Below are 60,948 nucleotides of genomic sequence, written 5' to 3'. Positions count from 1 at the left end.
TCTAAGGGGGCTATATCGAAATTTCAGCCATTTTGGTGGAATATTGAAGCCACAACCTTCAAAGTACCGAAAATCGAGAGGTACCGTTCTATGGGGGCTATATGAAGGCGTGGACCGATACCAACAAAATTCTGGGGGAATGTTTTATACCCCTAAAGAAGACTATGTATCAAATTTCAGCCATTTTGGATAATAATAGTCAGGCTTAATCCCTTAGTCGTTGTTTTAATATTTTATTAAAACAATTTTAATTTATTAGTGGGAAAAATTGAAGATTTTAGTCACATTTTTCTACCGAATTGGTCTTTAATTCATTCATCATTAGATGTACCTACCTCTACTCCTGATGCTACATATACATATATATTTCCATATCAACGCGGAATTATAACTTATATTTTTAATATACATATATCATTTTTAAAAGGTTTTATTTATTTCGCATCCCCCAAAAAACTGCAACATTTGCAGCATTGATTTATTAATTCTTCCATCAGAGCTTAGACACGATCACGTTGTGAATATTGCATGCAAACTGTGTGGTATGCATTTGCTTACTGACGACTATTGTTTCTTTTGGGTGCTACAGTTGCTGCTGAGTGTTGTTCGTTTGGCTGAGACCATGACGATAATGAATATCATCATCATCATTATTATGTTTGTCAGTTCGGTGACGGCGGCTAAAGACAGACAGACACACACAGAAGTAGTGGCTGTTGTTTGGCACCCATCATCATCATCATCGGCATTGTTGCGCATGTGCCACAAGCTGAGAAACGGCTCATAGCACAGCACCAATCTGCCAATCGACCGACCAAACACAAAAAAAAAAACAGTTTCAATTTCATTTTTAAACAAATGCTAACCGCAAACACATCTTTAATGCATAATCAACTTTCGAAGAGTGCGGTCCGGTCCGGTTGGCCAATAATAATAATAATAAAAAAAACGTTCAAGTGACAACAAACAATCGTTTAATAACCAAAGAATTGAAAACAAACAAATTTTTAAAACAATCAATTTACAATTTAAGGAAATTTAAAAATATCATAATTAATTAAAAGAGATACGCAAAAAATGTTATTCGCGCCGAAAATTTTTATCCTAGTGCTAATCATAGTATCCTCATGTATTCTAGTCGAAAATCGCAGCTATAACAATGGTCTAATATTTTATGACCTCACAACGAAACACATCATTTTACCACCCACCGTATCCGTGTCGCGCGGTCGTAGCCTGTCTAATGTAAAATTCTCCAACAAGGGTTCAATATGGTCAACATTTGGAAAACCCTGCGATTGTGCCGGACCATTATGTGGCTGTTGTGTTGGCATCAAAGTGAAACAATATAATTTCGATCAGAAAAGTACGTGTCCAAAATATTGAAAAAATGATTTTTGTTATACAATAAGATTGGCGAAGTAGTCAAAGATGATAAAAAATGAAAAAATAAATTTAATTGTTTATTTCGAACATGTCTTCTTCATATTCACCAAAAAAAAAGAGTTTACCTTATGAATGAATTATTTATAGACAACAATTGAAAAGTACAATACCTATGTATGTAGTTACATATGTATGCATTTACAATGTGTAAACAATTTCAATAGTGATTTTGATTGAAGTGGCCAAAAGAAATTAAATTACTGTTAAGTGAAATTATTACATTGGCATCTTCCGCTGCTTCTTCATCGTAATACAATTAATTGCCGTCACAGTGTTAATTGAATACAAATATCCAATTCAATCCAATTGCAAATATTATGCGAAACCGTGTAAATTGTTTTGTGCTCGATATTAAGTCAAAATGAAATCGAAAGTTTGCATTGCTTACAAATGGACTTTTTATATATTTGATCTTTGTTTCAGGCAATCTGAGAAAACCCTTTTTTGCAATATTATGTTTTAATAGTGTTTTTAATTGGGATTCGAGCTAAACGAACCTACTACAAATAACCGGCCTTTCTGCTGACATAGGTGGTCGATTACGAAAAGTTTGTTCCACAAGCGGAATGAGAATACATTAGCAATAGCGCCAATAATTTTCATTGTCTCTTCAATTTAAAGACAAAAACTTTGAAAGTACTGAAAATCGAGAGGTATCGTTCTGTGGTTGCTATATTAAAACGTGGTCCTATACCAACAATTCATTGCAGAAATGCTGTACATCCCCAACAAAGACTATATACCGAATTTAAACCATTTCTGTAGGATAATGTGGTCAAAACCTTGAAAATACCGAAAATCTATCCATGGGGCTATATCAAAACGTGGATCTATAACGATAATCTTTTGGACTAAAAGAAGACTAACTGCCCAATATCAGCCATTTCCGTAATATAATATCGCTAAAACCATGAATATACCGAAAATCGGTCGGTACCGTTCTATGGGGGCTATAGCAATACGTGGAACTATACTGAAAAAAATTGTAGGAGAAAGTTTTGTAGTATCAAAGAGGACCATATATGAAATTTCAGACATTTTGGTAAAATAATGTGGCTGAAACCTTCAAGTATGATAATATCGCTAACATTTTCAAAATACCGAAAATCGAGAAGTACTATTCTATGGGGGCTATATCAAAACTTGGACCTATCTCAGCAAAAATATCTCTTACGAAACCCCCTACAAACTCATTATTTTAACAAGGGCATGTCGCTCGAAATAAGTGGTTATTTTTGACTATTGAAATATGTAGTTACATAAATAGTTACGACTTTTAACAACTACTTATTTAACTACTTATTTTAGTGGTTAAAAGTAAGCACTTATTTCGAGTAGGGGGTTTTGTAAGGGGTTTTTTTGCTGGACCTATGTAGCGTATTTTTGGGAGGAAGTTTTGTGGCCCCATAAAAAAATAAATATAAAATTTCAGGCATTTGGGTAAGAGAATGTGCGCAAAACCAAAATACCGAAAAAATGGAGGTATCGTTCCATGGGGGCTATATCACAACGTGGACCTATATAGCCCAGATTCAATACCAAACAATCCTAGGCATAATAGAAACTTCTTTCTGTACTTCTTTGGAATATTGCGAGCTATATCTTGATTTAAACAGAGAGACGGACATGGTTATATGGAATTAGAGTTTTATACATTTAGGGTCTCCGACGAATTGTAGGGTCTCTGACGAATGTTACAAACGGAGTGACACATTAATTTTGCCCTCCATATTATGGTGGAGGGTATAAAAACAATTAAAAAGGTATCAGTCGGCTTTGCCGACAGAGATATATCCTCAGCCTGTTTGTATCGATCTACGGGCAGATCGAATGTATTTTGAGTCTTTTCAGAATTTTGTGGTCCTTTTTGGACATTTGAACTTGCCGACAAAAATGTGCATTAGCATTAAAGTTCAAAAGTGTTGAAGCAATCGACCGACATAGTCTATTATGGAAGTGAATCTTATTTTGGAAGTTATATCTATTCGATAGATATCGTGCCCACTAGTCATTTCAGTGGGATATCGTATAACTTTTGGACCAGTATGCCAAGAAGCATGGACTGGTCCACGGAAAACATAATATCGCCGTAAACAGGACCAAAACGTACAGCACGTGGAGAAAAAAAAAACGCCTCTCTAACATATGTCCCAACATTTTTTGCAGTCAGTCCCAAACATACCATATGTCCTGCAAAGAAATATATGTTTTGGTGCAAACTTATTATATGTTTGGGTGCAAACAAATTATATTTTTGGTTGCAAACAAATTATATGTTTGGTTGCAAACAAATAAAAAACCAAAGGAAACAAAAAACACATGCACAAGTTAGCGCTTTCTGAGAGCAAGGGAGCGTAAATTTCAATATGAAACACATTGCAATGTATGCTCACTTGTTCTCAGTTAGTGTTGGGCAATCTCGTTCAATTGAACGATCCGGATCACTATCTCGTTCAATGGACACCGGTAATTTCTTTGACAAAACTGCGTATACTTAATTACACACGTTAGTTTTTATGATGTTACTCATTCGTCTTTGAACGAGAACAGTGATCCGGATCGTTCAATTGAACGAGATTGCCCAACTCTATTCTCAGTAAGCGCTCACTGGCTATCTCAAACATATACACATATTTATAAATGGTGGTGGTTTATTGAAAGGCATAGAAAAAAGCAAAACAACAACATAGAAAAAAAGCAAATTTGTTATGCACCTAAACAAATTCCAAAGAAATACATAACAGACTTTAAAAAAGAAAACCTCAATGAAATAATTTACAAAAAGTCGCACTTTTAAAAAGAAAAAATATATAGATACATTGTTGAACGCTTCTCCTTAGTTGTGAAATAAAACACATTTTCTTCAAAGTTGAAATCATCAGTGGGAAATCGGCATCTGGCATCAAATAATTATATAATGTAATAAATAGGTAGATCCATATTTGAAATATACAGTCTGTCGCAAAAGTTAGTATACACCGTTGAAACCAAAATGTATTAGCGATAAATATCACTATAACTTATTGAAATCAACGAACAATTAGTTTTATTTGATAGACAAGAAGGTTGTCTTCCGTAATAACAATTAGAAGTCCGCAATATTTGCATACATTAGCAAATGTACGGTTCGAATCCCAAAAAGACCAAAATGTATGTCGCAAAAGTTAGTATACAACGGAGAATCCTCGTGGAACTGTGTAAAAAATGCTTGATATTTTTGAACAAAATGAAACTAAATCTGTACTTAAGCTCATAAAGAGTATATTAATTGATTTTAATGGCTGTTATAGTACTTATAGTGACAACGTACACTGGATCGTAAAATCCACAAAAATTGGTCATCTACAAATACAACAACTGTAGCGAAAAAATTCTGGGTGTTATGCCCTGTTTATGAATTCTAAAGCCATGAAATGCTCAGAAAAGCTCTAAAGTTTCAATATGGGGTGATTTTGATCGAGTTTCGACTTGTCTTGTTTGAAAAAAACGGGAATTTCTTGAAGGAAACCCATACTTTTGAGGCCATTGTCCTTCTAAAACATGTGATAATCCTTAATCCTTACACATAAGAACTTTCCTTTTGAGTTAATTTTCTCACAAATGTTGCCCCTTTTCGTATTCCCGCCAAAAGTAAATGGTAGGAGAACCTCAAGATCCGTTGTAAGCCCTACAGGTATACTGTCCTACCGGCCTTTTAGCAGTATAGGACATGCTTCTCATGTCCATAGTGTCTATTGTCTAATGAACTACTTCTAACTGATCCATTTAGTTTTATTTTCGACCTAAGTGAAGCGAACACAGTTTTTCAGAACGTTTTGCACAATCCATGCGTTATAACACCAGAGAAAACTCTGTATTAAAATTTTAAATTAGCTATCATATCCTTCTGTGGTGGTGGAGTATCACTGTAGGGCTTACACCTGAACTTGAGGTTCTCCTACCATTTACTTTTGGTGGGAATACGAAAAGGGGCAACATTTGTGAGAAAATTAACTCAAAAGGAAAGTCCTTATGTGTAAGGATTAAGGATTCTCACATGTTTCAAAATTACAATGGCCTCAAAAGTATGGGTTTCCTTTAAGAAATTCCCGTTTTTTTTAAACAGGATAAGTCGAAACTCGATCAAAATCACCCCATATTGGAACTTTGGAGCTTTTCTGAGCATTTCATGGCTTTAGAATTCATAAACAGGACATAACACCCGGAATTTTGTCGCTACAGTTGTTGTATTTGTAGAAGACCAATTTTTGTGGATTTTACGATCCAGTGTACGTTGGACTTGTCACTATAAGTACTATAACTGCCATTAAAACCAATTAATATACTCTTTATGAGCTTAAGTACAGATTTAGTTTCATTTTGTTCAAAAATATCAAGAATTGTTTACACAGTTCCAGGAGGATTCTCCGTTGTATACTAACTTTTGCGATATAAATTTTGGTCTTTTTTGGATTCGAACCGTAAATTTGCTAATGTATGCAAATATTGCGCACTTTTAATTGTTATTACCGAAGACGACCTTCGTGTCTCTCAAATAAAACTAATTGTTTGTTGTTTTCAATAAGTTATTGTGCTTTTTATCCCTAATACATTTTGGTTTCAACGGTGTATACTAACTTTTGCGACAGACTGTACATATGTATGTATTAGAGTGGTTTTGAAAATCGTTGTCGGATTTTTTTCATGCGGCACCCTCCTAAAATGCTTAGTTTTGTTAAAAATTAAGATTGCCAAAGTTTGAGCTCAATCGGAAAATGTTAACACGTGCCAATGGAACCTCAAAGTTTCCATGGGCCCTTTATATAGCTAATATTAAAATTAGACCCGATTTTCAAACATTTTTTTAGGATTACATGTTTTGCCGCTTTAAAGAGCTGGTAAACTGTTTAAATCGATTGGACATTTGAGGAGGGTGAAGCATAAGAAAATCCGACATCGATTTTTCCTTTGAGTTAAAACCAGCCTAGTATGTATGTATATGAAAAATGTATTGATGTAATTACCAATATTAAATGTGATTTCTTCTTTGTCAAATAAAATATTTCCATTCACCTTTTTGATTCAATTATAAAATTCCCAATTATAAAATGTATTGGATATTTAAATTACTAAAAAGCACCATTTCTTTAATAAAAGACTAAACACTGATTTATTCACACACTTTACCGTCTTTACTCAACGATTGTATTTAGAAAACTGAAGAAAAAAGAACAACATAATTAATACATTTTTTTATTTTCCTACGTTGATTAACAACAACAAAGCACGAAACACACGTGTTTTATCGCATACACACCACCAAAGCTTCTTCGCCTCCTATTACACCATATACATACATACATAGCTCTTTATTATAAATCAGCATTCAGCAGCTGCGAGAGCCCTGTTGTTACTCTCTTTGACAAAAATCCTCTCTCCACCCATAAAAATATGTTCTAACATTAAAAATATGTTGGTACCCAAAAAAATTGAGATATGTTACAAAATGTTGCAAACATATTTTTGTTTGGATACAAACAAATTATGTTTGGATGCAAACATATATTTATTTGCAATCAGTCCCAAACAAATATTTCTATGGATCCAAACATATTTCTAACAAATATTTTTCTGCGTGAATGGATATACATTTCCAATGTATCTTCGAACAGACCCTAAACTGCACTTAGACACAAATGTTGAACTTTTGTGGGGGAGGTATCCTAAGGAGAGGACCGATGAGGGCCATTTTAGAAGTTAAATTAAATTTTGACAAAATATTAGGAGATAACCGTTCATGAGATATCGTGCATACCATTTTAGTGACATTTTTTAAATATTGGGAGGAAGTACCAGAGGTTGTGGACCGTTATTGCCCATCTTAGAACTTAAACTAAGTTTGGGCAAAATATGACGAAGACCAAATTTTAGACCAAATCGGTTCGAGAGTTATCGTGCTCTCCAGCCACTACATATGGTGCTATTCGAGTTTTATACACCTTTAGGGCAGTTCTCTCAAGAAGTATGGACTTGCCCCTGAAAAAACTTTTACAGTTGTGATTGAGGCAGCGAATGCAAATTGCTTCAACAAAAATCAAAGCGATTTTCGGGCAGGTCTTAAAGTAAACTTATCCGAAATATTGTGTGGGAGGTACCCGACGGAGTCGACAAATATAGACCATATTCGAACCTGATCGGTATCTGTAGATATATTAGGATGAGTAATCGTGCGCACAATTTTTCCGAACTTTTGTGGGGAGTTACCGGAAGAAGTAGACCGATATAACCCATCTTCGAACTTAAACTAAGTTTGGACAAAATATTACAAATGTCCAGTTTCCGACCTAATCAGCAGATCCGTTCGAGATTTATCTTGCGCTCCAACCGCTACACACGGTGTCATAGGGGTTTTTTGCACTTATCAGACTATTTTCTAAGGAAGTACGGACTTGCCCCTGATGATGGGGCAGTGAATCAAAATCAAAGCGATTCGAGAGCAGTTCCTAAACTGAACTTTTCCGAAATTTTGTGTAGGAGTTACCCGAAGGAGTGGACAGATTGAAACCTCATCTAAGTCTGTAAAAATTTCACGATGTGCAAAGTATGGATCAAATCGGTTACTCCCTTCAAGAGTTATCTTGCACAACAATTTTCCGAAAATTTTCGAATTTATGGGGGAGGTACCGGAAGGAGTGGACCGATATAACCCATCTTCGAACTTAAACTAAGTTTGGACAAAATACTACGAAAGCCAAACAGCCAGACGAACGGACAACTCCAAATTGTCTTTCGTCCAAACATACTTGGGGTCTAAAACCATTATTTCGATAAGGCACGTTTTGCCCGTATGAAATTGTATATACCCTCGTTAGCACAAATGTAGAGGTGTACTCGCAGCCATTATGAATTGAAACCTTCACGTAAATGTTCAGATCGAATACTCGCTGCTACGCAGAGGACGGCACAGAAGGCAACCTATTGCAAAACAAGTAAAAAAGTATCAGTCGGCTTTGCCGACAGAGATATATCCTCAGCCTGTGTATATTGAAACAATGTTTTCCCAAAAACGTATGTATTTAGGGGGTTTTAAAAACTTTGGGCGTTTGAACCGACAAAAATGTTGATTAGCATTAAAGATAAAAAGTTTTGCGGAGGAGATACTAAAAGGAATGGATCGACATTGACCATTATGGAAGTAGATCTCCAGCCACTACATATGGTGCCATAGGGGGTTTTTACACCCTTCGAGCTGTTTGCTCAAGAAGTATGGACTTGCCCCTGAAAAAAAAACGTTTACCATCGTAATTGAGGCAGCGAATGCAAGTTGCTTCTACAAAAATCAAAGTGATTCGATAGCAGTTCTTAAAGTGAACTTAACCGAAATTTTGTGTGGGAGGTACCGGATGGATTGGACAAATATAGTCCATATTTGAACCTTATCTATATCTAGTAGATATATTAGGATGTGTAAAGTATGGACCAATTCGGCCACTCCCTTTAAGAGTTACCATATAAACAAATTTTCCGAACCTCACACGGTGTCATAGGGGTTTTTTACAACTTTCAGGCTATTTTCTCAGGAAGTATGGACTTGCTCCTAATGAAACTTGTACCGTCGTATGGAGGGCAGTGAATACAAGTTGCTAAAACAAAAATCACAGTGATTCGGGAGATGGCCCTAAACTGAACTTTTCCGAAATTTTGTTTGAGAGGTACTCGAAGGATTGGGCCGATTATTGGAACCTCATATTCCTCTTGTAGAATGTTTACGATATACAAAGTATGGACCAAATCGGTTACTCCCTTCAAGAGTTATCGTGCGGACAATTTTTCCGAAAATTTTTGAATTTTTGTGGAGGAGGTACCTGAAGGAGTGGACCGATATGACCCATCTTCGAACTTAAATCAAATCTGGACAAAATATTTCGATACCCAAAATTTGAACCGAATCGATTGATCCGTTCGAGAGTTATCGTGCGCACCAGCCAGCCAGACAGACAGACGGACAGAAAGACAGACTGACAGACAGACAGACGGACGGGCATTGCTAGATCGACTCAAAATTGTCTGAAACGGATAGCGTACAAACTTACTTGGGGTCTAAAACCATTATTTCGATGAGGCACATTTTTTGCTGTATCAAAGTGTAAATACCCTCTTTAGCCTAAAGGCTGAGGGTATAAAAAGAACAAGTAACAAGTAAAAAAGTATCCGTCAGCTTTGCTGACAGAGATATACCCTCAGCCTGTGTATATTGAAAAAATTTTTTCCAAAAAAACGTATGAGGGTTTTAAAAATTTTGGATGTATGAACCGACAAAAATGTTGATTAGGATTAAATATCAAAAGTTTTGCGAAGGAGATACTTAAATGAATGGATCGACATTGACCATTATGGAAGTGGATCTCCAGCCACTACATATGGCTGTTCGCTCAAAAAGTATGGACTTGCCACTGAAAAAAATTTTACCATCGTAATTGAGGCAGCGAATGCAACCTGCTTCAACAAAAATCAAAGTGATTTCATTGTAGGTCTTAAAGTGAACTTATCCGAAATTTTGTGTGGGAGGTACCGGATGGAGTGGACAAATATACTCCATATTTGAACCTGATCTATATCTGGTAGATATATTAGGATGTGTAAAGTATAGACCAATTCGGCCACTCCCTTCAAGAGTTTCCGTACGAACAATTTTCCGAACATTTTTGAACTTTTGTGGGGGAGGTACCTGAAGGAGTGGACCGATATGGCTTATCTTCAAACTTAAACTATGTTTGGACAAAATATTACTAAGGCCAAATTTTGGACCGAATCGGCAGATCCGTTCCAGAGTTATCTTGCGCTCCACACGGTGTCATAGGGGTTTTTGCAACTTTCAGGCTATTTTCTGAGGAAGTGTGGACTTGCCCCTGATGAAACTTGTACCGTCGTATGGAGGGCAGTGAATATAAGTTGGTAAAACAAAAATCAAAGCGATTCGAGAGATGGCCCTAAACTGAACTTTTCCGAAATTTTGTGTGGGAGATACCCGAAGGAGTGGACCTATTGAGACCATATTGGAACCTCATATTACTCTGGTAGAAAGTTTACGCTATACAAAGTATGGACCAAATTTGTCACTCCCTTCAAGAGTTATCGTGCGCAAAAACTTTCCGAACATTTTCGAACTTTTGTGGGGGAGGTACCGGAAGGAGTGGACCGATGTAGCTCATCTTCGAACTTAAACTAAGTTTGGGCAAAATATTACGAAAGCCAAAATTTGAATCGAATCGGTTCATCCGTTCGAGAGTTATCGTGCGCTCCAGCCAGCAGGACAGACAGACAGACAGACGGACGGACATGGCTAGATCGACTCCAAATTGTCTGAAACACATTTCGTCCAAACATACCTGGGGTCTAAAACCATTATTTCGATGAGGCACATTTTCATCGTATCAAAGTGTATATACCCTCCTTAGCCTAAAGGCTGAGGGTATAAAAATAGCGTTATGTTCGGCCAGGCCGAACTTTTTATACCCTCCACCATGAAATATTCTGATCCAATATAAAATAATAAAATGTGCAATTGTTAGAAAAGTACCAATGCCCACAATTTTAAGTTGAGACGTTTTGGAACAACTGTGAACTCCAAACACCTAATTATACCTTTCACAATAATTTGGAGGGTTTAATTAAATTTGTCATGCCGTTTGGAAAACATCGAAATATTCGTTGGAGACCCTATGAAGTATATATTAGGGTTATGACTTTTTTATATTTTGATGAGTTTTAACCTAAGATTACATAAAATCTTAATTATAAAATGATTCAGTAAAAAAGCTTCCGCACAAAAAGCTTTTAAAGTTTTTTGTTTTTCAGAAGTTTGGAAAATTTTTTGAAGTCATTGTAAGGAGATATTTAACTGAAAAAAGGTATAGGGGCATCCGATATAAACAAAATTACATAAACGTTTGTTTCTCACTAATTTTATCATCGTATTATTGCATATATGTATATCATTTTATATTTATTTCGTAATTAAAATTAAAAGTGGTTTGTTCGGAACCCTTTTCAATATTTAAATGGAATAAAAGTTATTTTAGTCATTAATAGGCAAATGATAATTTATTCGTGCAACAGGAAATATTTGTTTGAGAATTTTTTTATTTCATAGTATTTTTTCAAAAAAAAAAAAAAAAAAACAAAAAAAAAAAAAAAACAAACTAAAAAAAATGTTCAAAAAGGTTAGGCAATAATAGGCAAAAGATCATTCATTGTCACTACAGGAAAACATTTTTGAGAAAAAAATTTCAAAAAGTCATAACCCTAGTATATACCCAGCAAAATGTTCGATGCCAAAGATGCTATTCAATCATGGGTGCAAGTGATCTGGCATGTCATCTTTTTAGCATTTTCACTCATGAATTTTATATGAGCGTGACCCCCCAAAGATGACATTCATTTTCGGATCTTAAGATGACATTCATTTTCGGATCCTAAGCATGTCATTTTGACCAATGCTTTGGCATGTCATTGCAACCAATGCTTTGACATGTCATTTTCACCAACCCGTTGCAATGACATTATCATTACGACGAGAGTTTTAACGACGTTGGTTGTGATTTCGAGTCTCCGAATTGTAAATAATTAATCTTATATATTTAGAAAAATGTGTATAAATAAAAACACAAAATTCATCTCTATTGGATCGATGGAATGTGTTCAAATGCTGATGAAAAGATCGGATCTTTCATGACTTCCCTTTCATGGGTTTAAATGCTGATGAAAAGATCCGATCTTTCACGACATCGTTTGAATCAATGCAAAAGATGTCATGAAATCACGTCATCGCATGGAACACCTTCCTTCAAATTTTGCTGGGTATATTCTTGATCAGCATAAAAATCCGTCTGTTGAAATCAAGATACAGCTCGCAATGTTTAAGATAGAGCTTTATAATTTGGTATAGAAGTTTATATTACTCCTTGGATGTTTAGAAAACATTTCCAATCCACGTTTTGATATAGCCCCCATAGAACGGTACCTCCCGATTTAAGATATTTTGAAGGTTGTGGACATAATATCCCACCAAAATGGCTAAAATTTGATATTTTGTCTTCGCTGGGGGTATAAAACTTTCCACCTGAAATTTGTCAGTATAGGTCAACGCCTTCATATAGCCCCCATAAGTAGAGTTGGGCAATCTCGTTCAATTGAACGATCCGGGTCACGATCTCGTTCAATGGACACCGGTAATTTCTTTGACAAAACTGCGTATACTTATTTTCACACGTTGGTTTTTATGATGTTACTCATTCGTCTTTGAACGAGGACAGTGATCCGGATCGTTCAATTGAACGAGATTGCCAATAAAAAACTTCATGGAACTTGGTGAACGTTTGAGAGAAAAATGACGACGTGTAACAGGATCACAAGGAGTACATACATACAGTGCCGGACAATTAATACGAAACACTAAATTCATTTTAATATTTTACTCGGCTTCCTCTCAAATATTTAAAGATTTTTTATGAAATAAATTGTGTATAAGGTATTGAGAATTTTCTGGCCTAACAATGAAAACGCGAATATTTACTATCAAAAATAGTTTTCTTGTTTTCTTAACTAGTCTCCAGCAAGATTCATAAACTTTTTCAAGCGCTCAAACTAATTTCCACTCCGATTGAGACACCTCCGAAACATGGTCTTTGATCACTGTTACAGCATCTTCTGCCGATTGCTACTATTTTTCAGGCTCATACGCATGGTTACATGATTCGTCATCTGGATCCATCTTATAAACGTCTTTTGAAGCACCGCGATCGTATTTTTTCGAAATTTCTTGCACCGATCAACACGGGATCCAACGAGAAAATCCTAATTTTTGCCTCCAAGTGGTCATGCAATATCAAAAGTGGTGGAATCAATGCCCAGGTTGCCTCTATCTTACGGTATTTAACATGCGATCTTGCATTATCCGTTCACGCACGGCTTAATTTTTATTCTGGCACAACGGCCGTTTTCGTGCGACCCTCACGATCTTCGTTTTTTAGCGAGGGTCGGCAACGATTGAATTATTTAAACCAGATAGCATAGTGCTATAGGATGGTCCCATGTTCACAAGTAAATTCCATTTTTTGCAAAGTGATTTTTTCAAGTCAAAGTAAACAACCCAACACATGGTCGTATGTCAAACTGTCCTGAGTACGTTTAGGCTAAAAATGGTCAAACTTTCCAAAAAAAGCCAAATGACGTCTGGAAACACGGCGTGTTTCCTAGGCCAGAATCGAGTGATGTCAAAACATACCCAGAAAAATTTGAAGGAAGGGGTTCCATGCGATGATGTGATTTCATGGCATCTTTTGCATTGGTTCAAACGAAGTCGTGAAAGATCCGATCTTTTCATTAGCATTGAACCAATGCAAAGGAAGTCGTGAAAGATCAGATCTTTTCATCACCATTTAAACCCATGCAAAGGAAGTCGGGAAAGATCCGATCCTTTCATCAGCATTTGAACCCATTCCATCGATCCAATAGAGATGAATTTTCTGTTTTTATTTATACACATTTTTCAAAATATATAAGATTAATGATTTACAATATGTTTGATGTTGTTGGAGACTCGTAATCATAATCAACGTTGTTAAAACTCTCGTCGTAATGATAGTGTCATTGCAAAGGGTTGGTGAAAATGACATGCCAAAGCATTGGTGAAAATCACATGTCAAAGCATTGGTGTAAATGACATGCTTTGGATCCAAAAATGAAAAGCATCTTTTGAGGTCCACGCTCATATAAAATTCATCGATGAAGATGCTAAAAAGATGACATGCCAGATCACTTGCAACCACGATTGAATGGCATCTTTGGCATCGAACATTTTGCTAGGTAGTTAACCGACCATATTAGCCTGGTCAGCTAATTAGGGACACTAGTAGTAATATTAACTTTAACGTTAACTGAAACACACTTTCGTACCAGAATTGTATTTAGCTGATTTCATAATTTACCCCGCCAGACCGGACAATGAAAATCTCCGTTTGTTTTGAAATCACTGAATACCTTATATGTACATAAAATTTATTTCATAAAAATCTTCAAATATTAGAGATGGAATCGAGTAAAATATTAAAATGAATTTAGTGTTCTTAATTATTTGGTCGTCACTATATATTCCGATGCGCATATCAATGAGTGGACCCTGAACCATATGATATCAATGATAGCCGAGTCCGAACTGCGTGTCTTTTGGTAGCACTTGTGAAGAAGTTGTACATGATTGTAAACTTCAACATCATTACGCTGAGAGGAATTTTTGCCGCTGTGTGCAATACAGATGTACTTAACATTGCACTACAGTGACACTTACAAGAGCTAGGAGAGTAGCTTTGGTAAAAATTCCAAAACAATTCTCGAACTGCTTGGAACTTGATGTAATTTTGGAAGACATTTTACGATGCCCAAAGTTTGGACCTATTCGTAAATAATCGTGCTCATTAGTCATTTTAGTTGATAACGGCAGGGTTTTTTAGAACTTTTGGTCATTATCTAAGGAAGTATGAACTTGCCCCCGAAAAAATTCGAACCTTGTTAAAAGGGGCTAAGAGGAAAAAAATCCAAACTATTGGATACATATTCCTAAACTGCACTTTTGCTAACAATTTTGAATTTCTGTGGGGAAGGTACCCGAAGGAGTGGACCGATATATTCGAATCTGATCAGTTGGCTGATCCGTTCGTACTATTTTAGCAAAAAATGTTAAATTTTGTGGGAGAGGTACCGGAAGGAATAGATCGATGCGGTCGGTCTATCATCGAACTTGATATGAGTTTCGACAAACATTTCTAGAGTTATCGTGCAGTTCAGCCAGTTTATGTACCATCAGCCTTTAGGTTCTCGTAATATTTCGTCCCACTCCCTCGGGCAACTCCCCCAAAAGTTCAAAATTGTTGGCACCATAACTCACGAAGGAAGTAACCTATTTGGTACAATCTTTGCATATCATAATATTTCTACTAAACATAGATCAAGTTCGAATATGGACTCCTTCAGTCCCAAACGAAATTTCGAAAAAGGGCAGGTTAAGATCTGCTCTCGAATCGCTTTGATTTTTGTTGTTATCCATTTACGACGGTTCAAGTTTTTTAGGGTCAAATCCATACTTCCTGAGAAAATAAACAGAATGCTGTAAAAAAACCTCTGGCACCATATGTATCAGCCTATTCGGTCGAAAATTTGGCTTTCGTAATATTTTGTCCAAAGCTAGTTTAAGTTCGAATATGGACATTATCGGTTCACACTTTCCTGTACCTCCCACAAAAACTTATAAAAATGTCACTAAAATGGTACGCGCTATATCTGTCCAAAGGATCACCCTGTTCAAGTGCAGTATGGTATCTGTTCGAAGGTTCTTTGGAAAATTGTACCGATATTACTCCTTGTGGTTCAGTTCACAGCGATATTATGTTTTTCGTCGGGAAGTCCATGCTTTCTAAAATAGTGGCCCAAAACCTTTAAGTTATACGGTGACGAACTGAAATGACTGAAGAGGGCGAACACAAAAACAAAATGACCGCCAAAATAATATCTACTTGCAAAATGGATATGTTTATCCAGCAAGATCAAACGTCCAAAAAGAAAATCTGAAAACTCCCTAATTCCTTATTATTGGGGAAAAGGATTTTGGTCGCGAAGTCGATATTGTCCATAGATGGAAGTATCAGTGTACATAGGCTGAGGGTATATCTCTGTCGGCAAAGCCGACTGATACTTTTTTACTTGTTTATCCATAGTCGCCGATCAAACAACGGATGTCAATGTTATAATGAATCTAATAACGCTTTTGAACAGCAGTGTATCATCTTTGGATTGCAACCCTATTTGGAGCATATAACCCTTCTACAGGTTGATGAACATCATCTGTAAGCTTTGTTAGCTGTATCATGGACATGGTCCTTCCATTTAAGTTTCCTACCCAGGTTTACTACTAGATTTTTAAACTAACTGGAAAAACTTATTTTATTCTTCGGAGGAATACTCCTTTTTCGTAACATTTCATTTGTAATTCGAGAATTCCATTTGTAATTCGAATCATTCCACTTGTAATTCGAATTATTGTATTTTTTAATTCGAATTATTCTATTTGTAATTCCAATTATTTCATTTGTAATTCGAATTATTCTATTTGTAATTCGAATTACTTTATTTGAAATTTGAATTATTCCATTTGTAATTCTAATCATTTCATTTGTAATTCGAAAAGCCCACATGTAAAATCAATACAAAAAAGATCTTGTTTTTTTTGTTTCGAATTACAAATAAAATGATTCGAATCACAAATGGAATAATTCGAATTACAAGTGGAATAATTCGAATTGTAAAAGGAATCCCCAATTACAAATGAAATTTTACGAATTACAACTAAAATGTTTCGAATTACGTCTGAAAAAGGCGGAGTTCTTCAAGGTTTTCGTAGTACAAAATTAGCATAAAATATTTCCGTTTTTTCGAGTTTATGTTTAGACCTCTTGGTGTAGACCGTTCGTACCCAAATTTTAGAGTCCATTCGGCCCTTTTGAATTTGTATTCTTTTCCCTCAGAAGTATTATAACGTAATCTGCATAGCAGACTGGTCAGCTGCCCCTCCATAGCTATTCCTGGCTACGCCCATGAGGCTAGTTATGGTAGTAACCCACAGAGAGGTGATTCCACCCTGTGGTTTTCCCCGACCAACTTAATCCAATATAGTTACATAATGTGACTATAAAACGAATCCGACAAACATTTGTGAAAATCGAATCAGATTTTTAAATATAGATTTTGTGGAAGTACTTGTTGTGTATTTATTTCAGCTAAAGTCCATTTTTTTGTTCCTTCAAAATTTGAAGAAACAAAATGTTTTACAGTGGGTAATGAAATTGATTACTACGAGCGGAGGCAGAGAATACTATAGTTTCGGAAGCAGCCAAACTTCCTCATCAGTTCTCTTAACCGCTGACTCTGTATCGATAAACAGGTCAATAAGAGTGACCAGAAAATTAAACAGAACGAGAAATTTTCTGTATCCTCCTAAATCTGTTGACCGCACAATTGAGTCAGAATAATCAAAATCATATACCCACTACTGTTTTTTAATGCTGTCTTTGCATCGCAAAGAAGACAAGCATTTGACTACGCATAAAGCAAAAACAACATTTTGTTGTGATCTCTGCTTACTGCAAACAACACTACTTATGCTTGTCTTCTTTGCGATGCAAAGACAGCATTAAAAAAACAGTAGTGGGTATATGATTTTGATTATTCTGACTCAATTGTGCGGTCAACAGATTTAGGAGGATACAGAAAATTTCTCGTTCTGTTTAATTTTCTGGTCACTCTTATTGACCTGTTTATCGATACAGAGTCAGCGGTTAAGAGAACTGATGAGGAAGTTTGGCTGCTTCCGAAACTATAGTATTCTCTGCCTCCGCTCGTAGTAATCAATTTCATTACCCACTGTAAAACATTTTGTTTCTTCAAATTTTGAAGGAACAAAAAAATGGACTTTAGCTGAAATAAATACACAACAAGTATTATTTTGCAGTCCAACAATACAAAGCCAACAACGATTTTGTGGAAGTTCAACGTTGGTCCCATACAAATTAGGATGGAAATTAGAATGGAAATAAAGTTCAGTTCGTGGACACATATTAACTTTAACCGCCATAAAATTTATTATTTAAGGTTTCTGGATAAATAGGAAAAATTTGGAGTATGAGCATTTTAATAAAAAAATGTTTATGCAACATATATTACATACATATGTTTGTAATTTATTTTTCTCATATAATTTTTTTTGTCCAACCACCCTTAACAGATTATAATTACTGGTTGTTAACATGTAAATATGTATGTTCAACGAAAAGAAACGAAAAGAAAAAACAACAAACACATTATCATATCATTAATTTCAATTGTTTTTAAATTATCATTTTAAAACCCTACAATGTTACAATTTATTGGCGCTACTCTTTGTTGGCGTTTTGGTGAAGATGTCAGTTGGCGGCAGTTGCAAGACAATTTCAACTTCGTCGATTCATTCGCGAAAAAAAAACTAATCTTTCTCGTTGCAAATTACATTTACATGGTGTAGTTTAGTTCAGTTAAGTTTTCCCCCCGCAATTCAATGCAGTGAGTACGAGTAGTAGTCGGTATGAATGACAAGACTCTCGCACAGAATTGAGGGGCATGGATGTGGCGGCATGCAAATCAAATCAAATGACTAGTAAATTAACTATAAAAAGTGTTCACTTTCAACAACAATGTCTGTCAGATTGTTTTACTTTGAATTTCTGACATTTCACATATTTATGTATGTATGTAATAGAAAAAAGACAACTTAAAATTAAGATTACATACCTTTACAAGGGGCATAATAAATTTCACTTTAGACAATGTAATTTTGTTTGTTTTGTGATCTATTTTAAAAAACTCAGAATTTGCCCGTTACAAGTTTATAAGTTACCATTTGTTAGTGGATTTTTCAAACAGATTTCAAGTACTCAGAATTTATTATCCTTAAATGTGATAATTCATTAATATTAACTTCAATTTCTAGAACCTCTAAATGTGTTTATTTTTCCCAAAATCTATCCAATATAATCTTTGTATCGTGATATGCTGATAACACTTCAATTTCGGTGTATAACTAGTACAGCTCGTGATTCACTATATTCATTATCAGCGCAAATTGAAAACTTTCTTTCCAAAGTACGGACCTATATTTACAATGTTCGGTTCGAAAATTTGACAAAAAAGCCTCGAAATACATAAAATTGGCCAAGACCAGTTCATTAGGTCTAGACAAAATCGTGGATATACATGTATATTTTTTTCGAGTAAGTTTCTATCTTATGGGAACTCCAAATTTCAGTTAACAACCAATTCGGTAGAAAAATGTGACTAAAATATTACATGGAGAATTAACCAAAACGTGGACCTATACTATCCAATTTTATACAAAGGATGTTTTGTACATGTTATAATATATTGTACCCCTAGCGAAGAATAAATACGAAATTGCAGTTATTCAGGTTGAAAAATTTCGCTAACATTTTCAAAATACAGAAAATCGGGAGTACCGTTCTATGGGGGCTGCATCAAAATGTCGACTTGTATCAACAAATTAGCGTTCAGAGCCAAACTCATAACTTTCAAAGGCAGCGCTAAGCGTTTGTCATGAAAGCACAACTAAAAAAGGGAAAATCCTCATTGTTGTCGTAAAAAAAAACAAAAATGCATTTAAAAGAAGAAAAGTTCGAGGACAGCGAAGCCGTTCCACATCCGATATGTCTGAAGAGCCTTTACCGAAGACGAAACATGCATGTCACATAGTGATGGGTGTGTGGGTTCGAATCGTCGGCTTTCCTTTTTCACTTGCATTATAGATCATAAAGCTCGATTAAAAAAAAATTAAAAAATAAAAATTCAACAAGTAAGAAAGGCGTTAAGTTCGGCTGGGCCGAACTTGTTATACCCTCCACCACAGTATTGAAGTAAAATGGAATAATTAGTTTCCTTTCGTGTATGAAGAAGATTTAATACTAAATTTCAGCAATTTGGGTAAAACAATGTGAGGCTCCGTTCTATGGGGGCTATTTCAAACGTCGATCTATACCGACAAATTTCTGACCGAATGTTTTTAGACTCAAAGAAGACTAAATACCTAATTTCCTATATTTCGGTAAGAGAATGTGGCTAAAACTTAAAAAATACCGAAAATCAAGAAGTACGCTTCTATGGGGATATAGGAAGACGTGGACCTATACTGATAATACTCTTCTGGAATATTTTATAACTCTTGGAAGACTAAATAACGAATTTCAGCCATTTCGGTGGGATATTGACGTCACAATCTTCAGTATTACGAAAATCGGGAGGTACCGTTCTAAGGGGGCTATATAGAAACGTGGACATATACCGACGAATTTTAGTCGGAAATGGGGCAATATGAAAGCGTGGACCTGTACAGACAAATTTCTGGCGAAAATTTTATATCACATGGAAGACTAAATACCAAATTTAAGCCACTTTGGTGGAATATTGAAGCCACAACATTCAAAATACGGATAATCGGGAGGTACCTTTCCATGGGGGGCTATATGAAGGCGTGGTCCTATACCGACAAATTTAAAGGAGAAGTTTGAGTACCCCCTACGAAGTCTAAATACCAAATTTCAGCCATTTCGGTGGAATATTGAGGCCACAACGTTCAAAATACCGAAAATCGGGAGGTACCGTTCTATGGGGGCTATATGAAGGCATGGACCGATACCGACAAAGTTCTTGGGGAAAGTTTTATACCACCAACGTAGACTAAGTACCAAATTTCAGCCATTTCGGTGTGATAATGAAGCAAAAACCTTCAAAATACCGAAAATCGGGAGGTACCGTTCTATGGGGGCTATATGAAGGCGTGGATCGATACCGAAACAATTCGAGGGGAAAGTTTTATACCCCTAAAGAAGACTACGTACCAAATTTCAGCCATTTTTTGTAGGATAATGAAGCTAAAACTTAAAAAATACCGAAAATCGGGAGGTACCATTCTATGGGGGCTATATCAAAATGTGGACCGATATATCCCATTTTCAATACCAACCATCCTGCAAGTATCTTGATTTCAACAGACAGACAAACGGACGGACGGACGGACAGACGGACATGGTTAAATCGACATAGAATTTTATGCTGATCAATATTATACATACTTTATAGGGTCTCCGACGAATATTTCGATGTGTTACAAACGGAATAACAAATTTAATTATACCCTTCATATGGTGGAGGTACCGTTGTGTATATGAAAACATGGACCTATACCGATGAATTTCAATTCGAGAGTTCGAAAGACTAAAAGCCTCAACAACCTTCAAAATACCGAAAATCGGGAGGTTCCCTTCTATGGGGCTATACAAATTTCTGGTGGAAAGTTTTATACCCTCAACGAAGATTAAAAGCCAAATTTCAGCCATTTAGTTTGGATATTGAGACCACAAAATTTCGAAAAAACCTGACTATATAAGACCTCAAGAATTCTTTCGTAGTCCATGGTAGACCTCAATAGATCTTCTGTTGTGTAAAAACAGAAAAGGTCTTCTGTTGCCTGTAGAAGCCCATAATAGGTCTTCTGTTTCCTATAGAAGACCTCCAGTGATCGCCTGTTTCCTACAGAAGACCTCCAGTGATCTACTGATGCCTGTAGAAGGCCTCAAGTGGTTTTCTGTTGTCAGTAGAAGATCAATAAAAATTGTCTGATGTCTGTAGAAAACCTTAATAGGTCTTCTGTTGTATTTGGACCTTAAGTTATTTTCTGTTGCCCATAGAAGACCTTAAATTGTTTTTATTAATAGGTCTTCTGGTGTCTTTGGAACTCAGATGATCTTCTGTTGTCTATAGAAGTCATGAAGTGGTTTCCTGTTACCTATAGAAGACCTCAAGTGGTCTCCTGTTGTCTGCAGAAGACCTTAAGTAGTCTGTTGTATGTAGAAGACTTCAGGTGGTCATCTGTTTCCTCAATTTGTCTTCTATTGCTATAATTTTTTTTTTGTTCCACAAACAGAAGTCTCCTCTCATATCAATGAATTCACCCCGAGTCATATTAGCCCAATCGTATTAGACCTACTATTTATGGCCGAGTCCGAACGGCGTGTCTTAAGACACCACTTGAACCGATTTCGATATAATTTGCACACTTATTTCTAGACCGAATACAGTCAAACGTTCCAAATTGCATCAAAATCGGACGTATATAGCGTGTCGGCCGAAAATATATATGGGAGCAATATCCAAATCTGAACCGACTTCGCTGTAATTGGGCACATGTAGTTTTAGACGGAATTCAGTCACACATTCCAAATTTCATTAATAGCGTGTTTGGTGCAACAAATACGCCAAATCGGCCGAGAATATATATGGGAGCAATATCCAAATCTGAACCGATTTTTACCAAAAGCAATAGCGTTCCTTTAGCTAAAATAATTATGTTTCCCAATTTTCAGCTGAATCGGACTAAAAATGTGACCTGTACATTGCGAACAAAAATACATGGACAGACGTACGGACGGGCGGACTCAGAAAGACGGGCGGACGCAGAAAGTGATTATATGTATATCCCCAAAAGGAACTATGGGTCTATTTCGTTTCCTTTTGTATGTTACATACAAATGCACACAGACATAATACCCCTTACCACAGTGTGGTGTAGGGTATATATGTATGTATACATATTTGATGATTAATTTGAAGAGATTGGAAAATGTGACGGAATTTAGTCAAGAAATATGTTAAGCAAATTATACTGATATCGGCCCAGGTTTGGATATAGTTTCAACAAATATTTCCGGTCGACTTATTGGGTTCATTTCTCTTTGCATTTATCGACATTGAAGGGTTTCATATAACAACAAGAAAATGCCATGCAAGAAAAGAAAAACATGATGAATGAATAATGAAACAAATGCTACTTATTGTAATAGGTATACCATTCATATATACTCAACCAAGGAACAAGCCTTGACGTTGCGGTGACATTTTTATCCACAAAAAAATTGTGGACATAGTAGGTCCACTTTTTGTAATAGCCCCTTATAAGAGTACCGTCCGTTTCAGTTATCGCTGGATGTCCATTCTGATGCGAAAGCTATACAAAAAACACTACAATCACCAACTAAAACTGACGGTATGCACGGTAACTCTCGAACGTGTTAACCTCCCGCTCCTCCCCTCCTCTGATCCAAAAGTTTAAAATTTGTTGCTTTAATAGTTTTTAATTACATTTCTTGCGTTGTGTTCGGTTTTTTTCCGTTTGGCCAGTCGATATAACCATGTCCGTCATCTGTTGAAATCAAGATATAGCTCGCAATTTTAAAGATAGAGCTTTATAATTTGTAATTTGAAGTTTATATAACTTCTAGGATGTTTGGTATTGAAAATGTGCTATATATTTGTTCACGTTTTGACATAGCCACCATACAGCGGTACCTCCAGATTTTCGGTATTTTAAAGGTCTTACCCTCATTATCAAAGCAAAGTGGCTGCAAGTTGTCGTTTAGTTTTCGTTGGGTGTATACAACTTTCACCTGAAATTTGTCTGTATAGCTCCACCACGTCTTCATATAGCCCCATACAACAGTACCTCCCGATTTTCAGTATTTTGAAGATTGTAGCCTCAATATCCCACCGAACTGTCTGAATTTTAGTATTTAGTCTTCGATGGTTGTATAACACTTTCTTCTTGTAGACTATACCTTCCGATTTTCGGTATTTAGACAATTGTGGTCGTCCGCCTGTCTGTAGAAATAAAGAAAAAAATATGTTTGATCTAAAAATAGTCCAAGAGCAAACTATATATTGTTAACATATTATTGTATTCGTTATGTAGTATGGTCAATCCAACCATCGTTATTGTCACACTGGACTATATTATGTTTTCTAAATATAAAAATGTATTGTCACTTTGACACTATAAAGTTTTGGACCAAACATGTAATTACGATAGTTTTGGTCAGAAGTAACAATATTTGTTTTTGCAATTCACAATAGTTTTGGTCAAAATGAACAATAAATATTGTTAGAATTTACAATATTTTGGTCAAAAGTGGCAGTATCTATTTATTTTTGCAATTCACAATAGTTTTGGTAAAAATTACCCATAAATATTGTTAGAACTTACAATAGTTTTGGTCAGAAGTAACAATATTTATTTACCATGCATATTGTTGTAATTCAGTATAGTTGAGGTAAAATTAAATATATTTACAATAGTTTTGGTCACAACTACAAACGCGTGTTGTAAAAATTATTCAGTATAATAAGGACCCAAAATGGATCGACGTTATCAAGAAAAATTAATTTATTGTGTCAAAGATGTATGAATTATCGGAATTCATTTTTAATATCTCATTGCAAGATAGTCACAAAATATGTAGTTTTGAACTAATAAGAAAAAGTTTCAATCCAAAATTTTGTATCTACTGAAAAAAAAAAAACAATAACAATACATATTGAAAACAACAACAAAAGCTATTTTTTTAAATGACAATATTTTTTGTAAAAATTCTAGTTCCTACCATCGGTATTGTTAATGATTTTTACAATATTGTAGATTTTCGAATGTTGTTTTTGTTTTTTATGTTTGGAGCAAAATATGGTATTTTTGGATTTGCAATTAAAATGTTGAACAAAACTAATAAATTGTTGGAACAAAAATTTATAGTTTTGTTCCTACAAAAGCGAAAAATATTTTTTATCTGCGTGCTCGTATTGGAAAGAACAACGATGACGCCTTAAAGGCCTGCGTACATAAGCTGCTCTGCCTGATTGCCTTGCTTTCCTTCTTCATTTTTGACATAATAAAAATTAAAAAAAAATAAAGAAGGCCGAGTAAATTTCGAACTGGGTTGCCCTTTTCTTTTTTATTCCTTTATCAGAAGTAAGCAGGCAAGGCAGCTTATGTACGCAGGCCTTTACTTGTTTTAAATAAACGTTATCCAAGTGCCAATTTACATTAGGCGAGTTTACTTGCGGCAATTGTCAGTTTGATGGAGAGAGAGGTGAGGTATATGGTAACCCTTTGCCTCTCAACACCCTCTCTCACCCACAAACTGACAATTGCCGCAAGTAAACTCGCCTAATGTAAATTGGGACTAACTTCGACTAATTATGTTTTTTTGTTTCCTTTCAGTGTGTGCCAATGTGACCTATGTGGGCCCGAAGAACGAACTTAATTTGGAAATGTTCGTCGATGAAAAACAATCGGCTAAATATGCAGTGTCAGCCCGCAATCCTTCACCTTTCTGTATACCCGTTATGTTGGGCATACCGATGTCAATGTGTGTCCAAATGTCCGATGTTGGTCTGCAGGGTGATAATATGCATGCCTGTATGGATTTTATGGTTCAGCTGGCATCGACACAAATTTTCGAAATGCATTTCCAATGCATGCAATTGGGAGCACAGGGGGCTCAATGGGTTCTACCGGGTGGAGGTCCTGTTATACCACCATCCCAAAGTAAAATAACCGATCGCATTGACCACAACACGGATGAGTATTACGATGAAGAGGAAGAGGAGGAAGAGGGAAGAAAAGAAGAAGAAGGAGAATTAGTAACAGGGGGAGAAGAAGAAAAAGGAGGGGAAGAAGAAGAAGAAACAAGTGGAGAAGAAGCAGGAGATGAAAAAGTAGGGGAAGAAGAAAAAGAAGCAGATGAAAAAGGGGTTGAGGAAGATGAAGGAGGAGAAGAGGAAAATACCATTGAAGGGGGATATGAGGCAAATAAGCTGGTGGAACAAGAAAAACAGAAAAAGGACGAAGACGATAACGATGACGAGGAGGATGATGAAAATAAAGCCGAAGAAGAATTGGATTATAAAGATTTAATGGACAATGAGTCATCAAAGGAAAATGAAGTTGTGACACCTGAAGAGAAAAGGCAAGAAACTATAAAAGCTCCGAATGTGCCAACAGATGTGATGAGGCCAAAACCAAAAAGTGAAGAAGATGAATCAGCGGAACCCCTAACCTTTAGTAATACTCAAAGCCAAGTGTCCACCAACGAAACAGATGAAAATGAAAATGTAAGCAACGAATCCAGTGTTGAATCCCAAGAAACGCCAAAGGAAGCTGTGGAGTTGGCCAATGCCGTTCAAACGATTATGGCAAATGCAATAACGGAAAACAATACCAATGACAGTATCAATGACTCCATAATGAATATTACATCTTCAAGCACACAAACTACAAAATTGATGATAACAACAACGACAACAACAACATCACCATTAACCGGACCATTAACTTCAACATTACCCACAAAAGTGGAGGAAAATAATGGTGCCCATAATGAGAGTGATTACGATGATGATGAACAAGAAGAAAGTGGTGAGGAAGGCGAAGTAAAAGATGATGAAGAGGGGGAAAATGATGGAGAAGCTGAAGAGGAGGAGGATGATGATGATGAAGAAGATGATAAATCGTCATCGACTGAAGTGAAAGAACCCGAAAATACTGTCACTCAACAAAACCTAGCAACCACAGATAATGACAATAACAAAAATACAACTGTTGTTACCACCACATTCAAACCAAATGAGGAAAAAACTAACGAAGACGATGAGGCTGATGATGATGAATATGAAGATGAATATGAGGAGTATGATGACAATGCAACGGATGCCACCACAACAGCCAATGTAGACAATTTAAGCAATGGCCTTGACGTCGTAACGCCAACAACAACAACACCACCAATTATGGTTACAAACCAAACATTATCGCCAATGTCAAATATCAGCGTTGAGAAATCTGAACATGACAATACTTCAATATCTTCAAATGATATGCTTAACAACAAAGTTAACAATGAAACCGATGACAATAAAAACAACAGTGATCCCAGTTTAACAGGTGCGGACCACATGATCTCCAGTATAAAAGTTGCAGTTTCACAGTTTCATGAGAATCATAACCCACAATTACCACAACTCTCGACACTATCGACTGTCAACAATAATGACAGTGCAAAAGAACTTGCTCGCAGACTACATATTTTATATAGAGAAAAATATATGCCAGCTCGATTCCGAAGGGATCAACAAAAACCACAGAATCATCACCATCATAATGTGTAACATTTTGTGGAATCACAAAAAAAAAACTCTATTCTCCACATGGGCGATGTTGACCGCTGGAGGAATGAGTTATTTCTTTATTTTTTAACATAATTGTAATTGTATATACATTTTTTACAGATTAAAAAAGATATAAACATAAAATTTACATAGTCATTAACAGATACACATATTCATGCGATGAAAAATTTACATAAATGCTGGCTACTGAAATATTCAAATTCGTTTAGAGCTTGTAGCTGAAATCTGTTTACCAAAATTCAAACAGTGTTGTTAGTCTGTTTGCTCTTTTATTATATTTCCGCCTTGGTTTTAAATTTCAAGTAGTGATTATTAACATACACCTCAAATTCTATCTTTCTCATCACCTTATACATATCTGAGACTTTCTTCTACTTTCTTTTTCAATAGCCTCAATGTGTTTTTTTAAACGATATTGATTTTATTTTCTTGTAAACATTAATGTTGTGTATAAAGAGTAAAGTACGACAAGCATACTAATTGTTTTTTGTTTATTGTTTTATGAGCCGTTAATGTTTGTTGTTATTAAAATTAATTTGTTATTTATTTTTTATAGCCATAGGTTATTTTCTTATTATTATAATTTATTATTGTTAACTATAATTAAATGTATCATTTAAATAAAAATTAATATATAATTAAAAGTTTTTGTTTTGATTTTAAATGTGTATGGTAAAATTTATCAAAACAAGTAAAAAAGTATCATTCGGCTTTACCGTAAGAGATATACATACCCTCAGCCTGTGTGAATTGAAATACTTTTTTCCAAAAAAAAACTTATGTATTTAGGGGGGTTTTCAAAATTTTGGCCGTATGCACCGACAAAAGTATGGATAGGATTAAAGCTCAAAAATTTGCGAGGATATCGATAGATATGCCTTTTTTATCACACTAGCCTGCGAAAAACATAATATAGCTATATTCGGCAATATATACGGTTCGAGCCCTCCAGCCACTACATATGGTGCCATAGGGGTTTTTTACAACTTTCGGGCTGTTTTCTCAAGAAGTATGTACTTGCCCTTAAAAACACGTTTTACTGCCGTAATTCAGGCAGCGACTGCAAGTTGCTTCAACAAAAATCAAGGTGATTCGAGAGCAGGTCTTAAAGTGAATTTATCCCAAATTTTGCGTGGAAGGTACCCGTAGGAGTGGACAAATATAGCCCATATTCGAACCAGATCTATATCTGGTAGATATTTTAGGATGTGTACAGTATGGACCAAATCGGTCACTCCCATCAACAGTTATCGTGTGCACAATTTGTCCGAACATTTTTGAACTTTTGTGGGGGAGGTACCTGAAGGAGTTAACCGATATGGCTTATCTTCGAACTTAAACTAAGTTTGCACAAAATATTACAAAGACCAAAGTGTGGACGGAATCGGCAGATCCGTTCGAGAGTTATCTTGCGCTCCAACCACTACACACGGTGTCATAGGGCTTTTTTTGTACCTTTCAGGCTATTTTCTCAGGAAGTATGGACTTGCCCCTTATATGGGGGGCAGTGAATGCATGTTGCTACAACAAAAATCAAAGCGATTTGTGAACAGGTCCTAAACTGAACTTTTCCGAAATTTTGTTTGGGAGGTTCCCGAAGAAGTGGACCGATTGAGTCCATATTTCAACCTTATCTAAGTCTGGCAGAAATATCACGATGTGCAAAGTATGGGCCAAATCGGTTACTTCCTTCAAGAATTATCGTGCGCACAAATTATCCGAACATTTTTGAACTTTTGTGGGGGAGGTACCGGAAGGAGTGGTCCGATATAACCCATCTTGGACAAAATATTACGAACTCCAAATTTTGGACCGAATCGGTTGATCCGTTCAAAAGTTATCGTGCGCTCCATCCAGCCAGACAGAGAGACGGACGGACATGGCTAAATCAACTCCAAATTGTCTGAAACGGTATAAACAGAAAAAAGTTAATTGTTTTGAAAACTTCCATCTCTGTTATGAATACATGTTAAATTTTGTTTCGATCTGGCAACTCCTTCATATAGAAACAGGTGTTCAAAAAGACGCATCCGCAATTTTTTTACAATGGAAAAATTAGAAATGCGTGCTGTCATTAAATATTTACATAAAAAAGGTTTATCGGGACAAGAAATTCATAATGATAGGGTGAATGTGTTAGGTGAAAGTGCTCCTTCATATGCAACAGTAAAAAATTGGGTTGCTGAATTTAAACGTGGTCGTACAAGCATTGAAGATGAACCACGTAGTGGACGTCCAAAAACAGCAACAACAAAAGAAATTGTAGCCAAAGTGCATGATATGGTATTAAATGATCGACGAATAAAAGTGCGTGAAATTGCTAATATCATGGGCATCTCAAATGATCGAGTCCATTTAATTTTGCATGAAGAACTACAGATGAAAAAGCTTTCTGCAAGATGGGTGCCGCATTTGTTAGCAGTCGATCAAAAACGCATAAGAATCAACATTTCTCAAGCTTGCTTGGATCGTCTTAAGCGAAATAAAATGGATTTTAAGCGTCGTTTCATAACTGTTGATGTAACATGGATCCACCACTATACTCCAGAGACAAAAGAACAATCCAAACAATAGACTGAAGCTGGAGGAATTGCCCCAAAGAACGCAAAAACAATTCAATCGGCTGGTAAGGTTATGGCAACGGGTTCTTGGGACTTCAAAAGTATTTTATTGATTGACTATCTGCAAAAGGGTAAAACAATAAATTCAGAGTACTATTGCAACTTTTCGGATCAATTAAATGTACAAATTGGAGAAAAACGTCCTGGCTTACAACACAAAAAATAATTTTTCATCAAGACAACGCACCAGCGCATAAAATCAACGAATTAAAGTACGAGTTGCTTGACCACCCACCTTATTCTCCTGATTTAGCTCCCAGTGACTTTTACTTGTTCCCAAATCTAAAAAAATCCTTGCTGGCAAGCGTTTTACCTCAAATGAAGATGCAATTACAGTTGTAAACCACTATTTTGAAGACCTTGAGGAAAACTATTTTAATCAAGGTATAGAATTCCTAGAAAAGCGTTGGACTAAGTGTATTGAAGTTTCAGGAGATTATATTGAAAAATAAAAATATTTTTGAAAAACTAACTATTCTCTTTCATTGATAGGCTAAGAAGTTTCCGAACCGCCCTCGTATATGAGGAAAAGTCAAAATTTTTTAATATTGCATTTGAAAAAAATAAAATTTGTTTTAGAAGCTACATGAAAGATTTTTGGTACATGGATTGAGAAAAAATCCTATTTCGATCAAATCCATCAAGAACCGTGGATGTAGCATCACACACTATTTGTGGGATAAATCGGATACAGCTACCATGCCCCTAAATTTTTTAAACCGCTGTTTTCAAGGAAACGACAAAGAAATGAGCCACAGAAAACGCGATTAAATTCGCGATATTTTAAAAAACATTTTTCGCACATTTTTCGGTTTTTGCAGTTGCTGTTTTCGCCGTTCTAGTGGATGGACTTTATCGATCTATGATTTATATCATCCGGACCGTCAAAAAACTAAAATATCTTGGGGTCCCAGCACAATCAAAAGGATATTGAAAATACTGTACCCAAAAAATAGGGTTTTTTCAAAAAAATATCGCACTAAATTTTGGCTTTTGGCAGTGGATTACTGTGATGCTGTGTCGGCTACATAGTCAATATACATATCAAAATATGCGTAATCGCGAGTACTTTAATCCTATTAATGGTTCCTAGAAAAAGCCGAATGCGCGTCACTGTTAAATTAAAAATACAAAAAACACCTAAAATCTGGCTTCAAAATGTCAGCATCCATAAAAGGTGGATGTAGTGGAAATTTTGAAAAGTGATACATTAGAAGTGTAATCTTCATTTTGTATTCTTCTACTTTTACCTTGGGCAGATATCCGTACTTTTAATGGTTTGACCGGCAATCGAACAAAAACTCGTTTGCTTCAACGTGTTTTTACCTATTTTTATTCATTTACGCGGTCGTAGGTTCCGCGCAAATTAACTTTTGTAGCCAAATTTTTGAACTTCGATCAAAAACACTTAATTTGGTCTAACTATGGTCATATTTTGTGATGCGCTTGAATAGTGCGCGTATTATAATAGTGCAAACCTTGGCTTCATCAATGTTAAATTTGTTTCACTTTCCCTCATATGTATATTCTCGTTAGCATAAATGCTAAGAGCATAAAAATCAAATGTCGTTCGTTGTAATGGCATCAGTTGAGAACGGCTGGACCGATTTGGGTAATTCTTTTTTTGAAATGTTCGTCATAGCCAAACTTAGGTTTTAATGCAAAGTAAATTTGACCACGCCCACTTTTTTTAATTTTCAATTTTAATATTTTCTACAAAAACTACTGAACTGATTTTCCTGAAATTGTCAGGGAATGTACAGCTATGGCCCACGGTGAAAATAGGTGCCATAATTTGTTGATTTTCGGAAGGGCGGGGTACTTCCCCTACACCCTATTTCTTTAAAAATGCTGTATTTACAATTAATACGAATGTATCAGTTTTTTTATATCCTCCACCATAGGACGGGGGTATATTAAGTTTGTCATTCCGTTTGTAACTACTCGAAATAATCATTGTAGACCCCACAAACTATATATATTCTAGGACATGGCTATATCGATATAGAATTGTCTGTCTGTCCGTCTGTGGAAATCACTCTAGCATTCGAACGGATTGAAGTAGTTGGATCAAGGCAAATTTATATAAGGTAAATGCATGAATTACAACAACTAACAAATTTACAAAAACAACATTGTTCTTATAGAAAACTTAATGTCAAAGAAAATTTAATGCCAATTCTAAAATAATTCTCAGGGAAAACATAAATACTACATTTTGAAAACCCTCTAAAATAGAACAAATTTGAATCAAAACGTAAATAAAAAGCATTCAGAACTGTCGTAAGGTCATTGTTACTACACGTTTACGATGAAAAGAAGTATTTTATGGTAGCAAATCTCGAATTTTCAAATTTCATGAGTAGACCCTATTACACCATGATACAACAAGAAAGGTAGTTTCATGCTAACAACTGATTTCAATTTTTTTTAAATTTTGAATTTGAAGTACATTCATTGTCAAACTGAATTTGACACAGAATGTACATGTGTGTGCGTGTACAAATAAAATATTCATTTGACTTTTGAAATTGAAGCAAAAACAAAACAAAAAATTCTTGTTTAAAAATTAGATTTTGCTGTTAATAAAAAGTTCAAACCATAAACAAATTAAAAATGGTTAATGTGAACTCTACTGTTCCCGCGGTATGTGCAGTTATCTTGAAGAAATCCCCTATTGCTGATGGTCAGGCATTTACCCAGCATTTATGGAAAGATTCGGAGAAACATAACTGTTTTGGGTGGTCTGGCTGAAATATTGACGAACCTAACTACAAGATGCTCGTTACAGCCATCTGCAACAAGAAAGCCTTTAAATCCAAGTTGGTTCATAAAATCAAATCTGGTGAACGTTTCGTTTGTGCTGTTGTCATAGAGAATTTCGACGAAGAATTCCAAGTTTGGATGACGTTAAGAAAGCGGATAATAGTACGTTTATATATAACAGGATTTAACAAACCCACTGGGTTTCAAATGTCAGTTCCATTACTTATATTTCAAATAAATCCTGATAAAGAAGGTTAACCCTGCAAAAGTCTATAATATAAACATGGTCTAAGATGTGTTTTAATAGTGTGTTCTTTAATGAGGTTGAGTTGATGATGTTATTGTCAAAAATATACTAAACCGTATATATAACAGATTATGTTCTAAGTAGTTATTAATAAATCGCAACAAATTAACAATATCTTTTTATCTATAACAAAGCTAATGATGTTGGGAATTGTCTGTTTTGGGAATACTTTTCAATTGGTGTATCACAAAACAAAACAAAACTTGACGTGACGTATTATTTTCATCAAATCTATACATTTGTGACTTCGGTTAGAGCAAATCTATAAACTTCGCCAGGAACTACGTGGCTTCGTTGAGATACAAGATCCAGCAGCTTGGGATACATTTGACTTGCCCATTGTGAAAGGGGCCTTGAATGTTTGTGTAGGTATTTGCTTTAAAACTATGACTGTTGTTGATCACAGGCGGCTGCTGCTGTTCAAAAGTTAATTCTGCTTCCACCATCAATGACTTCAGCAAAGGGACGCATTTGTTGTGAATACATTCGAAGCTCTTGTCTGTAGGTCCTATTGTTGTTGTGGTAGATGTTCGAAATATCGTTGTTCATCATCATCTATAAGTGTGGGATTGTTGAGACTAGATGTTGTCTGGAAGTGGTTTTTATAAGGAAGTCTTACCAGTCAGAGTATTAGTTGAAATATTCTATATTTCTTTTTTCACAACACACAAAACCTAATCATAAAGAAATGTGCAAATATTGTTTTGTTATGAAATGTCATGCCGTATTATTGTTGTTCTGTATTTGACACGTTGAAGTACAGGCATACAGAGTTGCTTTTGCATACATTTGACAGATGCGACTACCTTTAATAATTCTACCATGTATTACACTTTGAAAAAAAGTAAAAATACAGCTGTTTGTCACTTCTACCTTATATAAATTTGAGTTGGATGAAATTTTGGTAAAATCTGTTATATGTACTTAGGACTTTTGGTATTGAAAACGGGCTATGTAGGTCCACGTTTTCGTATAGCCCCCATACAAAGTGACGCGTCGTCGTTTGAAGGAATTTTTAATATATTTGTCCCATTTTACCACCGAATTGGTTGTACTTTGGCCAAAAAACATTTCTACCAAAGTTTGTTTATATAGGTCCACGTTTTGGCATAGCCCCCATATAACGCCCCATATATAGTACTCGTTATTTTAAGATATTTTGAATGTTTTAGTCCCATTTTGTTGCGGGCGCCCCAAACCCGCAAATACGGCCCTGACGCAAAAAAAATTTTGCGTGGAGCTTCGCTAGGGTGTAGCTTTTTTCCATGGTGGAAGCTACGAAAACCACCTTCAAAAATCATTAATTGTTCAAAAATAAATCTTAGGGGACCGGGTGTTTTGCTTTGGAGGATTTAATCTTCTCCCACCGGGGGTCCCCAGGTCCCTCGTTGCGATGCCGCCAGCACGTAAATTTTGCCAAAGATAATAAGCTGGAAGGGCACCGTCAGTTTATGGTTTCCATCGCTGGAAACCATTCCCCAGGCAGGATACCTGAAAAAGAAAAGAAAAATAGATTAGTATTGTGATATTTGTAGCAGAAATATATAAAAATATTAAAAAACACTAAATAATGCAGCCGGCTGCATGTGGTTGCCGATAAAATTGTCAACATGTTTCGAAACAGCTGATCAGTATAGGGATTCTTAGTGGGAAAATGACTTGGTGATTCGACCTACAGAAATGCAGGGCGTATAGCGTAAAGGCTTACGTTGGCTAAGGCGTTAAGAAAAATTATTACAATTTGAATTTTCAACGGGTATTTCAAGGGTTGTTGTCCGGAAAAACTATGAAGAGAAAGTACTTTTACTAATATTTTCCAACCAAGAGAATAAATAAAGACAAATACTTATTAATACAAGCAGTAGAACTATGAGAAAGACGACCATCTTTACATGAGTGAAAGGAATAGTGATTTTTGATGCTGACTAAGCATTTGGCGCTTGGCTTTGAGCATTTCTAAAGTTGTCATTGGAACATAAAGACATATTGTGTAAAAAAGCAGAACACCTTTGCTCATAAAGCACCTGGTTTAAATATTTAAACAGTGGTTTTAGTTAATATTATTTTGAACTTGCGTGAACGCAGAGAATAATAACAGAGGTAAGATGGGAGTATTAATAAAGATTGATTTGGTGTCTCAAGTGATAGAACAAGTGATTTAACCATTCATCCGTATGTCCATACAGGTTACCTTGGGGATAGAAAATCATAACCTTCAAAGTATGTTTCATAAGAACGTCACATACATATGTACACCGTACCGAAGGATATTGTGGTATCCAGGTAACCTCTGTCATCTTTTGTCCAGAGCAAAGACGACCAGAGGATTTTTTTATTACTTATATCCTATATTAGGACGTCAATTGGACACAAAAGAAAGAGACGTTTTTTATTACACGAATCAACAAATCTATTGCCGACTGAATACATTTGATAATATTTACCAATTTTTTTTTGATCAAAATATATTTTAAGAAATAACCCATTATATACGCTTTTGTGACGAGAAAATTTAATATTAGTTTAGTTAAGTTTACGTTAGATTCTAATTGTGTTTGATTTGTTTGTGAACTGAAATCATATTAGAATAAGATATAAAATCTAATGCGCAGTAGCTGTTGGTGTCGAACCTCCTTAGGATAGGGAAGTTGCTAGCGTTTGAGACAATATTTTAGTGAGACTTCAGGGATCTCCTTTAGGTCAAGACCAGGTCAAGGTTTCCGCCGGCAAAATATTATCTTAAGGGAATAACCTAACAGTGTTTTAATGGTGCAGATGTAAAAGGAAATTTGATAAAAAAGATATAGTATGATTTCGGGGATAGTTTGGTAGTGTTTTATTGTGTTTTACTTTGTTTAGTTTTACCAAAAGAAAATACATTTTTATTATTAGTTTGGCACTAAATTAATATTCCAAAAATATTTGTAATTTGGTTTGAGCATTTGAAGTGCAGTCACTATATACCGGAACACCGGGTTCGAATTGAATATATAAAATAGTATTAGTTTAGAGACAAATTTATAAAGCAAGGTTTAAGTTTTACTAATAAAAATATGAAATTTAAATGAAAAATACAGTGTTAAGAATAATGTTCTGGTAAAAGAAACAAGGGGGCATGAAGGCAATATGAAAGGGTAAGTGTAATATTGTGGGCGGTCTAATGGGAGTCACTTTAACAATAATCCAAAGGACTCAAGTGACCTTGGTTGGGATGGGCGACTGGTGGTCCACCTCCACCCCACTTCTGTGTGTCTCATTGAAAGTGTTGTGCATTTTGTGTTAGGATAATTGTGACTGCCGTGGGTTGCCAGATGGTATGGACGGTATCTCCTGATTTTCGGTATTTTGAAGGTTGTGACCTCAATATCCCACCAAAATGACAGAAAATTGGTAGGTGGTATACATATAGCCCCCATAGAACGGTATCTCCTGATTTTCGGTATTTTGAAGGTTGTGACCTCAATATCCCACCAAAATGACAGAAAATTGGTAGGTGGTATACAACTTTCCACCTGAAATTTGTCGGTATAGGTTCACGCCCTCATATAGCCCCCATCGGACGATATCTCCCAATTTTCGGTATTTTTGAAGGTTTTAGCTATATTATCCTACCAAAATGGCTGCAATTTGATATTTCGGTCTTCGTTGGGATGCAAAACTTTCTCCCAGAAATTTATGGGTATTGGTCCACGTTTTGATGTACACCCCATGGGACGGTACATCCCAATTTTCGTTATTTTGAAGGGTTTAGCCTCACCGAAATGATTAAAATTTGGTACATAGTCTTCGTTGTGGGTATAAAACTTTCCACCTGAAATTGGTCAGTATAGGTCCAAATTTGGTATTTAGTCTTTCTATGGGCTACAAAAATTTCCCTCAGAAATTTGTCGGTATACGTCTGTTAGAGTATTTGTACTTTGAACATTTCCACCCTTTAAACAAAAACGAAAATGAAACATAGCCACATTTGAAATTAAAACTTTTATGTCAGAAAATATGTCCTATATAAACACAATTTTCCGTAAAATAAATATCAGTTACTTTTAACAATAAAAGCGACAACATCAGTTTTCATTTTCAAACGAATAAGGGTTGGAAATTATTGCCAGAAATATTGAACTTTGATATTGCCGATTCGTGAGCATTCAATTCACGGTTCAACAGAAGTTCTTTGTGCCGAAATATGTCGTATAATTTAAGAAGTGGTCCAGCCGGACATATTCCCCCTTCCTGTGATAATCATGATACTGCTAATTCTCAAGAGGCCGACGAGTTAAATACCACGATGTTAAATGCAGGAGAAACCATGCCAGCATCTGCGGAAAATGATCAGCTATGTGCAATCTTGGCTGGAATTAATGACCTAACCAGAGCTGTCGCTGAAAGTCGCCGTGATATCGATAATTTGAAAAGTCATTTCCAGCACCAGCAGCAATCCGCAAATCACGCATTACCCCAATCGAATGGAATAAACGTCCAGTGCCATGAACGAGTCCCATTGGAGGAAAACAGAACAGCAAACCGTCAACAAACGAGTCCACTATTGGTGCCTGTAAGTTCTGAACATCCAAGCGCCACATCTCTAGGAAATATGACGTCCTACAATGTCCAAAAAATTTACGATTTACCTACTTTTTCGGGAAAACCTGAAGATTGGCCATTGTTCAGTGCGAATTTTAAGGAAACTACAGAAGCATTTAACTACAGCAATCGTCATAATTTAATGCGTCTGCAAAAATGTCTTGTCGGTGATGCAAAAGAAACAGTTTCTTCGATGCTCATCCACCCAAATAACGTCCCAAATATAATGCAGGAATTGGAATTTCGATTTGGCCGTCCGGAATTGTTAATACGGTCACAGTTAAACATGATTCGACAAATTCCGGTGATCACCATGAAGCGTATGGACCAAATAGTGAACTTTTCTACTAAAGTAAGAAATGTAGAAGCATTTTTGAGCTCTGCCAATTGCTCACATCATCTTACAAATGCAACCCTTTTGGAGGAATTGGTGTCTAAGCTTCCAATAGATAAGCAGTATGAATGGGCTAGATCGAGTATGTCAATAAAGCCATATCCCACAATATCCGATTTCTCAAAATGGCTGGGAGAACTAGCCAGCGTTGTTAGTATCATGTCTCTGAATGCATCCGTAAGTACACAAGGGCGTCCTGTCATGCTTATTGAGGGCAAAGATAAGAAAGAAGCACCGAAATGCTATGTATGCCAAGGACAACATCCTATATACAAATGCAAAAAATTTCTGGATGAACTCACAGTCAATGCGCGATGGGAGAAGGTAAAGGAGTTAAAGCTGCCAACGTGCCGATCCAAAAAGCCGTGTGGAATAAATAAATGCAGGCGTCCACACCACAAATTACTACACGAGAACAATTTGGTTCCAGCTTCGTCAATAGAACCGTCACAGCCTCTTCTAAATTGCAGAAGTGAGGCAAAGGCAAGTAATCTATTTAAAATTATTCCAATTAAGATATCTGGTCCTTCTGGTTCTTTGAAGATTTATGCCTTGTTTGACGAAGGGTCGTCAATATCCTTGTTGGATGAAGAAATCGCCAAGCAGCTGGGTCTAAAAGGTCGCCAATCCACACTTACTCTTCAATGGTATGGGGACAATGTAGTCTCAGAGAAGTCTTACATAGTGAACTGTGAAATCGAAGGCCTGTGTGAACCCAAAAGCCGACATGACTTGAAGAATCTTTACACTGTAAAGAATTTGAATTTGCCCACACAGTCCTTTAGGAAAGAAGCCTTTCCGTATTTGAATGAATTGCCTATGGACAGTTACAAAGATGTCACACCACAGATCTTACTTGGTTTGGACAATGTTCACCTCTCTATTCCTACCGCCATTAAGGAAGCCGGAGAACTGTCGCCAGTAGCCGTAAAGACGAAGCTCGGATGGGTAGCATACGGCCCAACAAAGCATTTTTCGTCACCTCGCCCTACAGTATTACTTTTGAAAGACCATAAATATCCTGATGAAATGTACAATATGATAACAGAATATTTTGCCACCGAAAATTTCGGTGCTTCTCCTGAAGCAGAGTTTCTTCTATCAGATGAAGATAAAATTGGTCGTGATACTATGGAAAAAACAACCAGACGCGTCGGTGATAGATTCGAAATTGGTTTACTATGGAAGAAATATCCTCCGGAACTTCCTCCTAGTTATGCCATGGCGGAAAAAAGACTTATCGCTATAGAAAATAAGATGTCTCAAGATTCCAATTTTGCTGAAAAGTACAAATTGGAAATGAATAGAAACATAGAAAAGGGATATGCTCGTGTCTTATCTACAACAGAAGTAACCAACATCAAGTACCCCGTATGGTATCTGCCGCACTTTGGTGTTGTGAACCCTCACAAGCCTGGAAAACTTCGCGTTGTATTTGATGCAGCAGCCAAAACAAATAACACATCATTGAACTCTGCCCTGGTTAAAGGTCCCGAGCAGGCCAAGCCTTTGTTGAAGATTCTACTCCAATTTCGCCAAGGTAAAGTAGCTGTTGCAGCTGATATTAGAGAAATGTTTTCACAAGTAAAGATTCGAGAAGAAGATCAACATGCTCAACGATTTCTCTGGCGCGATGGGGATCGCAGTAAGCCAATTCAGCACTTTGTTATGACTTCAATGATATTTGGAGCCATCTGCTCTCCTTGTTGCGCGGAGTATATAAAAAATCAAAACGCCGAAGAATATTCTGCCATGTACCCAAAGGCTGTCAATGCGATTGTCAATAAGCATTATGTGGATGACTTTGTTTGCAGCTTCAGTAGTGAAGATGATGCCCTACGTTTATGCAAGGAAGTAGTTGAAATTCACGCTAAAGCTGGTTTCGAGTTGCGTGGTTTTGTATCCAACTGTGAAAATTTAGAAGCTGACCTGAACCCCACAGACTTAGAAAAATTAAACCAGATAAGTATGGAGAAACAGTCTACAGCTGATAAAATTCTTGGGATGTTTTGGAACAAACAGGACGATTGTTTCGAATTTAAGACAAAGTTTTTTGGCTTGAATTCAGAAGTTTTAAGCGGTAATCGTGTTCCAACCAAGCGAGAAATGCTGAAAATTGCTATGTCTGTTTTCGACCCTTTCGGGCTCATAGCTGATTTTCTGTTGCATGGAAAGATATTTGTTCAACATTGCTGGAAACAAGATATCGCTTGGGATGATCTAATACCGGAGCATTTACATAAAAAGTTCAAGGCTTGGTGGAATGAGTTCAATGAAGTTTCGAAATTCAAGATTCCAAGATGCATTTCCAATAATCTATATGATGCCTCCAATATTCAGCTACATGTTTTCGTAGATGCCAGCCAAGATGCCTTTGCTGCAGTTTGCTACTTGAGAATCGTTCATGATTTTGGAATTGACGTTTCATTTATAATGGGCAAAGTCCGATGTGCCCCAAAGAAAGTAATGAGCATACCTCGTTTGGAATTGCAAGGTGCCATACTCGGAATACGACTTGGGAAGATTGTGTCCAGAAGCCATGAGTTCCATATTAATACAATACACTATTGGTCAGATTCACAAACTGTAGTACAATGGATACATTCCACTGAACGTCGTTTCAAAGCATTCGTGAGTCATCGAATTGCTGAAATACTGAAGAATTCAAAGCCAAGTCAGTGGAAATGGATTCCAACGCATCTCAATGCCGCGGATGCTGGCACTCGCCCTTTGACTGTCGCCAGTAGCCGTAAAGACGAAGCTCGGATGGGTAGCATACGGCCCAACAAAGCATTTTCGTCACCTCGCCCTACAGTATTACTTTTGAAAGACCATAAATATCCTGATGAAATGTACAATATGATAACAGAATATTTTGCCACCGAAAATTTCGGTGCTTCTCCTGAAGCAGAGTTTCTTCTATCAGATGAAGATAAAATTGGTCGTGATACTATGGAAAAAACAACCAGACGCGTCGGTGATAGATTCGAAATTGGTTTACTATGGAAGAAATATCCTCCGGAACTTCCTCCTAGTTATGCCATGGCGGAAAAAAGACTTATCGCTATAGAAAATAAGATGTCTCAAGATTCCAATTTTGCTGAAAAGTACAAATTGGAAATGAATAGAAACATAGAAAAGGGATATGCTCGTGTCTTATCTACAACAGAAGTAACCAACATCAAGTACCCCGTATGGTATCTGCCGCACTTTGGTGTTGTGAACCCTCACAAGCCTGGAAAACTTCGCGTTGTATTTGATGCAGCAGCCAAAACAAATAACACATCATTGAACTCTGCCCTGGTTAAAGGTCCCGAGCAGGCCAAGCCTTTGTTGAAGATTCTACTCCAATTTCGCCAAGGTAAAGTAGCTGTTGCAGCTGATATTAGAGAAATGTTTTCACAAGTAAAGATTCGAGAAGAAGATCAACATGCTCAACGATTTCTCTGGCGCGATGGGGATCGCAGTAAGCCAATTCAGCACTTTGTTATGACTTCAATGATATTTGGAGCCATCTGCTCTCCTTGTTGCGCGGAGTATATAAAAAATCAAAACGCCGAAGAATATTCTGCCATGTACCCAAAGGCTGTCAATGCGATTGTCAATAAGCATTATGTGGATGACTTTGTTTGCAGCTTCAGTAGTGAAGATGATGCCCTACGTTTATGCAAGGAAGTAGTTGAAATTCACGCTAAAGCTGGTTTCGAGTTGCGTGGTTTTGTATCCAACTGTGAAAATTTAGAAGCTGACCTGAACCCCACAGACTTAGAAAAATTAAACCAGATAAGTATGGAGAAACAGTCTACAGCTGATAAAATTCTTGGGATGTTTTGGAACAAACAGGACGATTGTTTCGAATTTAAGACAAAGTTTTTTGGCTTGAATTCAGAAGTTTTAAGCGGTAATCGTGTTCCAACCAAGCGAGAAATGCTGAAAATTGCTATGTCTGTTTTCGACCCTTTCGGGCTCATAGCTGATTTTCTGTTGCATGGAAAGATATTTGTTCAACATTGCTGGAAACAAGATATCGCTTGGGATGATCTAATACCGGAGCATTTACATAAAAAGTTCAAGGCTTGGTGGAATGAGTTCAATGAAGTTTCGAAATTCAAGATTCCAAGATGCATTTCCAATAATCTATATGATGCCTCCAATATTCAGCTACATGTTTTCGTAGATGCCAGCCAAGATGCCTTTGCTGCAGTTTGCTACTTGAGAATCGTTCATGATTTTGGAATTGACGTTTCATTTATAATGGGCAAAGTCCGATGTGCCCCAAAGAAAGTAATGAGCATACCTCGTTTGGAATTGCAAGGTGCCATACTCGGAATACGACTTGGGAAGATTGTGTCCAGAAGCCATGAGTTCCATATTAATACAATACACTATTGGTCAGATTCACAAACTGTAGTACAATGGATACATTCCACTGAACGTCGTTTCAAAGCATTCGTCAGTCATCGAATTGCTGAAATACTGAAGAATTCAAAGCCAAGTCAGTGGAAATGGATTCCAACGCATCTCAATGCCGCGGATGCTGGCACTCGCCCTTTGGCTCCCCCGAAATTTGTTCATAATGGCTTATGGTTGAATGGTCCAGACTTCCTAAGGAATGATGAATCACTGTGGCCTCATGTTGAATTTCAAAGATGTGATTTCCAAGATAAAGAAGAGCTGAAACCGTGCATGTTTATTTCAAATAACGAAGCCCAAGTCATTAAATTTGACAGATTTTCTTCCTTGCTAAAACTAAAGAGGACACTTGCATGGATTCAACGTTTTGTTAGAAAAAAACGCAATCCAGATGATCTAAGCGTCGAAGAAATTAAGGAGGCCGAAATATTGTTATGCCGCATTGTACAAAACGAAAGCTACTCCGACGAAATAAATTACCTCAAAAACTCCCAACCAATTCCCAAATCAAGTCTTTTATATCCATTGGTCCCATATCTGGATGAGAATGGACTTCTAAGAGTTTGCGGACGAATAGATGAAGCAGCTTTTCTGCCTATTGATGCCAGAAGACCTATTATTATGCCTCGAAAACACTATGTGTCAGAGTTAATAATGCAACACCATCATCAACAGAATTACCATCAAAATATGGCCATTACAATCAATGACGTCCGACAGAAGTTTTGGATACCAAAAATAAAGTCTTTGTACAAAAGTGTTGTGAGGAAGTGCGTTGTTTGCAGACAAGATAAAGCGAAGCCAACACAGCCACTAATGGGTCAACTTCCACCCGATAGGGTCACTCCATTTGTCCGCCCGTTTACTTATACAGGTGTTGATCTTTTCGGACCATTCAACGTTACCATAGGCCGTCGTGTTGAGAAACGATGGGCGGTTGTATTTACCTGCCTAACAGTCCGAGCGGCACACATAGAGTTGGCGAATGACCTTTGTGCAGATTCTTTGATACTATGCTTAAGAAACTTTATTAATCGCCGTGGAACTCCTGTACGCTTGCGTAGTGACAACGGAACAAATTTTATAGCTGCTCAAAAGATACTAGCGAAAGAAAATCGCCTTCTCAACACTGATGAATTAACCCAAGAAGCCAATAAGCACAATATAGAGTGGATATTCAATTGTCCATCAAATCCTAGCTCTGGAGGTTGCTGGGAAAGGCTTATAAGAGTAATTAAGCGTTTGTTGTCAAAAACTTTAAGAGAAGAAAAACCTCGACTTGAAACATTACGCAGCGTACTTATTGAAGCTGAAAATATTATAAATAGCCGACCATTGACAGAGATCCCCATGTCTTGTGAAAATGATGAACCCATAACACCCAATCACTTTCTATTAGGTTGTCTAAGTGCCACTCAGACTCCAAGTGATACCGAAGAAAACGCAATGGAAAATCGCACAAAATTTGAAGGATCGGTTGTGGAAAAGATGGGTCGTTGAGTTTCTTCCTCAGCTTATACAAAGACCAAAGTGGAGGGAAAAAGTTCAACCTATCAAGGTCGATGATATTGTAATTGTCATGGATGCTAGTCTTTCCAGAAACAATTGGCAAAAGGGACGAGTTGTGAGGGTTTACCCAACAAAGGATGGTCAAGTGCGATTTGCAGATGTGAAACATCGAAGCGGTGTTACTCGTCGACCAGTGTCAAAGCTAGCCGTTCTGGATTTATCAGGTGGTGAACCCTCATCTGGTTCACGAGGGGGGGAATGTTAGAGTATTTGTACTTTGAACATTTCCACCCTTTAAACAAAAACGAAAATGAAACATAGCCACATTTGAAATTAAAACTTTTATGTCAGAAAATATGTCCTATATAAACACAATTTTCCGTAAAATAAATATCAGTTACTTTTAACAATAAAAGCGACAACAACGTCCACGTTTTGATGTACCCCCCATAGAACGGTATATCCCAATTTTCGGTATATTGAAAGTTGTGGCCTCAATATACCACCGATATGACTGGAATTTAGTCTTTAAACTGCCATGAATGTATAAAATATTGCAAAAGAGAATTATCAGTATAAGCCCTTTTCTTCAAAAAACACCCATAGAAGCGTACTTTCCATCAAAACGGATGTAATTTAATATTTAGTCTCCGTTGGTTGTATAAAACTATCCACCTGAAATTTTCCGGTATTGTTCCATGTTTTTTTATAGCCCCCATAGAAAAGTCCCTCCCAATTTTCGGTATTTTGAAAGTTTTAGCCCCATTATTCAACGGGAATAACTGAAATTTGGTATTTAGTCTTCGCTTGAGTTACGAAGCTTTCCTCCAAAAGTTTATCGGTACAGGTCAACGTTTCATACAGCCTCCATAGAACGGTGCTCCAAATGTTGTTAACTATCCAAATCTAGTATATCCAGGTTCAGGTCTAGTCAGTATTGCTCAATTTTATGTATGTCGCTCTACTCGGAGAATTGTAAATATTGGTCCATGGAAAGTACAAAAATTTCGCCCCATATGAACTGTTTTGAAGGGAGTATTATCATAAACGAAATTAAAATAATTGTTCCTACTTATATGCTGTTTATATTAGAGCTTTTTGGAGGGTTAACCTTCTTTATGAAGATTTGTTTGAAATATAAGCAATGGAATTGACATTTAAAACCCAGTCAGTTTGTTAAATCCGGTTATATATAAACGGGGTATAACTTCAATACAGTTCGTGGTGGAGGGTATAAAAAGTTCGGCCCGGCCAAACTTAACGCTCTTCTTACTTGTTTAAATATGTTATATCTCCAATACTACTGAACCAATGTCCATGAAATTTGCACACGGAGGAAAAAAGGCCCAAACATTCGAAGCAACTACAAAATTTGCAAATCATACACGAGTTTATTAGTTTTTCTTTCGTTTTCATTTTCGTTCGACATAGTGAAACAGACTGTAAATAACTAATTTCAGCCCTTTCAGTGGACCTATAATGATAATTCTCTTCTGGAATATTTTATAACACTACGGAAGACTAAATACCAATTTTCAGCCATTTCGGTGGGGTATTAAGGCCTCAACCTTTTCAATACTGAAAATCGGGAGTTACCGTTCTATGGTTATGAATAGACATCGGATTTTGCATATTTGCATATTTTTTAATAATAAAGATACGAAGATTCTGATTGGACCAAAATTCGTTTCAAAGAAATCTAAATTCAATGGCAGGGTCATATTTTGTATTTATTTTGCATATTTTGCATATGCACAAAATATGCAAAAAATATGCAAAATATGCAAAAAATATGCAAAATATGCAAAAAATATGCAAAATATGCAAAAAATATGCAAAATATGCAAAAAATATGCAGAATATGCAAAAAATATGCAAAATATGCAAACAGTTTTTGGCCGAAATTGACAATTAAAGTTGAAAAAATCATCAAAACAACTTCAAAGTGTCCTAAATTAGGATAGTTGGCCGTTTAACGACGCTTTTTTAGCAGATTATTGTGCTATTGAGACCCCTTACCACAGTGTGGATATAAAAATATGGTTTTATGTCTATTGTAATACCATTTTTTTATTATTAACCTATTAAAAAATATAAAATTTGTTAAATTGTCAAATATTTTATGTAAAATTCAATATTTTCTTTGTCTTAATTTGTTGCATTAGTCTGGTTTTAACTCAAAGGGAAAACATCGATGTCCAATTTTTTATGCGGCACTCCCCTAAAGTTGTTAGTTTGGTTAAATTTTAAGATTGTTAAAGTTTAAACACTATTGGAATATGTTAAGACATGCCATTGGGGCCTCGTAATTATGAAAATCTTGATTTTTTGGCTATTTGACGACTTCAACGACCCATATCTATAAAACGGTTAAAGCTATTTGCTCGTGTTATGCATTAAATTAAATGCCATACTTTTCTTGATATTTCTTGCCGAACAACAAAATACCTAAGTAGTACTGAAGTCAAGATAATAAAGTCAATGTCCTGAAAACGCCTTAGGGTGAAAATGGAGTCTATTGTGAAAAATCCCTTTTTACAGTGTATTATTTAACTTGTCTGTTTAGATCAAATCTAGTAACTTATTTTCCACACAGTTGTAGTTGACCAATCGAACTAAAACTTTGCACACTTTTCAGACTTGGACGACAATACATAAATATGAAACCAAAACCAATATGGGTCCATTTTTTTTCTTAGAGCCCCCATATAGCGGTACCACCCGATTTAAAGTATTTTAAGGATTCTGTTTAAATTTTTAGGCCGAATTTTTCTATAACTTGGCATTTGGGGTTCCCAATGGTACAGAAACTTCCTCACTAAAAATGTTGGACTTAGGTCAAGGTTTTGGTATAGCTTCTATATAACGGTACAACACGATTTCAGGTATTTTAAAGTTTGTTCGGCCTAAATTGGCTATAATTTTGCTACGAGGTTCCCAGTGATCAAAAAAAAAAATAAATAAATGCTGATAAGTTAAAAATAAAAAATAGTTAAAAAATAAGTTACAGTGTTTTATTTACAAATGCCCTTAAAACTAGAAAATAATTTTTAATGATTAAATCTCTCAAATTAAACGCTTGCATTTGAATTAAAAATTGGGGCAATATTAAACGACCACCAGCGTTTTTTTGAGAGAATCCATCATTAAAAATTATGTTCTCGTTTTAAGTGCTTTTATAAATAAAACATTGTAACTTAATTTTTTAAATTATTTTTTATTTCTTCCCATATTATAAATTTTTGGGAATGAAAACAAATGACTTTTACATTTTGTTCATATTTAAATTTATTTAAGGGACTGACATAATGTCATTTTGGAGACATCTGGGTAAAGATGACTACTTGGTGATGAACTCGACTCCTTGCTCTGCTATGTCGTTCACAACTTTCAAATTGTTTAACATCCTTTACCCTTCCTGGTAATTGATGTTCTGCGGTCAAGTTACAGGATCTTTTTCAAGAAATTCGGAGTTAATGCTTAATCTCTTGAACAAGAAATAATTACGACTGGTAGACTTTTTCTGGAAATTTCGGAAGTTGTTCTTTTGTTATACCCCGGTTACACTTAGCCAGATTAACCCAGAGGGTTTGGATTTCAAATGTACATTCCATAGCGCAAACGTCAAATAAATCCTATCGAAGTGGGTTAACCCGGCAAAAAAACTCTACTGTAGCCGTTCTATTAGTTTGGTTTTTTTCCATCTTCTTTTGCTTGCTTTGTTAAGATTTTTCTCGCATTTGGCTCTTTACGGTAGTTTGAACTATCAGATCAGGCCAACAAGTTCAGGACTAAGACACCACAGATGATTTATCATTTTGTTATTTCCTTTATCTGATATTTGTTTCGTATTTCAATAAATCTTCAATGCGGTTTAGGTCTTTTTTGGACCTAAAAAATATTTCTGAATTTCGTTTTCACTATTTGTTGTATTAAACGCAATCTATTGTCTCTAATCCTTTTCAACCTATTGATTATGTTTACCCAATCCATCCAACCCAGCAAAATTTGAAGGAAGGGGTTCTTTGAGATGACGTGATTTCATTGCATCTTTTGTATTGGTACAAAAGAAGTCGTGAAATATCCGATCTTTTCATTAGCATTTGAACCCATGCTAAGGATGTCGTGAAAGATCCGACCTTTTCATCAGCATTTGAACCCATGCAAAGGAAGCCGTGAAAGATGCGAACTTTTCATCAGCATTTGAACCCATTCCATTGATGCAATAGAGATAAATTTTGTGTTTTTATTTTTACACATTTTCTAAATATATAAGATTATTATTTACAATAGGCTTGATGTTATCGGATACTCGAAATCACAGCCAATGTTGTGAAAACCCTCGTTGTAATCATAATGTCATTGCAAAGTGTTGGTGAAAATGGCATGCCAAAGCATTGGTTAAAATGACATGTCAAAGTATTGGTGTAAATGACATGCTTTGGATCCAAAAATGAATAGCATCTTTTGGGGTCCACGCCCATATAAAATTCATCGATGAAGATGCTAAAAAGATGACATGCCAGATCACTTTCACCCATGATTGAATGACATCTTTGGCATCGAACATTTTGCTGGGAATATTATATCTACATAACCATTATCTTGTTCATTATACGTTTTGTAAAATCAATAACCCACACTCTCATTTATAACACTCAGTTGTTGTCGTTTGATACAAAATAAATAAACAAAATAAGAAACGTTCTGGGCACGTTAAACCAGGCTCGAAAGATGAAAACGCAAAGTGCTTCTACGACCTCTTGTTCTTGGGAAGTCAGCTGGGAAGTAGTTTTAAAACATTCTCGCCTACATCGAACTTGGATTTGTCAATCGCAGACTGAAATCGCGTGAATATGTTTGGTTGATGTCCGTATGTGCTGCAAAACTTGCAGTCAAAAATCCTTCTCAACAATACTTCTTATACATCTGTACGCAGGTACAGAAGCTCTGGACTTAACATCTGCTCAAGCTTGTAAGACCCCATTATTCTAGGCATTCGTACACTGCTAAGTCTGGTTTCTCCCCTGAGCTACTGTCAGTTTCAGGAACGCCCAAGAGTTGTTTTTTACCTCCATACCAGATGATACCAGAACAGCAACCCGTTCATTCTGCACTGTTTTGGGAATACCTGGTAATAGTTTTTCATGCCAGTGCACGCAAATAGCCTTGTTTTGGGGTATCTTCATTGAAGTTGTTGCTAGTATTTTTCACTGTTTATTCTCCGGAATAAACGGATAAAGCTTCTAAAGATCATATATTTGTTGGGGTCCTCTCGGAGAGCTTCTACTGTAGATAAAATGATTCGACAAACGTTCCTATAGGACACTTTGCAGGGATCCAGCAGCAATGACAATTTCATGGTTAGGAGTTTTTGTTGAAGCTGAGCTTGATTATTTTCGGGACAGATGGTTCTTCATATTCTAGGAAGCGTTTAGCATCAAAAGAAGACCTAGACCTCTTTGAAAATCTATTGAAATACGAAAACATAGACAGAAAAAGGAAATAAAAAAATGATAAATCACCTGTGGTATCTTAGTCCTGAACTTGTTGGCTTGACATTGGTTGATCCGACAGTGCAAAACATCGTAAAGAGTCAAATTGCGACAAAAATTTGAACAAAGCCAAGATGGAAACTTCTCCGGAAATATTCGACCCAAACTTACAAAAGAACAACTGTTCGAAATTCATAAAAAGTCACATTAACTCCGAGTCGAGCTCACCACAGATTACAGCCAATTAAATACAAAGGACGAACAACTAAAACAATGCATTTTCCAAGTAGTCGGCTATACCCAGATAGGCTCCACACACTGGCTTTCTATCTCGAATTCAGTAATACTTACGCATTTTGTTTTTGAATATAAAATAAACAGAATGGCCTTTAATTTAACCGTTCCACAGATATGGGTCGCCGAGAGAGACGAAATTTTCATAACTTCGAGGCTCCAGTAGCACGTGTTAACTTATTCCAATGGTGCTCAATTGGCAATTTTAATCTTATATATATCTAAAATCTAATCTAAGAAAACAGTTTAGGCTGTAACCCAGCCTAAAAAAATCCGACATCGATTTCTTCCCTTTGAGTTAAAACCAGCATAAAGCTACAAATTAAGACAAAGAAAATATTGAATTTACATAAAATGATTGATATTTTATATTTAAAATTTTATATTTTTGTGTAGTTTAACAATAAAAAATAGTATTACAATACCATATATCCTACACCACACCGTCGTAAGAGGTATCAATAACATAATAATTTGCTAAAAAATCGACGTTAAATTGCCAACAGTCTTAATTTAGGGCACTTTAAAGTTTTCTAATGATATTTTCCAACTTTAATTGTTAATTTTACGACTTTTATGACGATTTTCGCCCAAAAACTGTTTGCATATTTTGCATATTTTTTGCATATTCTGCATATTTTTTGCACATTTTGCATATTTTTTTGCATATTTTGTGCATATTTTGCATATTTTTTGCATATTTTGCATATTTTGCATATTTTTTGGCATATTTTTTGCATATATTTTGCATATTTTTTGCATATTTTTGATATGACCCCAAATATCGATAAATTAACCCTCAAAACGCCTAGATCCAAAATTTGAGTCCAATCGGATAGGAAATAAAAAACATGCAAAAATCCGATGTCTAGTTATGAATTACACATAAACAATACTGACAATTATGTTGTGCTAAAACCTATTTAATGTCTGTTCCAGAAGCTACAAGTATCTACACATTATTACTACGATAACAATTTTTCCTTTATGTTATCGAAAAATTTTAGAAAGTTGTAGATTCTTGGAGCTCTGGAACAGACCATTAATTGTCACTCAAGTACTTACTCTTCATTCATATCCCATTACTTCGAATTTAAAAAAATTTCAATAAATTCGGGCGTATCTCAGCCTTACATATCAACAGTGAGTGACCCACATTTTAAATTTCAGAATTCTAATTTTACCCGTTCGCTAAATATAATTTCACTTAAGTTTGGTTTCAGAATTTTCGATTTACCCTTTCACTAATACAGCATTTTGTACCTTTTGTACCCTTCCAACATATCACCCATTTTTCAAATACAATGTTTTTTTGTTATGAGAATTATGCATTTAGTCTTATTTTTACATATTTTTAAAGTCCAGTTTAAATCTATAGAATCTCTTTTTTTAAGACTTATGACATTCTTCAAGTAAATAAAGTATTTTGTTATTGCTGAATTACTATGTATACAAAGTCGACAATACTTTTAGACTGCATTGTAAATTTTGGCAACCTAAATTTGAAAACTATTGTCAAATGTATTTATAAAGCATACATTTAGGCAGTAAGTTTATTGATTTCTAAGCCCTGTTTACATTAGAGCTTTAACCCCGTTAATCTTGTTTATTATTATTAGGATTTATTTGGCGTGTATACATTGGAATGGACATTTGAGATCCAGTAGATTTACGAAATCCAATTATATGAAACTTACTGTTAATAATGACTTCTTTGTATAACGGCTAATGAACGAAATAAAGAAGGATTAATAACATCCTGTCTACATTTTAAATGTGTGTAGATGAAACCTTCATCAAAATCGACGTTTTAATGGTTAATACTTTGTTAAAAAACACAAGTTCCTTTACATCATACGAAAATTATTATACTTGTTAAAATAAGGGTGTTTAAATTGTAAAAAGTAACACAAAAAATTAAATTTTGATGAAACTTTTTTTTTATTTGTTTCAGTATACTCTGACAAATCATCATGAATAGACTCACGCTTGAACAACGCTACGAAATTATCCAAATTTACTTTGAAAATCAGTCGTCGATTCGCGCAACTTATAGACGACTTCGTCATTTGTATGGCGTTCAGCGATGAGGCGCATTTTTGGCTTAACGGGTTTGAGACCAATCCACAAGAGACCCTACAGACCCCATTACATCCAGAAAAATGCACCGTATGGTGCGGTTTTCACGCTGGTGGCATCATCGGACCTTATTTCTTTAAAAATGAGGCCGGAGCTCGCGTTAAGGTCAATGGAGATCGTTACCGCACCATGATCAATGATTTTTTGTTTGAAATTATGGATGACATTGATCCGGAGGAGATGTGGTTTCAACAGGATGGCGCTACGTGCCATACGGCGAACGCAACCATCGACTTATTGAAATCAAAATTTGGCGATAAGTTGATTTCGAGAAGTGGACCTGTCAATTGGCCTCCAAGGTCGTGCGATTTGACACCTCTCGATTATTTCCTGTGAGGCTACGTGAAGTCACTGGTTTATGCTGATAAACCAGCAACAATTGATGCCTTGAAGGCCAGCATTGTTCGTGTTATTCGTGACATACGGCCAGCAGTGCTCGAAAAAGTGACGCCCAGAATGCACTTCGTCAAGAACAGCCGCGGTGCCCATATGCCCGAAATCATTTTCAAATGTTAATGTCACGTATTGATCTTTCGAATAAAAAAAATTTTGATTACAATTTAATTTTTTGTGTTATTTTTTACAGTTTCAAGTTCTATCGGGCTTAAAAAAACACCCTTTAGAACAAAATGTGATCTTACGGACACAATTTTAAATTACTTTCTTCAATTTTATGTAATTGTTAATTATCTCTAAATTAATTTATTTGAAAAATGCATAAAGAGGGACGTCTGTATGTCTGTCTATGTATTTTTGTAATCAAAGTACAGGTCGTAGGTATATGAGGAAAAGACAAAATTTTTTAGTTTTTCATCGAAAATAAGTATATAATTAAAAAAAAAATTAAGTTACAGTGTTTTATTTATAAATGCACTTAAAAGTCGAAAATAATTTTTCATGATGGAATCTCTCAAATAAAACGCTTGCCGTTCAATATTGTTACAATTTTTAATACAAATGCAAGCGTTTTATTTGAGAGATTATATCATAAAAAATTATTTTCGACTTTTAAGTGCATTTATAAATAAAACACTGTTACTTAATTTTTTTTTAATTATATTCTTATTTTCTAGTTTTTAGTGCATTTAAAAATAGAACACTAAAACTTATTATACATTTTTAAGATTTTAACTTTTATTTGTGTATACTTGAGATTATAAATGATATTTATAGATGGGCTTACATTTATTAATTAAATGTGTAATGTTAGTAAACATTTATTTAGGTTCTTAGTTTCTCATCCTATTGATTTCAGTTAACGCTTCGTTATTGCATGGCTTATTTCCTTTTAGTTTCGAGCAATCCAGTTCTTCTATTCTTAATCCATCCAGCGATCTTACACGACTCAATGCCACATAACCAATTTTGGCCGAAAATGTAGATACAAACTTTAAAATGCCTGAAATTGGATGGTACCATTTATAGGGGCTATATCAAAACCTGGACCTATGTCCACAATTTTTGGTGGATAAGTTGGGAACTCGATATCAAAGTTACAGCCATTTCGGCCCAAAAATTAAGACAAAAAACACTTGAGATCGGGTGGAGCCGTATTATGAGGGCTATATCAACACCAGGACCTATGTCACAACTTTTTGGTGAAGAAATTTCTGTACCACTGGGATCTTCAAATGTCAAGTTACACGCAATTCTGTATAAAAATGAAGATAAATCCTTAAAACACTTGAAATCGGGCGGTACCGCTATATGGGTACTATACCAACACCTGGACCTACATATGTCCATAATTTTTAATGGGTACGTTTCTGTACCATTGGAAACCCTAGTTGTCAAAAAACAGCCAATACGGGCTTAAAATGACGATAAAATACCATAAATCGGGTGGTACCGCTGGATGGGAGGTACAGGAAAATATGGACCCATATTGGTTTTGGTTTCAGATTCATGTATTGTCATCCAAATCTGAAAAGTGTACAAAGTTTTAGTTCGATTGGTCAACTACAACTGTGTGAAAAATGAATTACCAGATTTGAAAAGCAAATTAGATAAAAAACTGTAAAACAGTGTAAAAATGGACCAATATTGGTTTTGATTTCAAATTCATGTATTGTCATCCATATCTGAAAAGTGTGCAAAGTTTTAGTTCGCTTGGTCAATTACAACTGTGTTAAAAATGAGTTACCAGATTTGAGAAGCATGTAAAATTGAACACTGTACAACACTGCAAAAATGGACCAATATTGGTTTTGATTTCATATTCGTGTATTGTCATCCAAATCTGAAAGGTGTGCAAAGTTTTAGTTCGATTGATCAACTGCAACCGTGTTAAAAATGAGTTACCAGATTTGAACTAAACACACACCAAGGCAAGTTAAATAAAACACTGTAAAAAAATAAATACAAATAAAACACTGTAAAAATTGTAAGCAACATGAAAGATTTTTGGTACATGGATTGAGAAAAAATTCCATTCTCAAATCTGTTCGAGATACTAATTTCGGTTATTGCGCGCAAAAGTTATGGCGGTTTACAGCCAGTTTCTGTATGTCGAAAGAAGAATGTGTGCGAATGAAACACGCCCGAACTTTAGTTTTGGAAATAATTTTACCTTTGCTTTTGCTTCAAAACAAAAAACAAATTTGAAAAACACACAAGAGTTTGGACGTGTTTCTTTCGCACACATTCTTCTTTCGACATACAGAAACAGGCTGTTAAATTCTGATAATAAGAAAAAAAACTCTTTAAAAAAACGCTACTCATTATATTGAGAAACACTGTTTATTAATGGCTTCCTAGGTACTATATGATTACTGAGCTCCCACGACTTTAGTAAAAAAAGTTTTATAGGTATCGTTCTATGGGGGCTATATGTTGGTCTGAACCTAAACCGAAAAATTGTAGGTGGAACGTTTTTTACCCCCAAGGAAGACAAAATGCCAAATTTCAGCCATCGGGAGGTACCAAAATCGGGGGGCTATATGAAGACGGGGACCAACAATTTTAGGGGAGAAAGTTGAATACCCCCAACGAATACCAAATACCAAATTGCAGCCATTGCGACGGGGTATAACGAAGAAATTAATCGCAATAATAAAGGTTATGTACTCCAACGCCGACATGAAAATACTACATAATGGCACATTAAGTACCCCATTCAAAACAAACATTGGTGTACACCAAAGCTGTCCATTATCACCACCACTCTTTGCAATAGTGTTAGATGACATAATGATAAAGGTGCGCCGGAAGAGGCGAGATATAACATGGGGGCTGAATAGGCAGCTCGAGGATCTAGAATATGCAGATAATATATGTCTTCTGTCACACAAAACCTTTGACATGCAGGACCACATAAACAATCTATAGATTTTAAATTTAAATTTTAATAATCTATAGATTTTTCTATAGAAAAAGGATTGACTACTGCGGGTTAAGGTTGCTAGAATGAGGTTTAGAGAGAAGTTATTCTGCTGTCTAAAAATGAGGCGGTGGGTTGCCTGCCGATCAGTTTAAGATCAGAGGCGGCATGATAATAAAGCTATGTGGCTACAAATTGAAGAGTAGCATATCGATATTTACCCACAAAGATAAATATGACAATAAGTTTAAAAATTTTCATATTTATTGGAAGAATGCTATAAGGAACAACACTAGAGGAAGAGCAATAGGTGGACAGGTATGTGGTGTCAGAAAAGACAGAATTAAATGGCATTAAGTATAAACTAATATGTAGAGAAGGAATGGATATTTTACTATTCGAAACAAGAACAAATAAGTTCGAAGTAATACCAGTTTACTTAAGAACGGCGAACTGGCTAGACGACTTTCAACAACTTAAAGATTCTGTGGAGAGCAACGATATTCCAAAGATGATTATAGGCGATCTATATGTACGAATTGGGGAGGATCAGGAATTTTCTGAAGAGATGGTGGAGGAGTATTCAATAAGTCATAAAAGAACATCCAAAGACAAAACATGTAGTGCTAATGGGAAAAGGTTTATCGAATTCTGTAACAATAACGGTCTGGTCGTATTGAACGGAAGAATCGCAGGAGATGAATCAGGCTGTTTTACATTCGCAAATAAAAATGGAAGTTCTGTTATAGATATTTGTGCCGTATCTCTCGGATTAATCCCATATGTCAAATTGTTTACAGTTGATAACCAATTATGGTCTGATCACTGGCCTTTGGTGTTGTCTTTGGAGAGTGAAAAGGAATCTAGAGAAGTGGACAAACTGGCTCTTACGCCTAAACATGTATGGAAATCTAACAATAAAAACGGTTATTAAAGAGCACTAAATCTAAATATTAGCTCACCATCGGTAAATGCGTCTTTGCACGAATTCATTAATCTGATTGTGATGTCTTATCCAAAAGTATCACACAAAAAGAAATGGGAATTTAAAAATAAGTGGTTTGATAATCAATGTCTAAGAGCAAGGGAAAAGTCAATGAAACTATTAAAAGTATATCGATCTTCTAATCAGCAACGTGACAGAATAGAGTACATTACACATAAAGAAGAGTATCAACATCTGTGTAAAACGAAGCAAATAGAATATTATAACAGTTTAGAAAGCAGATTGGATTTGATTTCAGATAGAAATCATGGTGGAAAGTGGCAAATGAAATTAGGCAGAAGGAAAACATAATTGGATGTCACATTACAGCCGCTGCCTCAAGAACCACTTTGCGTCGCTTTTGAATCCAAATACTGAAACTACTCTAATATATTATACTCCCTCTCTCTCGAAAGATGAAAGACTTGATAAAGATTTTACTCTGCCTGAAATAAAGACCCAACTTCGTAAACTTAAAGAGAACAAAGCACCAGGAGAAGATAGGATAACATATGAGTTCTTCATGAATGCCACAGACGATTTCCTCATGTTACTTTGCAGACGTTATTCCCAAATACTAAATGGCCTGGATGATTTCGAAATGTTTCGGTCGAGTATTATTTACCCAATACACAAAAAGGGAGACGTTAACATCGCCAGTAATTATAGAGGTATAAGTTTCATGAACTGCATTGCCAAATTGATGATGGGTATGATAAACGCCAGGGTAACTGAATGGATAAACCGATTTAAAGTACTTAATGAATATCAGGCAGGCTTTAGAAGTGGATATTCAACCATCGACAATGTGTTCAACATATCATCAATTGTAAATATAAAATTTGAAGAAAAAAAGAAAGTATGCGCATTTTTGTAGAATTCAGAGCAGCGTTTGATACAATACCCAGACAGTACCTCATATACAAATTACATGAATTGGGATTATCAACAAAATTAGTGAGGTTTATAGAAAATGTATATATCAACAACAAGTCAGCTGTTTGGACGGGCAAAGAACTATCTGAACCATTTGAATCAACACATGGTGTCAAACAAGGATGCCTATTATCACCTGTATTATTTGCATTATATTTAAATGACTTAAATGATTTTCTGGGAGGAGGTATTTATGTAGACGAAATTAACATACGATTACTCATGTACGCAGATGATATCGTTTTGCTACCAGATGAAGCCAAAGCGTTACAAATGATGATAAACAATCTATCGAAATATAGTGATATGTATGTGTGGTATGGAAGTAAACCAAAACAAGTCGGAAATCATGGTATTTAGAAAGAGTGGAAAGTTGGCGGAAAATGAAAAATGGATATATAAAGGAGAGTATCTTCGGACGGTAAATGAATACAAATATCTTGGAATAACACTAACTCCTAGACTATCCTTCACGAAACACATTGAACACAAAAACAATGCATCGAAAACATGTTTGAATCTAACCTGGAAACAATTCATTGGAAAACCGAATATATCTATACATGCAAAATGGAAAATGTTTCTTTCAACCTGCAGATCCATCCAAAGTTACGGTGCCCAATTATAGGGCTATACTCACTTCGAAGAGGTAGACAAACTTTATAGATATTTTCTTAAAAAAATACTGAGACTACCAGAACACACACCCAATTATGTCCTAGCCCTTGAAATAGGGTACGAGGAAGGGTTCTTTTATACTTACAATCTACATCTGAAGTATATATCAAAATGCATATTTGATATGCAATGTCATAGCTTGCCACACAAACTAGCGTTAAAAATTATGGAAAGAGAAATATCCTGGTATAAACATTTAAACACAACACTCACAGAAAATGATATATCTGCTGAACATTTGTCCGAAAGCAAGAGTGTGTGGTTCTCTACATGTCTTCAGCTGTTCGAAAAAATCAAACAAAAAAATATACACATGGTCTGTTCCAGTAATGCAAGAATCTACTAATTTTTACTATTTTCTTCGATAACATAAAGGAAAAAATGTTATCGTAGTAAAAAGTAGTAGCTTCTTGCAGGTTCTGGAACAGAGCAACAATAACATAACAAAGGCACAAAACTCTGCTTTTAGAAATTATAAAAGATTGAAGTATGATATTGGTCCTGACTGCTGTAAAGATTATAACCAACATCAAATTTCCCTTATAATGCGAGCAAGAGGTGATTTACTAAGTTTAAATGGTTCCACATATCGCACAAACAGTCTACAAATTTGCTCATTATGTAACTTGCGAGAAATTGAAACAATTACACATTTTCTTGGTCGTTGTCCTGTCTTTAATAGCTTAAGAATAACATATTTTCAAAAAGCAGAACTTAATGATTTCGAGGTTATATTCCAATTGAACGGTGGTGAAGATATTACATGGTTGCGTCTGTACAATTATTTGAGAGAAGCTTTGAATTATAGAACATTTTTAATAAAAGAATTTAATTACTAATTAAATTATAAAACTCAAGGTCCAAGCGTACGATTCATAAGAATCATGCTGTATATAATCTTGTTTTTTTTCAGAATTATTTATTTTTCTTAATATAAGTCTAAAATTTTGTAACGTTTATAAAAAAAAAGATTAAAAAACTAAACTAAACTAAAGTGATGTACGATAGAAAATCTAAAATTCCTTCTACTTAGCTATGCTTTGATAGAAACACCATTTAGCCCTTATTTTCATTAAATTTCTTGATAAAAGCGTTCTAAAAAGGGATGTTATCCTAAAAGTATCCTTCAGGCGTCCATTGCGAAATCAAAACAAAACATTTTAGTTAACTTTTTTTAATATTTTTGAAAATCACTTTTAAAAACATAATAAAATTAATCACTTAAACCTAGATTGGTAAATTCATTCATCACAATTAATGAGTTTTGTGTACATAATCAGTTCTGGTCGAAACAAGAGCTGGACGAAGCACGGTAGTAGTTGTGACAGGAGTCAAACGGCGTACAACAACCGGGGCAGCATACTGCACTACAGGCACAGAAGCGGCTTGAACAACATCACGGGTTACTGTAGTAGTAACTGGGAATGCATAGCGAGTCACAACGGGAGCAAAACCACTGGTGTAGGTAATGGCAGCATATGAAGATGCCACCAAACAGAATAAAGCAATAATTTGGAATTTCTAAAGACAAAAAAATGGTTATTGATAATTTTGATAATGTTTAAAGAGAAATTTACCATTTTTAAACAATTTTAGTTTTTCTTGGATAGAAGTTGTTTAGGAAACTGATATCTTTCATGGAGATTGTCCCCATTTTTATACAGTTAATTCGTTTAGTACATTTTGTATAAAGTTGACAAATATTTGAATATTATTGTTTTGAAATACATATATACCGGTTTTTGTAGTTTTTTGAACTGGTTTATTGTGGTAATATAGATCAATTAATGTGTCATATAATGTTCTAAAACTGGCGTATTTCAATCAACGTAGTACGTACATACATATGTATGTATGTGTTATTTTGAAAGTTAAATATTAAATGCTATAAATAAATGGTATGACGAAGCACTACTTACGCACTAGCACGAATGACTGTGCAGGATTTCTTGACTTTTTGATCATAAATAATTAAATAAACTGCCGGTTAAAATAACAGTAACAGCTGTTCTGCCATCCTTATTTTCCGGACTCGAGAGTGATTTAACCGTTGCCCACAATTTACTTATTCCTGCACCAACGTTGCATTGCTTCAGATGGTCTATCCACTTTTTCCGCTTATGTTCGCCTACTAGCTTGTTGACTTCAAGAGTAAGTTCTCTAACTCTTGGGTCTTCGGGGTTCGTACGACGAAGCTCATCACGTTCGTTTGCTAGTCCCGTCGCCTCTGCTGGGAAATTTGGTCTTATTTCGGGTATTCGTCTCGGAAAGTTCTCTCAGCTACCCGAGGATCTGAGGGGGTGGGCAATTGTCTGAAGCGGTGATTGGTAAATTCTCTGAAACCTTGCCAATCAGCTTTCCCATGGTTCAGGAAAGTACGGCGTTCAGAGTTATGAAGTCTGGTGGTATGTTTACGGAGACGATGATAGGGAGGTGGTCCGAACTAAGGGAAATGACGGATTGCCAGGATACGTCATTTATCAGACCTGGTGCCACAATGGTGATATCTGGCGAGCTGTGGCAGTTTCCTCTAAAAAGCGTGGAGCTATCGATTTGCTCTGCCAGCGCTGTACCCCTCTGGTCATAACCTAGGACGGAGTGCCAAAGCTCATGATGAGCATTGAAGTCCCCTAGCACCAGACGGTTATCGCCCTCTAAAAGCCCAATATATAACGCCGGGCACAGCTATTCATCGGTGGTATGTACACATTAAGCAGCTCTACCTCGGCAGCTCTACTCGTACACTCCATGTATGGGTCACTAGATTCAAGCTCAAGTGAGATAGGTCTGTACTGGACAGACTGGTGTATTAGGAAAGCAAGTCCTCCTCCTCCGCTTCTTGTGCGATCCTTCCGCAAAACGTTGTAACCATCACAACGTAAGCTACAGGTGGCGGTGAGCTTTGTTTCCTGGATCGCGGCGACCATGATGTTTTTCCGACTCATAAAGTCCACAATTTCATTGACCTTATTGCGGAGACCGTTGCAATTGAATTGCAGGAATGATGCATTTCCGGGCCGTTGAACAACAATATATGGTGTTAGATGCTGCACTTGTTATTGTTGTTGGGGAGACTGCGGGGGCGTCTCGTATTCCGACGACGACGAAGAGTCAGACGACGACGTAGAAAACGCACTGGGTGATGTGCTGACGCAGCAAGAAGCAACATACCTGTCGCAATACACGAACACAAACACATAATTGTTGAGGTGACGGCCCCTGGTCGAAGATTCCTCCGAGTCAATCCGATGCATAGAACCGGCCGTCGCAGGATTGGGCGGAGATATTTTGTGACCACTGATACCTAAATAAGGTAAAAAATGTATCCAATCGGTAGCGAACCTTATATCGGGCTATATGAAAGTGAAAATCGGGAGGTACAGTTATATAGGGGGATATAACTAAACATGGACCTAGG

General features: G+C 35.9%; 1 protein-coding gene across 1 annotated transcript; it reads left to right on the top strand.

Annotated features, from left to right (window-relative positions):
• Positions 1-1,077: 1,077 nt before the first annotated feature.
• Positions 1,078-27,072, top strand: LOC141398313 (uncharacterized). Its single transcript, XM_073975596.1, has 2 exons — positions 1,078-1,366; positions 25,127-27,072. The coding sequence occupies exons 1-2, from the start codon at positions 1,078-1,080 to the stop codon at positions 27,070-27,072; spliced, it is 2,235 nt and encodes a 744-aa protein (XP_073831697.1).
• The last annotated feature ends 33,876 nt before the right edge of the window (positions 27,073-60,948 follow it).

Source organism: Musca autumnalis, unplaced genomic scaffold (genome assembly GCF_047663935.1).
Source record: "Musca autumnalis isolate F117 unplaced genomic scaffold, ASM4766393v1 scaffold_3, whole genome shotgun sequence".
NCBI lineage: Eukaryota > Metazoa > Arthropoda > Insecta > Diptera > Muscidae > Musca > Musca autumnalis.
Note: the sequence above shows the minus strand (reverse complement) of the source record. Positions and strands in the feature narration are given on the sequence as shown.

What these genes read in the sequence shown, in the direction of transcription:
- LOC141398313 (XM_073975596.1), top strand. Translation starts at nt 1,078, where the DNA reads ATGTTATTCGCGCCGAAAATTTTTATCCTAGTGCTAATCATAGTATCC. An exon ending in ATATAATTTCGATCAGAAAA is followed by an intron (nt 1,367 to 25,126) that starts GTACGTGTCCAA and finishes GTTTCCTTTCAG; the next exon opens with TGTGTGCCAATGTGACCTAT.